Source organism: Onychomys torridus, chromosome 3 (assembly GCF_903995425.1).
Source record: "Onychomys torridus chromosome 3, mOncTor1.1, whole genome shotgun sequence".
Taxonomy (NCBI): Eukaryota; Metazoa; Chordata; class Mammalia; order Rodentia; family Cricetidae; genus Onychomys; species Onychomys torridus.
This window is the reverse complement of record NC_050445.1, coordinates 55,437,204-55,509,292: the sequence shown is the minus strand read 5'-3', so window position 1 is coordinate 55,509,292 and position 72,089 is coordinate 55,437,204. Positions and strand designations below refer to the sequence as shown.

The 72,089-nt window shown below is 38.4% G+C and overlaps 1 protein-coding gene across 1 annotated transcript; it reads right to left on the bottom strand.

Moving 5' to 3' along the window:
• Positions 1–15,966: 15,966 nt before the first annotated feature.
• Bmt2 (base methyltransferase of 25S rRNA 2 homolog) lies at positions 15,967–66,138 on the bottom strand. Its single transcript, XM_036182311.1, has 5 exons — positions 65,837–66,138; positions 51,334–51,475; positions 35,999–36,169; positions 21,116–21,230; positions 15,967–19,139 (listed from the first exon to the last, which is right to left on the bottom strand). Exons 1-5 carry the CDS (start codon positions 65,988–65,990, stop codon positions 18,510–18,512), a joined length of 1,212 nt encoding a protein of 403 aa, XP_036038204.1. The 5' UTR covers positions 65,991–66,138; the 3' UTR covers positions 15,967–18,509.
• Positions 66,139–72,089: the final 5,951 nt, after the last annotated feature.

Sequence of the window (72,089 nt, the reverse complement as noted above, 5' to 3'; positions counted from 1 at the left end):
GGTTCATACCACTTAATATTTTTGACTTAAAATTTTAATTTTATCTCACTGTTCATTGTATATTAAAAATACATCTCCTAACACTTTCTATGTCTGTAAAATGAAAATACTAACAGTATTTACTCATGGGTTATGCAAATAAGATGGAAAAATGTATATGAGGACTCTAGAACAGTCTGGCAGTTCTCAATCATTCACCACTTGTGCGTGTGTGTGTGTGTGTGTGTGTGTGTGTGTGTGTGTGTGTGTGTGTGTGTGTGGTGTGGTTTTATAAAGTCGGGCTTTATTAAATAAGGTATGATGTTTGTTAATAAAAAGTGAATTCATGTTTCCATTTAAGGGTGGATACTAGAGAGTGGCGGGGATGGAGAGGAGGGGAGCTTGAGAAAAGGTCTGGGGTTGTAATTGTTTTGTTTGTTTGGTCTTTGAGACAGGGTCTAATGTACACCAGGATGGCCTCAAACTCTGTATGTAGACCTTAAGCTTCTGACCCTTCTACCATCATCCCAAGTGCTAGCATTACAGGCAACTTCCAGGTTAGTGAGTTTACACAAGGCAGGGGTCAAACCCAGGAATTTCATGCATGCTAGACAAGTCCTTGACCAATGACTACCTCTTCAACCTCTCATTTTTGTTTTCTATAGAGATCAACTGAGCAGCTTTAACTTCTATCAGTCTTACCCTTCTCATGCTTTTCAGATCAGCACCTTAATGTCCAGACCTCAGCAAAGGAAGGGAAGGTTACTATAGACATTAACCATATCCTGGCTTGTAGGTTTTCTGCACAGAGATGTTGTTAGTTTAACAGAGATCTCCTTAACTGTGGCTTACTACTTTCCCACCCTGCAGATTCTAAGGTTCTTTATCAGTTTCCTACCTTGGACAGTTGGGCTGTAATACTGTAATATATTATGGTGAAGATTTCTTTTTCTGGTCATCATGTTCACTTGGGGCCTCTGTGTGTGGCTGTCCATATCTTTCCAAGGATTAGTAAAGTCTTCTACTATTGCTTCTATTGAATAGGCTGTCCTTGCCCTTTTGCTTCTCACCTTTAGGGATTCCAAAGGTAGATGCTTACTCAGTGTGCTCCAAAGGTCTTGAATTCTCTCAGTCTCGCTGTCTCTATCTGTCTGTCTCTCTCTTTCTCTTGCACATGCTTCTCTGTTTGATTGAACTATTTCAAAAGACATAGCATCAAATTCAAATACCCTTTATTCTGGTACTATACTGCTCCAGGTCTTTATATTTTTATTTGGTTTATCAAGTTCTTCATTTCTGTGATTTCTAATGATTTTTCCCTAAAATCTCACTCCACTCATTCATCTTCTATATGAATTACCTTCCTCTTTTTTCTAAATTTATTTAAGTGTGTGGTATTTTGCCTGCATGTATGACTGTGCATCACTATAGTGTCTGTGGTAGCTGTGGAGGGCAGAAGAGAGCAATGGATCTCATGGACTGGAGTTACAGACCACTTCACTTCACTGAGAACTGAACAGGAGTCCTCTAGAAGAGTAACCAGTGTTTGTAATCACTGAGCCATTTCTCCAATCCTGTTTTTCTAGTTGTGTTTTTTCTTTTGTAAATGTTTATCTGCCCTCTTTGTGAGATCTCAAGTGAGATCTCAGTTGGTTTCTTTATTTAGTCATTATTGGTTTATTTATTAACTTATTGTGTGAGTGCAGGTGCGTGGTGGCCAAAAGACAGCTAGTGTGGTTACTGTTCTCTTTCCATCACGTGACCTTCAGGACTCACAAACTAAGGTCACCAGATTTGGCAGCAAGTGCCTTGACTCACTGAGACATCTCATTGAGCTCTGATTTATTAAATAGCATCTTTATTTGTCACCAAGGATGGCCTCAGGGTTTGGCCTTGTAAGGCTTGCTAGGCTGACAGGTGTGTTCCACTATATCGAGTGGATACATTCTTCACTAGCCATTTCTTCCATTTCAGTTTCTTTGTAATATATCACTAAATAATTATGTTATTTAGAAGACATCACTTTTTTAAAAATATTTCTTACATGGCACACTGAGATTTGTGCAATACCTTACCACTTATTTTTGGCCTTCTCAGTAAGCAGCTTTGTCTTGAAGATATGGCTTGAGGTGTCTGTTTGTCAAGCAATGTTTGTTTTAATTTGAGCTGGTTACTATAGTATAGTCTGTTACAGTGTCTTTAGCTGTGATTAATGATCCTGGGCATGGCACTTACTGTGGCAGGGCTGGAAAGAACCACTGTTCTTGGTTTCAACAGATGTTGTGCAGACAGCAATGGATGGGTTTGTTTTTTGTGTGGCCCGCTCCTAAAATAGGAGTGGTGGTACAACAGAATTTACTCAAGTATTGTCTTACGGTATTTTATTCATGTATATATCTGTGCATATGTGTGTAAGTATGCACAAGAAGAATAGAAGGCCGCACTGGATTTCCTGGTGCTGGAGCTATAGGTAGTTATGATCTACACTAAAACTATGGGTGTTAGGAACTAAAACCAGCTCTCTGCAAGAGCAGTGTGTGAGCTTAGACTAAAGCATCTCTCCAGTCCCTCCAAAGGCATGCTGGATGCTCCCAGCAGGGCCTCTGGCACAGGTGAACTGGTCATCTGAAGAGCTCCAAGAAGGCACGGCACAGGCCTCATGTATGAAGGGGAAAACAAGAGAAACTTCAGGGACCCTTCCACAGTGTCATGCCCAGGCAGGACATTGTCAGACAAGGTGAGAACTTAGCTGATGTGGACAGCAGCAAGGACTGTAGCTTTCAAGGGAACACAATGTGTTCACAACTTTCAGTGGAGAGCCAAAAAGCACAGCTAGCACAGAAGACTGGAGAGGTGTGTTATTACTTACAGGTAGGAGAACACAACTTCCAAAAGTAGCATGCTCACCCCAGCAAATAAAAGGTGAGACATTTATTAGGAATGCCAATATATCTTCAAATGGGGGAGGCGCTTTGGGGCTTGTACATTTCTGTGCATGCTCAATTTAAGATACATACTTGTGAGCATGCATTCTGAGGGTCCTAATTCAAGAAAGACATATGGCAGGAAGGAGTGCCCCCATGTAATTACAGCAGAGTTGTGCAGGTCATGTGGAGAAGCTTAACAGCAATCAGTACTTGCTAATGACTTCTGGCGTCCACCATCATTTGTTGTCTACTGCGATGCCTTAGGAGAGAAGCAGCAAAATGAAAGTCAACCTGACTTTTGGAAGAGAGAAAACAGGCTCCAGCAGTCTAACTCTCTTCCCTAGACCCCTCCCCTAGCAGTCCCAGCTTGCTTAGTCATGAACAAGTAAAACAGCACCCCTGAACCCCTCTCCCAGATCCTCTGTACTTTTATGGCTACTAACAATTTCCTTTTCTTTTTTCTTTTTCTTGTTCTGTTCTCTTCCCCATCAGCACTTGCTCAGGAGCGGGATTGCTGCTAGACCTGGGCAAAAAAATCCTTTAGAGCAGTTATTCTCAACCTGTGGGTCGTGACCCTTTGGCAAACCTCTATCTCCAAAAACATTTACATTGAAATTCACAACAGTAGCAAAATTACAGTTATGAAGTAGCAATGTAAATAATTTTACGGTTTGGGGGTCACCACAACATGAGGAACTGCATTAAAAGGTTGCAGCTTTAGGAAGATTGAGAACCACTGCTTTAGGGGGTTCTCTTTGGCTATGAACAGGAGAGCTGAAGCAAATGCTGGTGCTATCAGGTCCCACTTATCTGGGTAGCTGGAGTCACGCTGGTCCTTGCATCCACTCTCACTAACTGGTCCATGAGTGCTGCACAGGGAGGAAGGGGATGACATTAACTCTATGGATGGCCTTTAGTCCTGGCACTTGTAAGAATCTACTTGCAGCTGTCCACACCATTGGTCTCTGAGGGCACCCTCCCTGATGTCCTGGACCTTGAGTGTGACACTGTTTCTCTCCAAGTTGCCACACCTACTCTCTTTAGTACAGGCAGGGCACCCATGGGTCTTAGGTCATAGTCATTCATCTGCACCATGTTGGGTTTAGGTTACTCTCTGGTCCAGTGCAGGGAGTAAGTGTGACTCCCAAGGATGAAGATATATGGCATTTTCTGATCTCAAGAACATTTTGATGGAGACAAGGGCTGTGTTCTCAGAATGACTGCTGGGCTACAGCACCTTGACAGACCACTGAGAGATGACATGAGATCCTTTTCTCCAAAGAAAGGCTCTTGGACAGATTTTGATTTACTTACTAAAGTGGGCTGCAAATCTGCGAAGACTGGAAAACTAGCACCTAGAAGTGATCCAGGTTGTGGGGACTAGGCTGCAGCTGCTGGGCCCTTGTTTTCCTCATTGCAGAGTCACCTCAGGGTTCTGACTCCTACAAAGTTCCTGTCTCTCTCTTGCTGATTTCCAGTATTTTCCTACTATCATGCCCATCAAAATGTTTATTTATTTATTTATTTATTTTTTATGGAGGAGGTTCAGTTCAGTTGTCTTGTCCTCTAAATATGACTTTTCAAGTTAGATAGTCCAGAGTTAGATCCAGGTGGATCCACTCTTTCATATCTAATTTAGACCATAGGCCATATTGCTTTTTAAATCTTCTCTTTAAGGTACATGTTTGTATGCCTATATGTGTACCACATGTATGCAGTACCTATCGAATTAAACCCAGGACATCTGCAAGAGCAGCAAATACTTTTAACATTTGACCCATCTCCAGTCCAGTTTTTAAACCTTTTAATGGAGCATTTAGCACTCATATTTACAGAGCAGGAGAAGAAGGTATAGCAGACAAAATGATTGCTGGAAATAAATTCTTATGTTCTAAGAAATGCTACCTGGCATCTAAAAGGATTTCACAGACATGTACACTGTCTTTTTCAAGCCTCACTTTGATTTAGAAATGAAGCGCATCCATGGTATTACCACTATCCAGCCATATTTAATCCAGCATTCACCAGTAATGTGAAATGCTACTCCTTACATTAAGACATTTGTAAGTGCTTGATGTTTTGAAGTGAGAAACAGATGCCCACAGTTCAGTGAATGTTATAAGTAAAATTGAGGAGATAGTTTGTGATACCTTGAGTCTCATTTCGCATCCCCACATTCCAGTTGGAAATGTTCTCCAGGCTCATAGGGGACTCCCTTGTTTATACTTGGTTATACAAATTCCAGATCACTGCTTTTCCTCCCCATTAAAAATGCTTTTTCCTACCTTTCACAACCCCAGGTTCTTACTATTTCCTCAGGCACCTGCTCTCTGGTATTTTTTTCTGTGCTAATGGTCCAGTGAGTCAGAATTAAAAAGCTCCCCTTCTGGGTAAGTCATTTCTGCGTCTTTTTTAAAAGGATAGAATTCTCATTATATTTATTGGTTTTGTATGTGCATATAATGCACTCTGATTACTCACAACCCACCCATCAAACTCCTCTTCCCTTCCTTTTTCACATTTGTCTTTTCAATTTTGTTTTGTGATGCACTGAGTTTAACTATGGTCATTTGTACGACTGTGGGTTTAGAACTGACAATTGGAGACTGCTAGGATCACCAACAACAGATGGTACACAGCAGATAGCCTCTCCCAGAACCCACAAGTACCAATAGCTCAGCAAGGAGAAGTAGAGTCCACACATAAGTAGCTTTTTCCTTGTAGACTCCAGGGATTTGGCCTCCTCACAGTCCTCTCGTCTTTTCAGTAATCACTCATCTACTCTTTTTCCATGGATTGTAAACCTGGCCTTGGGGAACAGTACTCCTGGTTTCCCAGTGGAAGGTTTATTGCAACTTGAAAAAGACGATGATTTTTTGATGATTTGCTCATCCCATCTTACTTTCCCCTCTCTCAAGACCTCATCCAAACAGACTTGTTACTGGAGTATGAGCGAAAACTGAATAATAATGGCCATCATGCTTGTATTCATTTTTTCTTGGAAAAGGGATTGAGAACTTACTGTAAAAGGTATTTGTAGGTCTAGGCATGAATGTAAATCCTGTGACAACGTCATATAGAATAGTTCCATATCTACAAACCTTTTCTTCTTGATAGCTTATTCCTCAAATCAGCTTCAAGTACTAAAGAGTAGGGTACTGACATTAGGAGAGGAAAAATGATGAATTTGGTTGTGACCGTCTTCAGTAGATGCATGGTATATATGCAACACAAAGATGCAAGTATATTTTTCTGATTTTTCTCACTAAGGAGTTGAAAACAAGCATGAATTTAGGAAATGCAATTGCTCAAACACTGTCCTCTTTTGAGCAATGCTCTACTGCTGTTATCGTTTTCAGACATTTCATTCTAATGTCAATAAATTCATTTGATAGTTTTGTAATTAATGTAAATATAAGAAACAATTCTGTAGTCAATGCCTATTGCCCAAAGCTTTGTACTTATTTCTCTTTAGCTTCAAACATGAAGAACTTCAGTATATTGATTTCAATTTCCAAATACTACATAATTGAAACAGTCCCTACTTCTCCAATCTCATCTATATGTGGTATGTACAGCCAGTCCTTTGTAGTTCATTTTTGATTTGTTTCTCCTGTTCATAGCTTTATTTTTGCACTATTTAAATAATGACTTCTGTTTCTAGGCTGGGTGACCACACAGTTCTCAGTTGTGAACTATCAGTAGAGCATGCATTTCAAAAGAACCAGAGGGTGAATCAGGCAGCAGTTGAATCCCAGTCCCCTCATACAGGCAGAGGAGGCTAAAGAATGGCTGTGGAAATGTAGTATTTCTTTAGGTGGAGTGTAGCATATGATTTGATTGGGCATTCTTTATTTCTGCCATCACGTATTTCCTTGTCTTTTTTATGTCAGGTTCTCAGACTGATGATCATCCTTGGTTTTGTTCCAACCTAAGAAATACAACTCCCTGTATTTGTATGTCTGTTAACGTTCCAGAAATGGTCCTTAAATTGTATGCTTTTCAATTTTCTGTCTCTTTGTTGTTGTTATGCTATGTGTCACTTAGAAGAGTGTGCATATCCTGCCTGACGGGTAGAGTATCCTGTATGTATCATTAAATGTAGTTGATTGATGGTGCACCTAAGTCTTTTTTTAAGGTAATTTTTTGAGATTATAATGCAATTACATCATCTTCCTCCTCCCTTTCCTCCCACCAAACCTCCCCTTATAACCCCCCCCCCCCCCCCCGACATACCCTTTGTTCTCTTTCAAATTCATGGCCTCATTTTTCTTTAATTGTTGTGACACACATATATGTCTACCTTGCAAAACCATTTTACTAAACCAGCATAATTCCCAACTGTGTCCTCAGCCCTGGTCAAGGAAACATCTCTTGGCAACAGATAGAGACCATTCCAGAAAATCACAACAGATCAAAATGCAGAGTTATGGAGCCTAGTTCCCAACTGACACATCTAGCACACATCTGGACCTTAGACTCAGGGATCATAGGAGAGTGAATGGAAAGACTTTAACAGCCAGAGGAACAGGGAGTTTTCTGTGAGAATTGTGATATTTCCTAGAAATGTCAGAGCATATAACCATAAAGTCTCAACAATAGAACTTCCTAAACATGTCCTAACAAGGACAACCTAATAGACATGCTTTAGCTTTTTAAAAAAATGTCTGAGGATTTTTTTTCTATATGTGTGTTTGTGCACCACACACATCCAGTGCCCATAGAGGCCCAAAGAGGGTATCAAATCCCTAGGACTTGAGTTAAAAATGATTGTGAGCTGTCATGTGTGTGCTAGGGAGCTAGAGTGCTGGGAATTGAACCTGGATCCTCTGGGACAAGTAGCCAGTGGGTCCAAACCTCCCTTTGAAATAACTTGTAATTTTACTTTAGCTTTGAAATTTTAGGTTTGACTGAAGTCTCCCACTGTTGCTGTGGCAGGATCTCTGTGACCTTTTAGTACTTTTCAGTGTTTGTTTCATGAAACTTGAAGCTCAACGTTCTGGCTAAATGTTTACAAGTGTTGTATTCTCTTGGCTTGTTTTTCCTTTATAAATACATAGTGCTGCTCTTTATCTCTTTCGATTAGTTTTGAAGTCTACTTTGTCAAATATGGGGATAGCTTGGTCTGTTTATGGTTTGTTTTCTTGGCAATTTGATTCCATCCTTTGGTACTTAGATATTCTATGTCTTCGCTGGTGTGTTTCATCAAGGCAAGAAACAGCTGGCTCTTCATTTTAATCCAGACAGTTCTGTATCTTTTTCACTGGTCAACTGAGACAACTAATATTTATTGAAAGGAGCATGCTAATGTCTAAGAACTTGTTAGGTGATGATGCTTACCGGAGTGTTGGTATTTCTTTTATTAATATTAGTTTTGAGGGTTTACTGTTTTGCTGGTAGACATGATTGACATGGAGTTTCCTCTCTTGGAACTTCTAATTGGAACTGCAGATGTCTCTTGTGCTTGGATGTCTACTTCATTCTCTAGGCTTGGGGATGTTTCTGCTATAATTTCATTTAACAGCTTATTCCTGTCGCACCAGCCTCGACCAGCAAGGATGACACAACACCGGGATTCTCCTTAATACAGTTTAATCAGGACCCTTTGTTTAGTTGCATTGTCTTTCTCTCTCCCCTGGGGCAAGCCTCTCCCAGCACCTAAGTAGGGCTGGGCTGCCAACCCCAAGCAGCCACGTGGGCACTGTCCACAGGTTCACGCATATGCCAGCAGCACACGAATCCAGCCATAGCCAAATAAGGAGCTGTTTACCATAAAGAGTGTTTGCCATCGGGAAGGCAGAGGGTAGAAGCCAGAGCCATCTTTAGGGTGCGGCTACACGCAGCTCTCTACAGTTTCCCCCTTTTTGTTTTACAATGCAACAGGCAAGAGTAGAGGTCTGATCTCTGCTAAAATGGAACATGTACTAATGTTTGTCCAGGTGTCGTCCACCCAGAGAACACTAGACCCGTCCGATACCCTTTTCACAGAGGTGGGAGTTAGGGTACCAACCCACATGCAATCAGACTTGCTCTTCTTGAGGTCAGCGTATCATAACCTCAAGTGCAGTGCACAGGCCTTGCATCCTGTGCCTAAATATCTTTTAAAGTAGCCAACCAGGCTTGGGGGGACTGCCCTGCATCAATGGCCATAAAGGCTTGGACAATCATGGCTGCATGGTGACGCTGTGAGATCCTAATGCGACAAATGCACCACAAGCATACTAGGGAGGTGAGCACCAGTAAGCCTACTAGGGCTCCTATTCCCGCCCACTTCTTCATGTGATCCATGGCTGTAGCAATCCAGGAAGACAATCCCTCCACCAGTCCGGTATCCCCTCGAGTCGAATTCACCGTGACAATAGCCACTCTCAGCTGGTCCATCAGGTTATCAAACTCTCCGGTCCAATTGCCTAAAAGATAACTAGACAACTTTTTAGATAAATCTGTAGCATAACAATTGGAAGCATCCAAATTCAAAAAATTCAGAGTAAATAATGCAAGAGAGAGTCTGTCCTTAGGGGTACGGCCATAGCCTATTCCCCCTTTTTGTTTTTGAAGTAACTCTTTTAAGGAGCGATGAGCACGCTCCACAATGCCTTGACCTTGTGGATTATATGATAGGCCATGTACAAGTTGCACATTCATCTGTTGACAGAAGGAAGTGAACTTTTGTCCGGTATATGTAGGACCATTGTCTGTCTTTAACTGTTGAGGCTTACCCCATGCTGTCCAAGCTTTTAAGCAATGAGCAATAACATGAGAGGCTTTTTTTCCTGCCATTGAGGTGGCATGAATGATTCCAGAACAGGTATCAACAGATACATGTACGTATTTGACACGTCCAAATTTAGAGATGTGTGTAACATCTATTTGTTATATTTTTAGGGGGAGCAAACCATGAGGGTTAACTCCTAATCTAGAAGGATGATGAAAAATGACATATTGGGAATAATCTAGTATCACCTTTTCGTGCCTCCGCACGTGAGATAGAAAACTTTTGTTGTAATGTCCTTGTATTAACATGAAATTCTTTGTGGAAAGCATGTGTTCGTTGTATGGTAGAAGCCATAAACATCCATTCCTGTTTAGTACACTGATCCACTATATCATTGCCTTTAGCCAATGGACCTGGCAGACTAGTATGTGCACGGATGTGTTGCACAAAAAAGGGATTTTTATGTTGCCAGATCAGTTTTTGTAATTGGCCAAACAATGAGCTAACCGGGCTAGAAGATTTGATGGGCCCTGCACATTTAAGGCTTTTCAAAGCATTAACAACATAACTAGAATCTGACATTAAATTAAATGCAAATGGACAAGCCTTGAAAACTTTAAGAACTATTGAAAGCTCCACCTGTTGAGGTGTACCTGGCAAGAATTGATGTTTTATAGGTTCATTAGAATCCACCATATAAGCACCACAGCCTGTCTTAGACCCATCTGTAAATATAACATTTGTTCCTGGAATGGGCTGCGAAGCAGTTATTTTAGGGAAAACTACAGGATGTTCTTTAAAGAAAGTTAATAGTGGATGTTTAGGATAATGGCAATCTATGTGTCCTGGATAGGTACAACGCAGTATTGTCTAATCATCTATGGCAGCACATAATACCTTGACTTGAGTAGAATCATAAGGAACAACTAGCGTTTGTGGTGATGTCCCAAAATATTGTAAACATTGCTGAATACCCTGTTGCGCAAGTAATGTTACAGTAGTAGGATAATACTCAATTGATTTTGTAGGTGAGATTTTAGTATAAATCCATAACAAGGGTCCTTTTTGCCATAAAATTCCCATAGGTTGTAACTGGGTAGGCAGAATACATAGGGTAATATCATCATTATTTTGTATTCTTTGAAGAAAAGTTCTTTGTAGTCTATCTTTTAATTTTGTTAAGGCTTTTCAGGCTGTATTGGTTAATTGCCTCGGTGAATCCAAGGCTGCATCTCCAATTAAAATATCATATAATGGTTTTAACTCATAATTGGCCATTCTTAAACTTTTTTTAATCCAATTTATATTTTCTAATAATTTTTGAAAATCATTTAATGTGTAAAGATGATCCTTTTTTAACTCTACCTTTTGTGGCATGATATAATGTTTAGTTATTTTAGAGTCAAGATAATTGACAACTTTGTTTTGTTGCAACACAGAGTCCCTTTTGCTTTAGCAGTTCTACAAGTGAGCTATATGTTTCTTGAAGAATGTTTTCTTTTTTAGCTGTTAACAGTATATCATCCATATAATGGAGGCATTTCAGGCCAGGAAAAGGTGCTCTCAAAGGTTCTAAAGCAGTTGCTACAAATAATTGACACATTGTAGGACTGTTGGCCATGCCTTGTGGCAATACAACCCACTGATATGTTTTATCAGGTTCCTCATAATTAGTGGACGGTAAAGTGAAAGCGAATCTCTCACTGTCTTTGTTATTCAGTGGAATGGAAAAGAAGCAGTCCTTAATATCTACCACAATAATAGGCCAATTTTCAGGCAAGGCTGACAGCAATGGAAGACCATGCTGTACAGGTCCCATAATTCTCATTTGTTTATTTATAGCTCTAAGATCATGTAACAATCTTTATATTTTTGATTTTTTTTTTTGATGACAAATATGGGTGTATTCCAGGGAGAAAGAGAGGGTTTAATGTGCCCTTTCTCCAATTGTTCTTTCACTAATTGATATGTAGCATGTAATTTCTCAGAGGAGAGTCGCCACTGAGGAACCCAAACTGGCTCCTCCGTTACCCAGGATATGGGAATGCCCTCCTCAGCGGCCCCTAGGAAAAACCCAACCCTTGTTTGGGTTTCCTAGGTACTGTTTGTATTGGCTCCTTTTTGCCTTGTAAAAATTTTCCCAGGCCAAAATCAGGATGACACCCCATGTTTTTTATAATATTTTTAGATTCTTTGGAGTATTCATTACTTAACTGAAAGCCCATGGATTTTATAAGATCCCTCCTCCAGAGGGACACTGGAAGCTCAAGGACATAGGGTTGCATAACGCCAGAGTGACCTTCGGAATCTTGCCAATTTAACAAATTTGTACTAACATTTGGAACACTGGCATAACCCAGTCCCTGTAATGTTTGTGAGGAAGCCTGTATAGGCCAACCTCGAGGCCAATCTTTGTTAGCTATGATACTGCGATCTGCATCTGCAATTTGTTCCAGTATCCAAATCTAGGTCTCTTTTCAATTTCTCCCAGGAAGGTACTGTGAGACTTCCTGAAATTGCAAACCCAAAGAGCAACTACATCACACTGTTGCAGAAATCGCTTTAGGGTGTTTTTTTGATTTTCAATTTCTTAGAGAGAAGCAGCTCGTTAAGAGCCAGAAAAATTGGGTGCGAGGAGGAAGCGCCCATGTTAGTATACCTTTTTTTTTTTTTTTTTTCTCAATTTGAGAAGTTTTTCGGAGGTTTCTCAGAGCCTCTGTAGAACTGCTCCAGCCCTCCGGTTTCCCTGTTTGTTTTGTTTCACCTGCTGGTTTTGCTTTACCTGCTTGTTTTGTTATGCAAATTACCCGCCCGCTACAGTCGCGCAGCAGGTTTCACTGGCTGACTTTGCTTTTTTTTTAATTGCCTGTCCACTTTCGTCGAGGCCTGATTGATTTACCCGTCCGCTATTGTCGAGGCTCTGCTTCCCCGCTCCCCGTTTGTCTACAGGTGAGAGTAAAAACCCGCTTTTGTCACAGATCCTCAGTTTTTTTTGAGAACTTACCAGTATACCGTAGCCTGATTGTAATAAGTTCTGAATCTGGAGAGAGACGTGGTAATTGTCCCGTACGGGCCACCACTTGTCGCACCCGCCTCGACCAGCAAGGATGACACAACACCGGGATTCTCCTTAATACAATTTAATCAGACCCTTTGTTTAGTTGCATTGTCTTTCTCTCTCCCCTGGGGCAAGCCTCTCCCAGCACCTAAGTAGGGCTGGGCTGCCAACCCCAAGCAGCCACGTGGGCACTGTCCACAGGTTCACGCATATGCCAGCAGCACACGAATCCAGCCATAGCCAAATAAGGAGCTGTTTACCCTAAAGAGTGTTTGCCATCGGGAAGGCAGAGGGTAGAAGCCAGAGCCATCTTTAGGGTGCGGCTACACGCAGCTCTCTACATATTCCTTTTGATTTTTATGTCTATTCCTTTCTTCTGTGACATGAAGTTTTATATCTAGACTCTTAAATGTGTCTAAAACTTCTTGGAATTATTGATCATGTTCTTTAATGCCTCCCCCCCACCACATGCCTGATTATATTACTGTTTCTTATCCTTGCTATTCATTTTCCTGCATGGCAGTCTGTTGATACTTTCTGGTTATTGACCCTTTCTTTCCAGTATTTGTTTGGTTATTGTACAATTTCGCTCCATAATTTGGTCTCTATCTCCAATTACTGTTTAAAATTCATTTTAGAGATTATCCTGTCAAGGTCTTGGATTTCCTTCGTTTGTGCAACCGTTTGATTCTTTATGTCATTAACTCTTTTACAAAGTAAGATTCTGAATTCTGTCACAGACACTTCAGCTATTTCTGTGATTTTGGACTCCATTATAGAAGAGTTGGGAGTTTGGAAATGGATTGTAGCTGGTAGTTGTTTCATGAATCTTATACCGAGTTTGTCTTCCAGTTTTAACAACCACCTTTTCCAAATCTATATGGTAGTATTCTGTGCATCTGAGATGGGTATGTGCATGAAGTTCGGGGATTGAGACTGGTAGAGTGGCACTGATTGCTAGGTGGGGTAGGTGGCTAAGATGATCTGGTGTGGCTGGGTGATTAGGCAGGGCTACATGCACCAGCCTAGCCATGAACCCCAGCACTGCAAGAGCTAACACCCTGCTCTGAACTCCAGGCACTACTGGAGACAAACCTCTGGTCCCTTCAATGAACTATGGGACTAAAGCTGAAACTGATCCTATGCTGATCCTTAGACCTGTTTAAGCCAAAGCCCTGGTCTATAATTCCAACAAAGGAACGTAAGACATGAGCCTATCTGATGCTAATGGACCCAAACTAGAAACTTTTAAAATGTATGTTTAAAGCAGTTTATCTATTATGTTTAATTAAGAACAAGAACATTAATAAGCAATGTTTTACAGTATTTCAAAACAACAGATTTTTTAAAACTTTACAGTTGGATTTTTTTTTGTTTTGTTTTGTTTTGTTTTTTTAATTCAAACTAAGTGGCTGTAGAGATGGCTTAGTAATTAAGAGTGCTTGGTACTTTACAGAGGATCCAGGCTCGGTTTCCAGCACCCACATGGCAGCTTACAACACAATACTCTGGAAATCCACTCCGGGGAACTGGATGCCCTTTTCAGACTCCCATGACTGCTAGGCATGAATATGGTACACAGATACACGTGGGCAAACACTCACACACATAACACAAATCCTTTAAAGAAGTAAAGCTAAGATGGACAGAATTTCTGTTAAATACAAATTACTATTATGTAGAGTTACAAGTAAGAGGAATATTATCTTAACAAACAAGGCAGGTATGGTGGCTCTTGCCTGCAATTCCAAGGGTTAAGTGTTTGAGGCCAGAGAATTTCTGGGAGTTTGAGGCCATCTTAGACTACAAGGTACCGTTGTTTCAGTAAAAGGAAATAAATACAACAGACAAAACCCCCAACAAAACAAGCCTCAAAACACAGAGTGAACTACTGAAATTGTGTATCCTATTTTTAGGATAAAGCATTCAATTTAAGGATACTACATTCAAACCAAAGTTAAAGCTAAATCGAATATTTTCTAATTGTTGAAATTTGCATTTCTCTATCAAGGCATTAGCATTGTTTAGGAAACTTCTTTCCTTTATAACACATATAGGGAAGGCCTCAAAGTTACTGCAATTGCTGGCTATGGTAAAATGCCTATCCTCTGGGAACTGCACAATACAAAGGCTGTGGATCATTTGATTTTTCTCTATTGACTACTATAGATACTATAAGAGTGAAATGATTGAAAAGAATAAATTACCATTTCTATCTTTGTTATGTAATAATGTGAAACACTGGCATTTTATTAATGTAGTACAGGAGATAGAGGTTAGGACCTTGTACATGCTAAGCACATTCTCTTCCTGAGTTATCTCCCCAGCCCAAATCTTAAATCTACCAATCTACCCTCCACTGACTGCTTACTGAGGAGTGTCATTCATTGCTGTACTGAACTCAAGGAATTGTGGGAAATGGACAAGCGCTCCAGTGTGTTTTTATTTCTTTTACAATCAGATTTTCTATTTAGCTTGTGCATTTTTGGAGTGCTGAACAATGCTATTTGCTGAACGGTTCTTGTGCTTGTGTGCATCATTTGTGAGTGTTTAAAACCTTCTGCCCCATAACTCCTGCTCCACTTCTGGGAAATAATGCAGGATTCCTCACACAGAATGATGGTATAAGGATGCTTGACTTTTCCATTATATTGTAAATGCCAAGAAAGCCAGGGAACTATGGTTAATCCCATGCCTGCTGTTTCCCCAGCATATTGTACACAGTAAAATACAAACAACTGTTCAATTAAAGATCTTTCATTAGAAAGCTGAACACTGGCCTAAAGGGACAGATATACTTAACTATAACAACTGCTATCACATTTCGTTTTCTTTGAGAATCAATGACATATGGTGGATGTATACTTAATAACAATGTCTGCTGGTATTTCATGAAGAACATGGCAGTGTTTGTTAACTGGAAATCACCTGCACTCTCTGGATCTCCGGAGTGAATTTATAATACAAAGGGACTTGACTAGATGAGTTAAATTCTAAATTGCCTCCCAGCTTTCATATTTTTTAGTGAAAGACACCAAAGATCAAAAGCCTTGCTGGGCAGTGGTGGTGTACACCTTTAATCCCAGCACATGAGAAGCAGAGGTAGGCAGATTTCTGAATGTGAGGCCAGCCTGCTCTACAGAGCAAGTTCCTGGGCAGCCAGGACTACACAGAGAAACCCTATCTCCAAAAATCAGAAACCCAAAACAATAACAACAAAAAAGCCTTTCAGTTTACAAGCAACAGACAAAGAATATTAAAAAATTTAAATTTTTTAATAAATGTGCTTTGTTCACAAAATGTGAAAAAATACAACAAACACAGACGTACATTTTCAGGTACACTACCTCCAACCACTTTGCAACTATGATAAAAGCGCACGATCTGTTCACAATCCCAATGAGCCCAACCAACCACATGATTATCATCTGTTTTTGAAATAATGAAATATTCTGGAGGGATTGCTGTAAGTATGACAGGAAGTCCCTTAAATTATTTATATCCAAACGAAACAATTTTTAACGTACCCATACAATGCTGAGAGGACCTACTAACTTCACTGGTCATTACTTATGTAATCTGGCCCCAACCCAGTGACTGCTCATGTTTCAGCACTTACACCCTGAACTGGCCTTGTGGAGTACGTATTGGCGTAAGTTCTAATTTGAGTAAGCTGAGTTTACAGTAACAAATTATATAAAATCAAACATATTTATACTAAGTGGTAGTAGTTCTTATAAAGAGATATTTTTTAAGTACTACTTAAAATACATCATGCACACCTTGGAAAAAGCAGACTCAACATCAGTAAACGATCAGGAGAAATATAGCACCAACATTTTTTGCTGTAGGTCATACTTAGATCAACCTTCCAAAGCACTGTTTCGTTTACTTTCAAAGCAATTTCATTTGGTGTATTGTTTTCTTTGCTCTTAGAATTAGTAAATAAAACAAGAGAGTATGGTAAGAAGGATGACACCAAAACAGTTTTGTTTTATCCTGAATACAGTGTGTTTTCATTCTTTGTCTTTTCTTTTGAGGGAGCTCTAAGATATTATCCTGTAGTGCCTAAATAAAAAGAAATATCAACACTAATAATTATAGAACTGTATGCTACTGAAAGCAAATGAAAAATTTCAAGTTACTTATGGCATATTTGAACAACCAATGTTTATTGCATTTACACAACTGACCTTTCTAAAATTAGTTATAATCATGTTACTTTCATTAATTTATCATGTGAAATTGAACTTGAAATATTGGATATACACAATGAACCTATCTTAAAGGGTAAGTTTATGTATTTCTAAATAAAATTTGACATTCAAAGTTAACTATAGCAATTCACAATAAGCACAAAAACATCAGTTTACCAGAGTAAAGAAGTGCAGTTTATGAAATTTAGGATTAACTATTGAAAATGCAAGTTTCCTTTTAAAAATACACTAATGCACACATGCGCACAGGCACATGTATGTGCGTGCGCACGCATGCATACACATACATACACACACACACATACACACACACACACACACCATTAACCATGAAATCTGAAACTGTTATATTTCAGTGCAAAAACCTCAGTATGAGGTAATTTTAATGTAATAACCACTTGAAAAAATTCCACACAGTGGCACTCTTAAAAATGATAGTTTACATGACAATTGCTGGCTGACAAGACAATGTGGACTATATGTTTTTAACTGTTTAAACTTGTCTTGTTTGGACATATATTTCTCGTTAATCATTTGCTTCTGATTCAGAAACACAGAAAGGCATTTATCAATGTGGAAAGGGAAATTTCCCACAGCCAACTAATTGTTTATATAGTCACAGAAAATTATCTGCTAGGGTTTAGAAAGAAATTAGGATATTAAAAGGTCAAGACCATTCTACGAGATTATCAGTAGAGGGTTAATTTCAAAAACGTTCATGTAATTCCAAACTTGTAGTGCAGCAGTGCCTTAATGGACAGGTAAGGACCCTATCCGAGCTGGTCTCAACAGAATATACTCTTATAAGTGCAAACCCTTTCACAAAGGTGGTCTCAGTCAGTATTGAGTATTAGACATTGCTCCTTGCTTAAACAGAAAATTTTATAAATGTACTCTAAGTTTTAAAAAATAAAAATGAACTTTCACAGGTAAAACAGACTGAACACCAAAGCCTAAATCAGTAAGAAAGTCATGAAAATATTACTTTGGCAATGGTGTTTGCTGTGCTGTGTTAATGACATTAAACATACTTTGGGAAATATCTCTTCCAATGTCTAATGTTTCCAAATAAGCTTAATATTGAGAGTTGTCACCAATTTCAAAAAGTTCAGAAATACTGTATCAGTAGATGAAACTGAGTTGAAAATGTTTTCTGTAATAGGTAACGACTTAAAAGAACAGTGTAGCATGAACAACTAAACCAACCTATGTGTGAAATCTTTAACTTGTGAGTCATCCAAGTGCAGTCTACAGCTTTGTACACATCTTAAGGCTCCCCAGGATGATGGTGCAATGTCAGCACTGGACTAAAAAGGAGAACGCACAGTAAATGAGACTCCACAACAGCACTAGAGGAAGAGGTGCCTTTCAAAACCTTAATGCAAGATGCCAAAGGAACAGTGGGTTCTGCTAAGACAAAGTCAGTGCCTTAATGGACTTCCGATATAAGAATACATTGTGAAATCCAGAAGTAGAAAAAAATAGCAAACTCTGTAAACGTTTGCACTTCTTCTATGCAAACCAGGCTTTAAATACTGAGTTCACGTTAGTATTCTGATTAGTGTAAGCAATCAGTTTAGGAGTCTGGAATGGAAGGGCTTTTTGCTTTTATATTAACTTAAAAGTAAGATGGGATCCTCTAGCTCATAGAATGGAATAGAGCTGGCTTGACTTTCTCCAGAATCTGAGTCATAAGGAGCATCAGGGAGCTCCGTGAAACCATATGCTAGTTGTTCATCTTCTACATCTGATCGAACATAGCAAGAAGGGTTAGAATACTCCTCATCTTCTACACTGTTGAAATCTTGAGGAATATATAACATCCCTGGATAGTTCCTACTAACCAAGTCACTGGTGGTTTTAAGGGAGGTTTTCCTAAAAGCCATGAGATGCATATGAGAAAATTTTGAATACTTGAAGCGCTTAAAGCCCAGGGATTCTATAGCAATCTTCCAGCTCTTCATCATCATAGCATGCCGGTTCTGATGGGAGGAATCGGGGGTGATGATGAGCAATAAGCCATTCAGCACCAACAGCTCATGGGCTTTCTTGCAGCAAATCCATCGCTGGTAGGGTGATGGGAAATAGGACAGGAGGAGAGAGAAAACAACCACATGGAAAAGTTCTCCAGGAAGAGAATCGATAGGGTTTCTCAGCTGCTTCAGAAAAGCATCGATAGCGTCTTGTGCAAGCTGGAGTGGCTGCTGAAGCTGCAAGTTCAGGAAGTCACACTTGTACACACTCTGCAGAAAGACAACAACAACAATGAAGGCATGTTAAGAATGTCAAAGAGTGTTGTATGCATGCCTATCATCCCAGTACTCAGGATTGTGTATGTGGGAAGCCAGCCTGGGTGACATGAGACCCTGTCTCAGAAAAGAAAAAAACAAAAACAGTTTCAAGAATATGTTCAACCTAAAACGTAAGTTTCACACCACAATATTTCACATCTCATAGCTTTTCAATAGAACTTAGTAATGGTGACCTTTTCCTTCTAACTCTATACAGATTTTCCTTTCTTCCATTATTTTTTGTTTTTTTGAGACAGGATCTCCTGTGGCCCAGAGTAGCCTTAAACTTCAAAGTCAAGGCTAACTCAGAGCTCCTGAACCCATCTCCTCCTTTCAAGTGCTGAGATTGTATGTGTGTACCACCATGCCGTATTCTCAACTAAACTTAAAAATTTTCTCTAATTAAAACCCCGTAATTTCTAATCATCATTCTACACATGCAAACAAATACATGCACACTCTCAAAATTAGGAATAATTTAAAGCACCTATTTAAAACTGATGCTTATTTAGAATTTAATTTGGATAAGAACATACAGTAATGATTCTAATGTTAGGCACATTTATATTCAGTTTATTATCAACAGTTAGCCAAATAAGAAAAAAAAAAAACTTTTAAGGAGATTATCAAAGTTGATAATTGTTACACAGTTTGCAACTGAAAAATGTATCAAGGAATTTATGCTACAGGTGTGCAAATCTGCACTGGAACTCACATCCTGGACGTCAGGAGTGAGGGAGGAGACTGAAACCTAAAACTGACATATTAGTGGACTGATTAGGTAATGAGTTCCCAGGTGAATAGACTATTGGGAGGAGACAGAAACTGTAGGAGCTGAAGCCTAATTCCAGGCAATGGATGCTGTCTCTGTGTCCATTTCTATATCTGTATCTGTATCTGAGGAGTCTGCCTTGCCTCAGGCTCAGAATGAATAAGCTAGCTGACTGCAACCTCTGACATCATGAGATCATGAGACAAAAATAACTTGACCTCCTAAATCTGCCTTTGTCAAGTACTTTGTCCCAGTAACAGAAAGGTAACTGATAAGACAATGCAGGAAGATTTATGAACTTTCTATATGCAGAATGATGCTAGCGCTCTTTAAAGTTCAGTCAAACATTTAAAAATGATACTGACACTACTTTTATTCTATTAAGAAGTTAATTCCTGCCTTGAAGCAAATTACACATTAAATTTAATTAACACTATCAAATGAGTAAGGAGAATACAACAAACAAAGAACTATTTCATATTTGGCTGTACACTAAAATGCTACAGAAATATGGAGTAAGAAAGTAGTGCAGGGCTTGGGAGATGGCTCCATGGGTAAAAACACTTGCCCTGAAAGCCAGACTGCCTGAGTTTGATCCCCTGGAACTCATATAAAAAGCAATGCACACAGCTGGAATCTCAGCACCCCTACAGTAAGATGGGAGGCGAAGGCAGGAGAATCTTTGTGTATGTTGTTCAGAGTCAGACAACTATGGATCCTAAGCAATACACTTACTTTCTGTATTATTTTACACTTTGCAACAAGACATCTTTGTAACCTACAGATTTTTAAATCACAATGATTTTACTATAGCATACTTCTAAATCCTGGCTTTCTAGATATAAAGAAGGAACAGAACAAAGAAAATATGTTAATAAGAATATTAGTTAGCGGGGGTGGGTATTTAGCTCGGTGGTAGAGTGCTTGCCTAGCAAGCATAAGGCCCTGGGTTCGATCCTCAGCTCAAAAGAAAAAAAACAAACTAGTTAGCTAAATGCTAAAAATTTTCAGAATATGTATTTAGTTTTGAATAGAAATGATTTACTCGTTGGTACACAGGAAGTATATCTTTGCTATTTTAAGAATGTAAAGATAGTGCTTTTCCTTTTTAAAGATATGTTTAAAAAAGATCAAGTTTGTAAATAAAACCACATACCTCTACAGCAGGTACAATGTCTATGCCAACGGTTAGAAATTCTTCAAACTTCAGAAATGGATTAAAGCAGCTGCCAACATCAAGCAATCTGATCTTTTCAGAGGCTTGAAGCAACCTGGAAACAGACATATGCTTTAAAAAGCAAGCTGAAAATAACACAGTTGAAATTCACACACGGGAATAAAGATTATCACACAGAGTATTAGCTCATGTCTTAGGAGGAGGGCTTGAAGAAATGCTGTTGATGTGGTTACATCTATGCATTCTATGGTAAAACAAAAATAATCTTTTTATAAAAACAGTTTCGAAGTGGCTGTAAAAAGTGAGGCAATGTTTTCTACTTCTTGAACTGTTTAGTATCTGGCATACAGTGGACTCCAGCAGCTTTCTGAGCATTTAAGATTCTGTAGTATTCCTGCCAGGAAGAAAGAGTCAAAAAACACCACTCTCACAGAAGAAAGTAAAAAACAAACAAACAAAACAAATGGTAACTTTGTGAAAATAATTTTTCTCTAGCAAAGACTCCAAAAGTGTCTTAAACCCATACAATACATCTTGAGGACTATTGTATAAGAAAAAATAAACTCCAATTCTCAATAGTCAATAGAATTGTATCTTTGGATTTCACTTTAATTTGTCTCAATGACTTAAATGAACCAAAGGAAAACAATAAATTACATATATTCCTTTAAATCAGAGAACTTTCTTATTGTATGCAAGTATTTGTCATTTCCCAAACTAGCAGAAATTTAATCAGAATGAAGTTCAACATGGCTCTAGGCAGTAGACAAAGGCCTCTGTTAGTTGCAACCCTACATTATAAATAAAAACATTAAAATAGTATGACTGTTTCAAATTTGAACATATGCCACTTTAATGTTATAATAATTTTCTCTACAAAATTTATGAGTACACATTGGGAAAAGAACATAAATAATTGTGTAAGAACAGAATGTTGGTATTTTTTGAAGGCTAAAGTATAGAGACTTGTCTAACTTTCTTCTAGCATTTACTTTGGAGAGGTTTTAGACTACAGATCTAAAAGTGCTGTTTTCGAGAAGAAATGAAATAAGGGGGTTATATATTCAGCTAAGAGCTTGATGTGCTAACATTTTATATAAACAGTCATCTGTTTTATTACAAATCATCTATAATGCACTTCTCTACTATAGTACACAACACAAGACAGTACCCAAAATAGGAATCAATTAAAAAAAACTTTTGTCAATAAAATGTAATTTTTAGAACTTATCTGAGCAGGTTATAAGAGTATAGAGGATTAGCAATTTCTCCAAGTGGACTCTTCCCACCTCACCCCTATAAAAATCAGGTAAATGTCAGCTTCTGCAACAAATAGCCAGAAACCTTTTCACTGACAAGAACTGCTCTGGAAACTCAAGAAGTGACCTTCTGTGCCATGGCTGATCTAGGTGAAGGCTATCATATGTAATCTGGATGATGTCTATAGCAAATAATCACTTGTAAACTGAATTACATTGGTAGTCTTTGAAATATGAAAATATTGAAGGAAAATAGAAGCCAGCAAATTCTTGTGGCATAAATTATAAAATGCTCAATCAGAGTAAAAAGTGTAGCCAACAACCAGAGAAATGCCTAGCATAGACTTGTACAAGTTTGAGTATCCCGATGTCAGCCAGTTAGAACAAATGAGAATCTATAAATATGTAATATTGTATATACTACTCAATAACTATTCTAACCCTTCCTTGAGGCTATAGTTAAGCACATGAGTTTTGAAATTAGAGATTAAAATAACAGAAACATTGATCTGTCTTTTAATATGTAATATGGGGAAAGCAGGATAAAATTAGACAATCTATTTAATGTTTAATCACTGTCTGGTACATACACTTTTTTAAAAGGCAGGGTCTGGCTATACAGTCCCAGATGACCTAGAACTTATTCTGCAGTCAGCTGGCTTCTAGCCCAGGATGACCTTCAACTCATGATCCTTTTGCCTCAGCCGAGTGTGACAATTACAAGCATGTCCTAGAATGCCAAGTTCTTTGACATTCAAAATTAATATTAACAGATCAAGCAATAAAAAATATCATTATCCTTTACTTAAAAAGAAGAAGCAACGGAATTTACTGAACATGTGTTATCCTGTGTTGATATTGAGGTAATGAAAATCCTTGAAAAATTTAGCTCTAAAAATGCATTAACAGGTAAAGACGTGGATGAGTTAGGGAACAAAAAACTGCATGTGGATATATAGTTACAATACTGTTGGATTACTTTCTATTTTCAGCATATTTGCTAATTCTTTGTGTTGAACTGCTGGTGATCAAAAATTTCAAATTAATAACATCTTATGATATGTCAGTGAGTTACTTGTGAAAGCGATATACTTAATGAAGCATGCAATAAGCTTTCTCTTAGTATGTTAACAATAAGACTATATAAAACAGACATTGAAAAAGTTTCCCGCTAATACTAGAAATAACATCAAGTTATGAGGCAGTGTGGGAGGGCAGTATCAGAACTTCAAATCATCTGTGATAGCTGATCAAATACCTGTCTAGATATCACAGAGGTATTTCTTAAAGATAAGATTAGTATTTATAGCAGAACTCTGAATAAGGCTGACTGCCCTCTACAAATGGGCAGGTTTAATGCAATCAATCAAAAGCTAAGAGAAAAAGAACAGAGTTGCCTAAAGAAAAAGATTTTTCCTTCAGATTGATTCCAGACTCAATCTGCAGCATCTCCCATTCCCTGGGTCCACAGCAAACTAAGTATGCATGACAGATTCCAAACTAGGCAAAATGGGGCCAATTTCTTCAAATAATTTTTCTCATTGTTTGTATCTAAACGTATTCCATTGATTTTTTTTTAAAAGAAATTCTGACTAAAATGCAATCCCAATATAGTCTTTATATGTGATAGCTCAACTTCTTGTCTGTCATGTTGGCTACCAAAGGGACAAAAGGGAATTCAAACCCCAGAGGAATGATAGTCAAACCTACTGTTAAGTCTCCTTGCAGTATACTATAATGTGTTGGCTCCTTGTCCTGGAGGTAAGTCTGAGCAATGAGCATAATTTCTTAAAAGGAGGCATAGTCAGCAGGAGTACTAGTAATTTTTATGGATTATAGAGCTCTCATGACCACAAATATGCCTACACTTTTAAAGGTATTTATTGCTTTTTCTCTTAACACAGTTCATATCTTTTTATACCATATTTTAAAATTAATATATCTGAACTTCTGCCTTAAGGTTTCTTATATGCTAAACATAAACATATTTTTCTTTGAGGTTGAATGTAGTTCACTAGTCTAGCATGCCCAACAACTAGGGTTTGGTTCCCAGCAATGGGAGAAAAAAAGGTGTTTTACATTTTTAGTTTCAAAGCAAATACTTAAATTGATCTCGTTTTCACTCTGGGTAGTTAAATGTAAGTCTAGCAAAACTGGATCTACTATCGTGTTGTTACTAGAAGAAGCTAACTAGTAGATACTGATACTGGATCATTGTTTTTTAAAAGTATATAGATTTTTTTTAAGGAGAGCATTTTGAGTAGTTAATTCTTCAACATTTTAATTTCCGTCTCTTTGGAACCACTTGCCATGTTTGTAGAGTTCCATCCTACTCCCAACACTCGCAGGCATTTCACCTTACTGAATGATATACAGACTGAAGAGAGTCCAGGGTAACAAGAAAATGAAGGCTAGAAGAGTATTAACTTTTTCTGTTAACAGCCTCAATTCATCTCCATGTTATAAAGCCAGAGTTAATACATCATGAGACCAACATAACTGGGAACTGGTGGGATACTTCATTTATAATTTCTTCTAACAGAGAATACATTCACTGAATTACTGAGTTCCTTTACACATACAGTAACTATGTTTTTGCTAGGCACAGCAGAATATCATGCCATTTCTAACATCTCTGCAGGTGGAGCTTTTCCATCTAATACAGTGGTTAGTTAGGAAGCCTAGAATGGTCCTGAGCTAGGCACTAAGTTCACAACTTCTTTCTTACCTTTGCAACTTCTGTCAAGCTCTAAGGAAAGTCTGGCATTACATAACAGTTCTCTTGTAATTAGGAGAGAATGGATAATCTTATAATCCTATGAATTCTTTTAAACAGACACTTCCCCACATTTTCAGAACTGCTATTATACTATATGAATTGAACCTACAGCTAATACAAAACAGAACAGAAATTTTTGGAGATAGGTTTTTCCTCTTGAGTGGTTTGGTTTTTTTTTCCCCCAGAGCTGAGGCCTGAACCCAGGGCCTTGTGCTTGCTAAGCAAGTGCTCTACCACTGAGCTAAATCCCCAACCCTACCTCTTGAGTGTTTTTAAGGCAAGCAGCATTATTTAGAAGTTGTGCGGTTGAGGAAGACAATTCATCTGAAAGACTTGACTCCTTCACACTTACATTTATAGTTTAAAAGTTCTGTACTGTGACAGCTATCATTGATGGCTTAAATAAGAAATGTATATAAGTAATAACTTTTTGTTGAAGTCCAAAAATCACTTCTCTAGAGAACTGAGAGAAAAATCCAGAGCTCTTCATATTTATGTACTTTCACAAACTTCACCTAAAGGCTCACACTTCATTTTAGTTACGTTCTTCAGAGTACTCTTCAGTTTCAAACATAGCATTTTCCAGAAATAACTATCCTCAAGTCTTTATTTTATTCAGTTATGCCCATGTTTATTTTCTCATTTATTTAAACACAAGCTGAGTATTTGTATGCTAAGCATTCCATAGGTTTCAAGATAAATGATAAGACAGTCACTATCCTTCAATTACACACTGCAGTAATATTACTTAGGGTATTGGTATACAAATACACTGCTTTCTGAATTATTTTTACAAGTCCTTCTATACAAAGAATCAAACTGAGTGCAGATGGGAATTATAAATAAAAAATGGAAAGTAATATCATTTCCCAAACCATAAAGGTTATTCTTGAAATTAAATGTACATATTCTTCATCTATGTATTCTTCCATACAGCTACTCAGTCCTGAGAAACTGGCCATTATTTTTATAAGAATAAACTGAATGCAGAAGGTATTCTAAAGCCTGGTGCAGGGAAACACCTCACAGTTGGGTGAAACATGACTGAAGATGTCTGCTGTTTTGGCAATCCACAATCAGGTAGGGAGTCTTCATCAACTACATAACACACAGGGGAACCACTGGGGAGAGAAAGGAAGGCTCTCCAGCAGTTTGTTTGGTAAAACAAACAAGGGCAGATGGAGGGCTGAAACCCCCCAGGGATGTTAATAATTTACAGTTTCAGTTCCTCTTGTAGCACTTTAAATAGGGGCAGCATCTCATAAGCTTCACTGTAGAAGGTTTAGACCTAAAATATATGAGTCATTGACTGAAACTGGGTTCTACATTATAGATCTGATCCTGTATAGACCTGAGTACTAGATCTTCTAAGTATTTAAAAATTCTCATGCTCAAGTGATCTCTCTGTCTCTGTCACACACACACACACACACACACACACACACGTAAGGTATGCTTTCCTTACTTGATTTTCCTTTCTTTTCAAACTTCTTCCAAACAATAGTAACAATATATTTTTTCAAAACACTCATAACTGCACAAAGTGTAGAGAGTGAGAGACTTTAGAAAATTCAATTCTAAGTGGGATATCTCCATCTAATCCTTCCCCTCAGGGCTCAAGAAACTGCTGAAAATGAGGAAGAGACTGTAGGAGCCAGAAGGGATCCACAAAGGAAACAAGATCTTCAAGATATAACAGGACTAATGCACATATAAACTCATAAAGACTGTGGAAGCACATACAGGGCCTGACAGGTCTAAGCTAGATAGGGTCCCAGAGCTGAGATAGGAGAGAAATGGACACAAGTCCCCACCCTTAGCCAGACGCTATCTCCAACTGATAAGTACTTGCAAAGGAAAAATTAGTTATCTCCACTGGAGTCTCACTGGTTATACAAACCACTTAAGGGAGGGCCCATGCCCAACAGTAGATGGCCAAGACAGAATGAACTCAATAGTATTTTTGGAGGGATTTTGTGTCTGTGTGTGTGGCTCATAATGCTTTGTGCAGCCATGGCTTTTAAACCCTACAGGTCTTTTGCCTGTACATTGTTTTCTGATTTTGTGTTTTCATGGGATTTCTGTGTTTGCAAATATGTATGTCTCTGGGACTATGTGTGTTTCTTGTGCTTTATCTTGGGCTCTTTTTATTATGTTCATTTACTTGTTTTATTTTATTTCTGTTTGTTTTTATCTATTATTATTATTATTATTATTATTATTATTCTAATAAGAAAGAAAACAAAAGGGTGTGGATTTGGGTAGGTGGGGAGATATGAGAGGAGTTGGAAGAAATACACCATAACTAGAATATAATGTATGAAAAAAATATTTTCAATAAAAAAAATTGGAGTTTATGTTTTTCCCTACATACCACTGTAACTTAAATTTTTTGCAGGGTCTCAAATTAGAATAATGCCAAAGATAGCAGCTTATTTGCCATCTCAATAGAAACAGTAAAATCTATGAGTACTACTCAAAGCAGACTGCTGAACTCTCAGTATCACATTCACTGTGCATTTAACTGAAAGTTAAAGTCAACTGTCATGAATTGTATGGATTATAAAATATGTACACTCTATTAGAGATGTATTATTTATTTAAGGCATGATAATTAATTTTTTTCTTTTGAAAAATTTTCTTATAGCTATCCAACTTCTCTATTATTTCCTAACTGTTATAAATACCACTTTCCAGGATATTTTTGAGACTGGATCTCACTGCAGAGTGCCAGTACTTCCATGCTTGGCTTCCAGAAATGTGTGCATGAAGAACAGCCACCAGCACTCAGAGCAGCTTAGTCTCTTTGTCTAAGGGAAACCATTCTGTCCCAAGTGTTTCCCTAACTATGGATCATGAAGAGCATCTCTAATCTAAAACAGAGAAACTTGAAATGCTCCAAAAGCTGAGAATGATTGAGCTCTGGATATGATGCCTTAGGTGGAAAATTCCACAACTGATCTTCATGGCAAGTCACAGTCAAAAGCATAGTGCTGCTACATGTTATAGGGTAACAAATTCCAGGCTTATCTCTACGATATCTTATTGGATATGTATATAATTCCTCAAAAAGAAAAAAATCAGAAATCTAAAGCACTACTGTAACCAACCATTTAGATAGTCAACCTGTAATATACTTTTTTTGTATTATAACTTTTAAAAATAAAATTCCAGAATGGGTAGCTTGTACAATACGTAATAATATTCTGAAACTTTCTTTTTTCTCTCTCCACTCAACAGAAAAGAACTGCACTTAGAATTAAAACAAAAATAAGTTAGTTTTTCTACCAAGTCTCCATTGTTACTATCTACAACAAACCACAGATATTATTTTTTGAATTGTACCTTGCTTTCAGTTGCTTGTTTGGGTTAGTATTGGGCACTGAACTTAGGGCCTCATGCATGCTTGGCAGGTGTTCAATCATTGAGTTCTGAAGCTTTCTAAGCTTTCTATCTCTATAAATATCTTATACTTGAAAACTACTATGTATATTAAGTAACCAAAAACAGTAACACAGAAATATATAGTTGAAAAATTAAAATATAAACTAAGATAGCTGTAACTCCACATACGTTTGTCTCATTTAATATTATACTTTCCTTTTAAAAATTTTAACATTTGTTTTTCCCGATTTCCTTGTTACCTCGCAGGTAACAAACTACTCTTTTAAGTGGCTAGAAACGTTTCATTCTTAAGGGACATCTAGATAGTTCTATTTCCTTGCTATAGTAAATAGAGGAGCAACAGACACAGATATGCAAACACCTTTGTGATAAGATGTGGAATACTCTGGATATATGTCTATGAGTAGAAGAGCTGGGTTATTTGGCAGTTTTTAAATAAATTTTTTTTGAGGAATTTCCATAATGACTGAATTAATCTGTATACCCACCAGCACTGAATGAGAGGATTCTTCTTTTCCCATGTCCTCTCTAATACTAGGCAGATTACTTGATGATAGTTATTCTGTCTGGGATGAAGCAGAATCTCAAAGTAGTTTTAATTATCCTTCCTTAATGACTAGCAAGTAGTTCTGAATAGATTAAATTCAGTCATGCATGCAGTGTGGACCCACCAGGATCCAAAACAAAGCTCCAACCTCAAGTCCACACAGATGACCCTGTTTAGCCCCAAGGGACACAAAGAAAACAGAAAGACAGAAGACACATGCATGTTAGCAAGGGACACAACAAATGGGAGGAGGGAGAAGAGACAGTAGGGTGAAAGCAATCTGAATTTATCATACTCATGTATGAAATTTAATTAATAAGAAATTTACAAAGGAAAGTGATCCTCATGAGGATACAAGTAGGTGTTGACTAAAACTGTAATGTTGTATCTTACTCTTTTATCATGCCAGTTCTGTAGCCCCTACATACATCTGGGCAGGAGCCTGAAGGCTACTCTCCACCTTACAATTTTGTTAACATGATTACGTTAACATTAAAATATTTATTAAGATGGCTCAGGATAATGAAAAATCAGGTCACTACACAATTAATATGTGTTGTAGTCAGCTGGGCAGAACTCCCAATCTGCATTTCCAGGTATTTTCCTCTTAACGTTTCCATTTACCATCATTCTTGAAGATTGCCTTTAGCCTACTAGGAACCTCCCAATTGAACTTCAAATCACTAAAATGTAGTTGTCACCCTTAAAGGTCAATGACCTCTTAGTTGTTAGATCCAAGAACAGTCAGTTAGTTTGTATCTTATTAGCTTAAAGGTCAATGACCTCTTAGTTGTTAGAGCCAAGAACAGTCAATTAGCTTGTATCTTATTAGCAAAAATAGCAATTTGTTACTTCAAAAGAAAACACTGAAGACTCTATTCCTTAAATTATCTTTCTATAGTTTTACCCTAGGTCTCACTAGCTCTGTTTACATTAGATCAAACTACATTAAATTCCAGTTACCAAAGTAATAGTAATTTGTTTTAGGTAGTAAATCTAAATGATGCTGGGGACATAGTTCATAGAATTACATTAGCTGGGTGGTGGTAGTGCACACCTTTAATCCCAGCACTTGGGAGGCGGATTTCTGTGAGTTTGAGGCCAGTCTGGTCTACAAAGCGAAATCCAGGACAGGCACCAAAACACAGAGAAACCCTGTCTCTAAAAAAAAAACAAAAACAAAACAAAAACAAACAAATATATATATATATCTAAGATTAGCAAATGTTTAAATGATTTAAAACTCTTACTAAGAAGGATTATTTACTTCACCTGTCCCTCCAAACAGTACTACTTTGAGAGAAAATGCTTTGTAGTCATGAATTTCCTCTAAATACAGTCTATTACAGAAGTTTGATCATGGTTCTGGTTTCATGATGATTTCCTAACTGAGTTATTACCCAAATGACATTTGAATCTGTATCATCATTACTACATTCATTCTCAACAACCAACACTTTGAAAGGTCAGAGCTTTGGGATTTTACATATTTCTTCCAATTTTTAAAGAGTAGCTTGAAGACTAAAGGGACATGATTAACGCATATTGCATGAATATATGAAAATCAAAGAATAGATAAATTTAAAAGACTTAATACTATATGCTCTTCAATTTATCTATTCTTTAATTTTTATACATTCATGCAATGTATTTTGATCATATCTCTTCTCCCACCTTCTCTCAGATCTTCATATGCTCTTCTCTTTTATAGCCTACTGCTGGGTGGTGGTGGTGCATACCTTTAATTCTAGCTCTAGGGAGGCAGAGGCAGGCAGAGTTCTGTGAGTGACCAGTCTGACCTACAAACTGAGTTTCAGGACAGCCAGGGCTGTTACACAGAAAAACCCCGTCTCAAAAAAACGAAACGAATAACCACACAAACAAACACAGGGAAGTTACAGCCCATCGAGCTCCGTTACCATTGTCAGTATGTGCACAGACACAGGGCCATGTACTGGGACCCTTCCTCCAGCGGCAGCCATCAACTGTCAATAGTTCTCAGGGAGGAGTGGGCCCTTGTCAGTCCTTCTTCCCACTTGTGCTGGAATGCTGCCTAGCTTGATTTTGTGCTGATCTTGTACAAGCAGCCACAGATGCCATGAGTTTACGAGTATACTCATCCTATCACATTCAGAAAACATTCACAACAGTCCTTGACCTCCTGTTTTTATAATCTTCCTGCTCTATCTTCCGTGGTGCTCCCTAAGCCTTGTGGGTAGGGGGTGATCTAATAGAAGTCTCACTTGGGGCTCAGCACTACAGACACTTAGTATCTGTACTTTGCTAAGCTGAGAATCTGTGTGTCAACCACCATTTACTTTAATAGGAAGCTTCTCTGATGATGGCTGTGAAGGTCTCTGTTTGTCAACACAAGCTAGAGCCATTTTGGGAAGAATCTCAATTGAGAAAAATCCCTCCATCAAATTTGTCTGTGGGAAAGCATGAGGGTGGAGGAGAAGTGCATTTTTGTGATTAATGATTTATGTGGGCAGGTTCAGCTCTCTAGGGACAGTTCTACTTCTGGACAGGTGGTCTTGGATATTAGGAGAAAGCAGGCTGAGCAAGCCATGAGGAACAAGTCAGTAAGCACCATCCCCCATAGCCTCTGAATCAGTTCCAACCTCCAGCTTCCTGACATGACATCACTCAGTGATGGATAAACATGGAAGCATAAACGAAGTAAACCTTTTTCTCTCCACATTGCTTTTGGTTATTTCCTTTTTTTAAATCACAACAACAGAAAGCTGACTAAGAATGCTGTATTAATCTGCATGTATAAAGATAACATTTAGAAGACAGGTCAATGTTTTGTCTATTTGTTTACAGCAGACTCAGTATGTTAGATATTTCATATTTCACCAAGGTTATCAACTAAGGAACTACTAAAATGAAGAAAAAAAACCTGTCTTCCCAACTGTTTTGAACATATTAAATAAGTATAATTATTTGCATTATGCTAACATATAAAATATTCAACATGTATTTTTAACCAAGACAAATTGTGGAAGATGGTGTTACAAATTTCCATTTAAGTACTGTTGTGGCAGAACTGGCTTTAAGCTTTATAACATACATTGTTTTAAATCAGAATTACTATGTTGATAATTTTGCTAATGTTCCTAATTGGTATTTACAAACTTAACTAATTGGCATTCAGCAAACTAAACAAAAACTTTTACATTCAAGTTCAAACATTTGTATTCATACTTTTATATATCAAAACAAGGTATTTACAGTTTATTCCAGTGATGATAGAGAAACAACAAAACGAAACCATAAAAACACTCAATGCTGGTAAGTTTGGGCAAATGGGCACTTACTGAACTCAATTCAGCAATCATGTGCAAGAACCTAGAACCATCTATCTACAATGATGGTATGTAGACAATCCTACCCGGTCTTCTACTCCATTTAGTTAATAGATAATCATATAGGTCATGTGTTTTTCTTAGTATCTAAGAGATTTGGATCATTATACTGAGCCACACAATAGTGAAATATTTATGAAGACTACTAGGCAAAAATGAGTGTTTTATTGGCACAGAAAAAGTTTATAAAATTCTATATGGACATAGTGTTTACTGCATAAAAACTCATGAATGCCCTGCAGAAAGCCTGAGAAGAAGTGCACTTAAAATGTAACCAGGGTTGAGGATTATTTTCTTTTAATTTATAACTTTCGCATACAACATTTTCACATCTTCATTTTACTGGTAGTCAGTGATTTCTCTAATAGTGATTTCTAATAAGATATAAGCACTGCAATAATGTATAAGAAAAGTTAAACAATACTGGTGTAGTGGTTTGAATAAGGATGGGGCCCATAGGCTCATCTAATTGAATGTTGGGGTCCTAGTTCTTATGGTGTTTGAATGGAAAAATGCCTAGACAGAGTCATCTTAGGCAAAGTCACTCTAAATGCTTAATGTTATATAACGTAAATTCCAGCTTTAACAACCATGTTTAAATACTTTAAATATTAGAAACTCTACTTTCCCTTTTACAAGTAAGTCCAAGAAGATAGCTGACCATGGCAAAGGCTGGCTGTGATGGTTAACGTTTAACATTTGACATGGCAGGGCCTAGAATCTCCAGAGGACAAGCCTGTGCACCTATCTAAAGGGGATTGCTGAGATTAGAGATCAGTTTAGCATCTGGGCATGGCTGTGAGGGATTATCTACATTAGATGACCTGAGGCAAGAAGACCCATCTTAACTGTGGGTACCCTAGCACTGAGCTGATTTCTGGACTCCATAGAAAGAGAAAGCATTCCTCCTTCTCTGCTGCCTCAAGTCCTATTGCCATGCCTTCCCTAATCAAGAGGACTGGCTGTCCCTTCAGCTGTCACCAACAGAAATCCTTCCTTCCGTTACCCTCTCTGCCAGATAATTATCACAGCATGGAGACAAGTAACTCGGCATATCAACAAATCTATTCTTCAAGAAATGACTGTAAGGCTGCACACAGCCATGAAAAACAAATATCCCAGGGATTTAAAGGAGAGCCAAGCAGGGTGACAAGCATCTGTCAGGAAAAGAAGCTGGATGCAGGGTAAGAGCACTGAGGATCTGTGCTCAGATTCTTCCAGGACAAATCTGGCTGTGAACCCGGAGCACCTTCACTGCTAGAGGGGGCTGAATGGTTTGGACCGTGGGTGGAAGATTTTACAGAGCATTCTCAGTAAACAAAGCAAACTGGGTTGGAACAAACAGGGACAAGTCAGCAGGCATGCTAGTCTCAGGTTGCTACACTAGTCTTGGTCAGGCTGAGCTTCAGACTAGAAGATAAATCAGAAATTTAGCATCAAGATCCTGAAAAAAGAAATACACAGAGGAACTAAATAAGCCCTCCCCAAGACTATGGCCAAGAAGGCAATGTAGAGGACCTTCACGAGGGAATGGCAGAATGTGAAGGGTGAGGCTGGTTTGCAAAGTGTTTAACTGTCTTCCTCAATCAACACATATCCTGGCCTAGAGTATTTGAGCACAACTTCTCATCTATCAGTGTTTAATCATTCAACTATGGAGGTACAAGTACAAACCCTAGAAAACCGGCTTAAAATAATCAACTAAAAGAGAGGCAACACAGACATCAGCATGTACAAACCACAAAACTTGAAGATCCATTACATCTAGGGGAAAAAAAGAAACGAAGGAGGGAGGGAGGGAGTATGGGAAGGAAGGACAAAGGAAAGAGAGGGGGAGAAAAGGAGGGGGAGAGGGAGAGAGAGAGAGCGAGCGAGAGAGAGAGAGAGAGAGAGAGAGAGAGAGAGAGAGAGAGAGAGCGCGAGCTAGTGAGCACACAACCCTATTCCTTGACTTCCTTCTAAGGAGAAAATCCAAATGACAAGTTTTGTACTGCATTATGAGCAACGTTCAACTGCCAACAGAACACTGAAAATATGCAAAGAAAAATAAAAAAGTGTGGCCACATTTAGCAAAAAACAGTAAATAGAAGCTTACTCAGAGTGAGTGAAAATTTGAGATTTTGCAGAAAATAAATTCAAGGCAATGATTGTAAAAGGGCCAAATGGGTATGAAGTATACATTTGTAGTCTCAGCTACATGAGAGGATGAGGCAAGGATTGTTTGAGCCCAGGAATTCAAGGTCACCCAAGCGAGCAACATATAGAGATCTCATCTCAAAACCCAAAATTTTAAATGCATTTAAAGAATTAAAAGAAACTATGTTCAAAGAATCATTGAGAAATATGACAGAAGTATACAAGGGAATCTCAGAGACTACTAAAGAACCATATAGAAAATGGCGAGCTAGTGCTTTCCACAGCTACCTGTTTCAAAGTAGCTATATGAGTAATTATTCTTATCAACATTTTATTTATTTGCCAGTATTGGGGATTGAACTTAGGGCCTCACAGATACTAGCCAAGTGCTCTATCACCAAGCTATAGCCTTAGACAACAACTTAAACATATGTTAGCTATTTCATGACATCTAAGATACAAGATGTTTGATAAGTCATTACAAGCTTTGCAATAAACTTAAGGTAAAGGTGACTTATTCTTTCCTAGTGAACTAATCAATGATGTGTTGATTTTATTTAGATGAAATTACTCATAACTAGATAATACTTTGAACATAGTATAAGGTCAGAGTAACCAAATAATGCTATGCTGTGGCATCAACAGTTCTGAAATTATTTAAGAATTTAATTTTGCTATTATCAGTTTTCAGCATTGGTCAAGAATGTTTCTACAATTTTCAAACAATTAATAAAGTATTATATGACAGCAACTGAAACTAAGATACATAATTTTAATTAACTAGACTATAATACTCATGAACTCACAAAGTTTATACCTGCGCGCGCACACACACACACACACACACACACACACACACACCACCACCACCACCAGCACCACCACCACCACCACCACCACCAGCAGCAGCAGCAGCAGCAGCAGCAGGTATACTTTCAATTCAACAATAACATGATGATAGTTGGTCAGTATTGATACTTTTTTTTAATTTGTAATTCCTTAGTGGCTAAATACTTTAAACAGTTTAATTGGCTTTCATTGCTTTGATTTTTCATAATAACATTTAATTGTCACAACATATAACTGTCATAACATTTAATAAGCCAAACTTTTCTCATTTTTTAAGGACAACATATGCTACAGGAACACAAAGATTTCATACACTTCTTGAAATTGTAGGATAGTTTTATGCTTAACAATATTATAAACTTTTACTTCTCAACCTTACATATACCAGAGGAGAAAATAAGCATCCCACCTGAGTACTGACCATTACACTATTGTACAAGGTGTAAACCATTTCTTCCCACTATTCACATTAACACAGCTCCCTGGGGAAAAGCTGACTGAAACAGAAAATATACTTACTCAGTAATAAATTCAGGGCCTGTAAAGCTGAGGTCTGTTAAGCGGCCTTCAAGTTTCGATGGCTCGCGCACGTGTAAGGCTGGCGAGGGCTTGGTGGCCAGTGCAGCTCTCTTTTCATCCTTCTCAAGCGCTTTTCTCTTCCCACCATTTTGGAAATACTCTCTGCATATACTAAGGATCCAGACAAAGTTGGGTTTTAAAACATTAGGTGTGATGAAGTAAAATAAACTAACAACAACAATGAAACACCCTTCATTATTCAAGGTGGGAAACTTTCAAGTTGAAAGGTCCTATTTTAAAAGGTCAAATATTACAGTGATGGCTATTCGTGGTTGTTAACTTGACTACATTTGGACACGTGGCTGGCCACACCTGTCAGAGATGTTTCTTGATTGGCTCATTGAGGTCAGAATGCCCAACCTAAATCCCCATTGTCTGAGGTACAAGAACCACCTTAAATCTGGGCCGTGCCCTCTGCTGGCAGCTGGTAGGAAGGACAGGGAAGAAAGAAGCACTGGTTCTTTCCCGCTTGCCCTTGGGCTCCCTGGCAAAGTCCTTCATTGGTATCAGAGCCTGCTTCCTTGGGATCCTAACATATACCAAAGACTAGCTGAGATACCCAGCCTTCAGGACTGAACGACTACTGGATTTTTGGACTTTGTGTTGGTAGGACTGTCATTGCTGGACTAACTAGACAAGCCACTCTAATACATCCCTTTTACTAATTTATTAATAGATTAGACAGAGAGATCCATTCTATCAATTCTGTTCCTCGAGAAGCCTGACTAATCAACTACATTATAATTTCGAAAAGCATTATTATAAAAATGTTGAATAGGTTGGCTCGTAGATAGACATCACAAGTATGATGGCTATTCTTGGTTGTCAAACTGACTGCATAACTAAAATCCAAGTGGGTGGACACACCTGTGAGGGATTTTTCTATCTACATCATTTGAAGTGGAAAGATCTACTTTGAAAAGATACCCAGTGTTCAGTATTTTGGTAGAAATAATACTGTGACAATGGCCATCCTACCAACAGCAATTTACAGGTTCAATGCAACCCCAATAAAACTAACCACAACATTCCATATAGAACCAGAAAAGACTCTGGATAGCCAAAGCCACCATGAGCAGGAAAAACAACATTGGAGGGATCACTATCCAAGATGTTAAAATATATTACAGAATCACAGTAATAAAAAACACTATGCTGGCAAAAACCAACATGGAATAAAAGCCCAAAAGGAATGAAATAGAAAACCCAAGTAGAGTACCCATAACTATAGCCATCTGGTAGTTGAGAAAAGGGGCCTCAAACCATATACTGGAGAGAAGATAGCATCTTCAACAAATGTTAAAAGTACATACAGCCCAAGCCTGCTCTTGGGATCTTTGGGTGCATGGAATCATCTCCCAACAGTTATCTTCTGATCTCCCCTTCCCATAAATACAAATAAAGTAAAAACTGTGGGTGAGGGAAGCAGAGACTATGTTAGAGAAATCGTACATAAGAGCAACTAAGAAAAACTGAAGCCTGAGAGAAGAGAGCCTTGTTTCTTGTCTCCATCTCTTTTCCTGTTGCTGTGATAAAATACTCTTGACAAAAGCAATTTCAGGAAGAAGGGGTTTATTCTGTGTCACTGTTCATCATAATTAGGAGTCAAGGAGCCCGACACAGTTGTTCCCATTGCATTCCCACTCAAGAAACAGACACTAGAGCTGACATGATGGCTCGGTGTGTAAAAACAAGCAGCCGGGTCAAATGAACTGGAGAGGAAGAAATAAAACTTAATGTAGTCAGAAGATACTGTGAATATCTGGACAACCCAAGAGACTCAATCCTGAACTAACACAAACAGTAACAAAAATGAGAAGTATCCATAAACGTGTTCAAAGAAATACATATACTAGCCTGTTAGAATATGTAATGAAAAAGAAGCTCATATTTATAACAACACAATGTTAAGGTGCCTAGGAATAAAACAAAAGATATGCACAACCACCATAGAGAAAAGCTTGAAATACTGACTAAAAAGTAAAAATCAAAAATCAAAAACCAAATGAAATATATTTTTCATGGGCAAGATGATTCAATATTGTGAGGCATCAGTTTTTGCAATTTATAATTTCATATCAAACAATTAGAAAAATAAGTAAACCAACTTATTCTAAGGTATAAAAGGAAAAAACCAAGAATAAAGAAATTTTGAAAAAGTACAAGGGTGGGTAGTATAAATGACATAGAATGATATTATGTAAATCTATGATTAAAATACTGACAGTCATAGACCAACAATATACATAACTAAGTGAGAGAAATTATAAAACAAAATCAACTGTGAGGTAAACCGTAAAACATGTATGTATCAAGCTATGATACTGTGATCTAGTTTTTTGCATAAGTGGTGTTGGGGAAATGCACAAATCATATGGGGGAAAGTTATTTTAGGAGGAGAAAGGAGAGTGATATTTCACAACAAACACCTGATAAACTCCAAACAGGTAAATACATAAATACACAAAAATGAAGTTACAAAAGTATTAGAAGAAAATATGAGTGAATAATGAGTAGGAATCCCTATAGTTTGCAACTCAAGAAACTTTTTCTAAATGTATTTGAATTAGCACAGTAAGGAAGGATGTTTATAGAGTATGGTGTGACATTTCAATACACTGATACTCTGTACAATAGACTTATAGTTCTACTTTAAGATATAAGAGTGGTACAAGGTATGGAACACTAATTATGTAGTCCTAGTCAAAAAGCCAATCATCTCAAAACCCAGGAAAAGTCAGATTAATCTGGTCCAGAAGTGGGGAAAAAGATGGAGTTCTTTGAAGACAGGCAGGAGAAATTTTCTAGTTATTTAAGAGAATTATTGTGTTCATACTTTGAGCTGGCTGGATGAGACCAAGGGCAATCTCTTTTATTCATCTAACAGTTAAAAGGAAGATCTCAGGATAGGTCAGACTTCATAATTATGAGTCAGTTCTTTATAACCACACTATATATCCATACAGAAGTCCAGAAATGTGTCATGTACGTGCACACACACACACACACACACACACACACACACACACACACACACACACACACACCTTCTATTTCTCTGGGAACATCTAACATAATACCAAATGGCATGATCTCCATTAAGTAAAAAAAGGTAAGAAGCAATATATAACACACTATCACCTATAGTTAAGAATAGATATTGGAGGGCAAATTAGTATAGACACTATAGAAATCAGTGTGCTGGCTCCTCAAAAAATTAAGACATCTACTACCATATGAAAGGACTGTATTCCCTACCACATGTTATTTGCTGCTCTATTCACAACAGCTAGGATGTGGAAACTAATGACTGAAAAATGTAATAACTACACATTACAAAATTTTATTATCTGTAAAAAGAATGAAATGATGAAATCTTCAGGTAAATAGAGATGAAAAAACATTTCAGGAAGTACAGTAACCCAGACCCAGAGAAAGAATGTTCTATGTTCTCATTTATATGTTGATATTAGCATCAAATTTTTAGGTCTGTATGTTTAACTTAGAGTACCTGTAGAATCCAGAAAACTAGAAAGGGACCGATGCTGGGGATGGGAAAGGAAGCTCTTGAGGGAAGACTAGAACATGGGTAATATGAATGGGGGAAAAGAATGGAAAGAGAAGTTTCAGTGAGAAGAGTGACAGGAAGGGAGGATTAGAGGGGAGAGCTGAGGAGGGAGTGGGGGAAGAAATAACATGAGGGATTTGAAAAAGCCATATGAAAACCTACTATTTTATAAGGATCAAATATATATTTTCAGATAAGAGGTTAATGGAGTTATTCTCTACAGGGGATTCCTTGCAGAAGCCAAAGTGCCAAATAGAAAGCCTAGTGATATGTGTGGGATACCCACTGGAAATGTTGAGTAGTGGTGTCCCAGAGACCCCATAAACAACAGGGGCTATTGTTCTTGCTCTTGACTGCTCACCAGAATTAGAGGGTAAGATCCTACTGCTAAAGACACCATAGACTTTGGTCACAAGACAGATAAATCAAGCTACAAATGACCAAGAAGATTCCTCCATTCTAGCTCATTTTCATAGCATTAGAAGTTGCTATGTAGGCTGCTGGGGGACAGGGGTGAAAGTCACCAACACTGTGAACTACAGTAACAAGTGGCATGGCAAGATATGCCAACTGGTGCAACAGTAGCACAGATATTGTGGGAGTAACTAACTATTTCCTGATGAAAGATTTAAGACCTGTTCCACGGGAAGAAGTCTGCCTAGTAGTGTAAATCGGACCAAGAATCCGTGCCTGGGGTGCATACAAGTCACAGGTGTGAACTTATTATAATTCTGCTACATGGACATAGAATCAAACTACTAGTATCATAGTTCACTATCTATTGTGATAAATACAAAGCCCAAAGCAACTTGGAGAGGAAAGGGTTTATTTAAGCTTACATGTCCTAATCACAGTTGATCATGAAGGAAGTCAGGAAAGGAGCTAAAGGCAAGAATCTGGAGGCAAGAACTGAAGCAGAGGCCACTGAAACATGGTGCTCACTGGTTTGCTTTCCACAGCTTATTACATACCCCAGAACCATCTGCCTAGGGGTGAAACTGCCCTTTGACCTGGGCCTACACAATTCAATCAGGAAAACGCCCCATAGGCTTATCTACAGGCTAAGTCAATGGAGGCATTTTCTCAACTGATATTCGCTCTTCCCAGATGACACTGACTTGTATTAAGCTGACAAAACCCACTAACTAGCAGGCCTATATAAATGGTGATTTTACATAATATTTTAAAATTATCATTATTATTATTTTACATTTTACCATGGCATTTCCTTACATATGCACAATCATATTTTACTCTAATTTGCCTTCCCTCATGCCACCAGAAATAGAATCTGTGTTCCCTTCCCATTATCCTCTTTCTGGCTGCATCACACACGTATGCACACATATGCGTACACACTTACTTGTAATTTTAAATCTAGGCTGTGCATCTGAGAGTAAGCATTTGGCATTTGTCCTTCTGAGCCTGGCTTATTTCACTTAACATAATGATTCTCCAATTCTGTCCATTTTCCTGCAAACACACATTTTTCCTTGTGTATGTGCACATCTTCTTTATCCATTCACCTACTGGTAGACATGCCAACAAGTTCCATTTCTTGGCTACTGTGAATAGTACAGCAACAAATGTGGACACACAACAATCTTTGTGTTAGGTGACTTCAGGTACCAAGGAGTGGTGTAGCTGGGTCATACGACAGTTCCATTTTGTTGTTGTTGTTGTTGTTTTTAACACTTTAAACTTCTTTAAAAACTTTTTAAAAAACATTTTGGGCTTTTTAAACACTTTCATGCCTATTTCCTCATTGGCTACTTAATTATTCAAACCTATTATTCTCTTTCTTGCCTCGTGTGGAGTATTTTTAATATTTTGATCATGAATGTGGAGAATTTCCATTTGTGGTGTTATCAGTGCTCCAAAAAAAAAAAAAAAAAAGGATTTTGAGGATGTTCAATCTCTCTCCCCCTCTGCCCTACTCTCTCATGTGTTTCTAAATCTCTTCACAAAAATGAAATGACATAAAAGACATCTAGCTGCCTGTATTACATTATTTTCAAATTCTTCCATTAAAAGAAAACAGGACTCTGAAAAATTAGATTGTAGGTCTCAAACAAGGAAAGTAAAGACTTATTTTGTACTGGATAGAAATAAATTGCTCATAAGCAATGTGAGAACATAGAAGCAAGCTTTGATTCACTCTCATTGGCTAGATGAAATTATATGTGTACCCAATAAGGAAAAAAAGCCAATAACAAAGGGAAAAAAATGACTAAAAGATAGAATTAGTGAAAATATGACACTACAGTGATATTACAGAAACATTTTCAAAACCTCACTTGTCACAATTCTACAATTGTCTACTCCATACAACTTAATAATGTAAAAATTGGTCAACAGAAAGAATTATAAATAAATAAACATAAATGTTTAAGAACATATAATTACGCTCTATTTATAAAGAAAATGCTTAATACAAAACAATGACAGTAAGTAAGTGTTAATGAATGATACACCTTTAAAAAAATCTTAACTTTGCAACTGCAAATGTGACTATTTAATAAACAGAAGTGTTGGGTGGTGGCACACACCTTTAATCTCAGCTTTTAGAAGGCAGAGGCAATGTGAGTTCAATGTCAGGTTCATCTACAAAGTGAATTCCAGGAGAGCCAGGACTTATATAGAGAAGCCCTGTCTCCAAATACCAAAATAAATAAACAAACAAGTAAATTTATTTCAAGAGCTTTAGTTAAAGACAGAATTGATCGACAAGCCAAAATGTCATTTCATATATTACTAGCTAACTAAAAAGAAAATCTAAGTTCCGATTTGAAGAATCTAGAGGCTTCACCACAATCAAGTGATAGCATGTCTCATAAAGGTAAGATCCTACTCATAAGATGCAGATGCAGATGCAATTACATCTATTAAGATTTCTTTTTGCAGCCAAGTGGTGGTGGTGTACGCCTTTAATCCCAGCACTCAGAAACAGAGGCAGGTGTATCTCTGAGTTCCAGGCCAGCCTGGTCTGCAGAGTGAGTTCCTGGACAGTCAGGGCATAGAAAAACCCTGTTTTAAAAAAGAAAACAAAACAAAAGGCTTTCTTTTTGCAAAAATGTTTGAGTTGCAACAATCCTCTAGAGCAGTGGTTCTCAACCTTCTAATGCTATATGACCCTTTAATATAGTTTCTCAGGTTGTGGTGACCCTGAACCATAAAACTGTTTTTGTTGCTACTTCATAACTGTAATTTTGCTACTGTTAGGAATTGATGTAAATATCTGTTTTTGAATGGTCTTAGGCTATCCCTCGGAAAGGTAGTTCACCCCTACCCCCCACTCCGCAAAGAATCATGACCCATAGGTTAAGAACGACTGCTCTGGAACCAACTTTCAATGTACAAGAAATAAACAAGATTGTAAACATGAATAAATAGCCAACAAGAAGAAACAAACACAATGAATCCTGAATATAAGCAACAAAACTGGTTTAAGATTAGAATACAGACAATCACAACAGTTTCCAACTTCTGTAACAACAACAACAACAAAACAAAACAAAACTATATAATCTAAAACTGATGTATTTTTTTAAAAGCCTGGAGGAGAGAGGATGCAATGTGGCTTAACAGAATGAAGAAACTACAAAGCAGCCTCCTTTCCTAAATTAGAGAGCACAGGAAGGAGGAACGTGCGTTGCAATGTTTCTAAGCATGAAGAATCAAAACAGGCTTGCCAGAGTCATGGGATCCTGTAGTGGCAGAGCTTTCAAGGGATGGTCACCACACAGACAGGTTGGAATCTTTAAAGAACCAAACTACAGATATAATTCCTCACATACTCTTTCTGATTCTTGGGCAGCAGCAGCATGAAAGGCTGGGAATGGAACAAAAAAGCAGAGAAGAATTTCTGTGTTCTCTCTTGGGCTAATACCTCAAAATCTTAGCTCATCTTCTCCAAGAGCTGTCCCTGTGCATACACAGAGCATTCATTCACTCACTCTCAGAGAATCCAAAACCAAATGTAAACTGACACTTTCTAAAGAGGTAATTTAGCTCCATTCCAGACCAATTACTACTGCTGATGGATGAAGTGTTCTTTCTTTCATCCTAGCTCCTGTATCAGAGAAAAAAAAAAAAAAAAGGCATGTCTTTTCTGGGGAAAATATTTATACGAGTATCTTTTAAGCACAATACAAACCACCACACACACACAATGAAACAGGGGAAAAAATGGCCTATAACCAAAAGAAACAGATCTGCAGCTAAAATATGATAAAGTAAGCAGAGAAAGTCTTACTTAACTATTACAAACATAGTAAGCAAAAACAGAGGAAACAGTCAAGTAATTTTAAGAAATTTGAGAAAATTAATCTTATAACATTTTTCAGTAATTGATAAGATACTAAAGAAGGAAAATCAGTGAAGAGATCTAAAATACTTGAACAATGCAATTAGCCACTTTTAAGTAACAATCAAAATTAAACTATGTGAAGTTTTCTAAAAAACTGACGTTTTTACAAAAACTCACTATTATAAAAACAATGTAAGAATGCAGAGGCATAACTACCAAGGTCTAACTTCATTTAGGAAAAACTTAGAACTCTGTGTTAGTTATTGTTCTACTGCAATGATAAACCACCACAACCAAAGCAAACTACAAAAGAAAGCATTCAATTTGGGATTCATGGCTCCAGAATGTTGGTCCACAACCATCATGGCCAAGAGCAAGAAAGCAGCAGGTAGGCATAGTGCTTACATGATGAGACAACCATAAGGCAGAAAGCAAAAGAGCAAGCTAGCAAGAGAGAGCATGAGCTTGCTAACTGGCAATGACATAGGGCTTTTGAAACTTTTAAGTCCCACCCACCCATAGTGACACACTTCCTCTAAGAAAGCCACACCTTCTAGTCCTTTCCAAACAGTTCCATCAATTGTGGAGTAGTAATCAAATGTATGTGCCTATGGGGCCATTCTAATTCAAATCACCACTAAATTCTAAGATACATTTGGAGACAGTAAGAAAAAAACCTGAATTTATGAATTAGGTATTTTTAGTAAGTTAGAAGATTATTGATAATTGTCTTAATGATACAGAAGAATTTTCTCCTTAGGAGATGTGAGTTCAGGAATAAAATGGCATGTTATCTGTGAACTGCTTTCAAATTGTTCAGGAAAAAATATGTTTATGTATCTTTGAGCATACACATAAAAAATGCTTTACTGAAAATTTACCTGTACCTTTATATGTACATTTTGCTGTGTTTTATTATTTCATATTACATTTGAAATCTAATTATTCTTCTTTTGTTTTGTTTTTTGAGACAGGGTTTCTCTGTGAAACAGTCCTGGCTGTCCTGGAACTTACTCTTTAGACTAGGCTGGCCTTGAACTCACAGAGATTCACCTGCCTCTGCTTCCTGAGTGCTGGGATTAAGGCCGTGCGCCACGACCGTCCAGCCTACATTTGAAATCTAATTATTCTTATAAAAGAAATCCACCATTGAATTATTTCAACTAAATGGCCAATAAAAATCTTAGCAAAGTAAATAAGTCAGTCTTATTTCACACATCGAATTTCTTTAAGATTTTAAGCATAACTAAATGGAAGCAAACTTTTGCCCAACTGGTATTGAAGTCCATATTAGCTTTGAAAGTAATACTGATCTCTTATAATTATCAAGAGGGAAAGCAATGATACATAATTAAAATTATATATAACTACAAATTTAATATTGTTTTGAAGGCTTTAGGTTTAAATAAAGACACTATACAACCTACAATCTCTCTTACACACACATTTTGTTCTACATCAAGATCTCAGTGTAAAGCCCAGGCATGTTAAAACTCACAGCTTTCCTCCTAAGTTTAAAAGCATGTGCCATCATGGTAGGCTCTGTCTTTGTTGGTGGTGTTTTTTAAATCCACATCTTGTATTTGACTATTGTTCTTCAGAAGTCTGAGTTAAATTCATATCAACTATTTTTAGCAGTTTGACCTAAAAATAATCTTTTTCTGAACACAAGATAGAATGCCCCTGGGAAAAAACAAACTCAAGGAAAAAGAAAGGTGAATGCAAGGCAGATTTATTACACAAGTGGAAGGTACAGTGTTCCTCTGAGAATGCCACACATCCAAGTGCACTGAAGAAAAACAGGAGGAGGGGCTGCCTCCTAAACTGTAATGAAAGCCAAGTAAAACAGTGATGGTTCTGTTCTGTTGCTGACTAGATGACACTGGAACATCCCATTACCAGGGAGCATCTAGCCTAGTAAGATACCTCTTTTGTTTCTGAACTGGGGGAGGGGGGCAAAACAGCCAACTCTATAACCATTTTCTCTACAGAGCTAAGCAAATGAAACTAAGCAGTTAATTACAACACCCCATTTTTCTTTTCTCTTTTTTGGGGGTGAGAGGGAAAGGGAATCCTTGCTTTATTTCCCCAACTGTACAATTCTTTGTTTCACAATCCACTGTTCTCATTTTCTCATTACTTATACACACACACACACACACACACACACACACACACACGTGAATGTATGTGTCTGTACATATAAATATATGGTTCTCTTAAAATTAACAGGGAAGTGAATATATATAATTTAAAATTAAATTTTGTATAACAGAAATTTTAATATTGTGTTGAAGCCTTTTTGGCCAAATTAGCTTTAGGTTTAAATAAAGACACTATAACCTCTTTTACATACACATTTTGTTTTAGATTACACATGCGCACATGCACAACTACTACTAATTATAGAAAAGTTCGTGAAATTGAGATTTAGAGGAGGACATGGATGAGTTGGAGTGGGAAGCCACTGGGGTAGAAAGGATGTAAATAGAGTACTCAGGTATAAGACTCGCAAAAAACTAATATATGAAATCTCAAAGTATTAATTTGCATTTCCCTGAAGCTAAGAATGTTAAAACTCATTTAAGTGTTTTTCAGCCACATGTATTTGGTCTTTTAAGAATACTCCTAGCTAACAACAAACAAAAAACCCACTCCTAGTTTCATGACTGATATTTTAATTGGATTATTATTATTTTTTGATGTCTTATCATAGTCAGAATGGCTAGGATTAAAAACAACAACGAAATCAACAATCCAAATGAAGTAGATGAGTAGATGATGCAGAGGCTGTAGAGAAAGAGAATATTTACTCACTGATGGTGGGAGTGCACACTGGCCAGCCACTCTGGAAGTCAGTGTGGAGATTCCTCAAGAAGCTAAAAGTAGGTCTACCACAAGATGTAGTTATTCTACTCTTCAATATATAACAGAAGGACTGGATCTTACTACAGAGATGCTTGCTCATCTATGTTCACTGCCCCTCTACTCACAATAGTCAGAAAGTAGAAGATATCTACCAACTGAAGAATAGATAATGGAAATTTATATAGTAAGAGGGGGGCCTGGGGGAGCCCATTTTCAGGTTTCCTCGTGGCTTTACCCAGCAGGTCTGCATAGAGAGGGTGAATGGACCATGGGCTTGAGTGCAGGTGTCTGAGGTGGTCTGCACTTGGCTGTGCATCGGGAAGGCCTTTTGCTCCACCCCTTGGTGTTCCTATAAATACACTTGGGCAGAGACCTGTTGGAATAGGTTCCAGGCCCTCTTAAGGCTATCCTGTATTTTCTATCTTTATCTCCCCTCTCTATATCCTTCTAACTAATATTTCCTGCTGCTCCTACTCAAGAGCACTCTGGGGAAATGTGAGGGTGGTGGGTTGTTCTCCCACCCCACATATGTGTATGTATGAATACTGTGTGTGGATTTGCTTGGACTTCCATTCATATGGTCTCCATAACTCCTGTTTCACTGAGCATCTAGAAGGGAAATATCTTTCTGCAGGATATAATCCTAGAAGGTAGGTCAGCTGAGAAATCACTTTGGAATTTGAAACCGAGATGGGAGACAGATGCAGGTTATAGGGGTAAATGTCATATATACAATGTAGGGATCTAAAATGCTTTTGTTTTCTTATGTTGTGAAAAAAGAAAATGTGGTACACACACATAGTAGAGTATTACTCAGTTGTTAAGAAAAATAAAATTTACAATAATTTGATAGAAATGGAAATAATTATGATGGAGGAGGTAACCCTTCCAGTATGGTTAATCCGGAAGGACAAGCATCGCAGGTTTCCTCTCATATGTGGAGCTCAGCTTTAAAACTTTATATAGTTATCTTTCATTTGGAATACCCACAGAGGTTAGGTAACTTGTAAGGGCCATTGGGAAGAAGGGATCTTTTCAAGGAGTGGGTAACAGAAAATAGCATTACTGAGTGAGAAAGTTGAAGAATGGAATAGGAAGGATTGGATAAGTGGGGGACAAGAGAGCAGGGTAAAAGAGAGAATATGGGGAAAGATAACTAACACTGAAGGCCTTTTTGGAAAGCAATGTAGAAACCTACTATGTAGAAACTTTCTAAACTGTATGCACAATACAAAAAATAGTTCCAGAGGAGTTAAGAATGGAGATGGGAGGCGACATGGGCACAATACCCAACTAGACACAATATGCTACCAAATAAAAGCCACAGTAATTGGAATAGGTTACCTCTTTTTGAAGTGTTGGCCAATCAGGTCCCATAGATATTCCCTTCCCATCATGCTAAATACAGGCTTCTGTCAATACTATTTGTTACCCTTTAGAACTTGACAGGAAGACCCACATAAATAAGCTGAAGACACCACATGCTTAGCTCAAAAGAACATGGAGAAATCTAGCTAGTACTGGCCTGGAAGCTTAATCCTTACTGGCTAGTGTTCACAGTGCTGAAAGATGCCACTCACATGACCAGAGGTTAAAAGTGATCACCAACCTCACTCAGTTATAAACCCTGAATACTATAATAGTGACTTTCCTGCAACATATTCCTACTGGCATGATAGTGGCACAAATGCTCTAAGTGTTACCAGCCACTTTTTGATTGGCAGTAAAGCCCCACTACAGGAGATGGAATGCAGACATATCTGATGCTGTCAATGAGGCTAAGAACCTGTGGCTAAATCACTCATGAGCCCTAGGAGAAAACCTATCAATATTACTCTCTCTGTTAAATGGTTAGAGCAATAAATTACTCCTAACAACTTACTGCTTTACCCCTTTATCAGTGCATAACTCAATCTTCATCAGAGAATCTTCTTGCCGTAAATGACAATTAAAAGGCAACCACAACTGATCAACTTGCAGAGAATGAGAAAATTCAGAGTACTTAGTCTTAATGGAATGTAATAAATCCCTGCCCTCAAATAGAAGGAAATGATGTAGAAGAGGGGTTGGAAAAACTGTGAGATCAAGAAGTGATGAATGATTTCAAGGAAACAGTTCTTTCACACACAACCAGAGCAGTTGCACACAGCAACTCAATGATTGTTATAGCATGTTCAAGACCTACATACACAACCTCAAATCAGATAAAAATCTCAGCATAGGGGAGAAGTGGGCAGGATGTCCTACCCCAGCTGAGGAGCTATTGACATTTGGTTGCTGTCAAAAGGAAAATCAGTTTTCTTTGATTATGTGACATCTGGTATCTCAATCATATTTCAAGGGTAGGCCATGTCTAGATGTAGTTGACCAACACAAACTGGGTTCGATGTCTTTTTAATAGAGAACAAGAAAGTCAGGTAGACAAACAGAAAACAACAACAACAAAAGGAAGTTAGGTGGGCAGAGAGGTGGGGGACAATCTGGGATGAGTTGGGAGAGAGGATGAATATAATCAAAATACACTGTATGAAATTCCAAAGAATTACTAAGAACATTTCTCACCTTAGGGCTCAGAGACCTATGTGCATGGTGTAGCATAAAGATCTGAAGAGCCAGAGGTGATAACTCCAAGGAAACTATCTTTTACACATAACAGGACTGATGCACATATGAACTCAGAGATATTGAGGCAGGACACATAAGACCTACAGAGGTTCGGGCCAGATGGGGTCCTAGCACTGAGAGAGGGAAGTGGACACAGGGTCCCACCCCTCACCAAGAACCTATCTGTAGTTGACAGCTGCTGGAAATGGACAATCAGTTTACTCCAATGCTGTGTGCCTGGTTCCATCAATCATAGCCCAGTGCAGTTCCTATGGCCAGCAGTAGTTTACCAACACAAAAGCATCTGCATATTGTTTGCTACTGCTGTTGCTTTTGTGTGTGTGTGTGGAGGGGGAGTCTTTTTGTTTCACTCTGTTTTTGGAATATGTTTGCATCCTCTGGGTTGTTTGTATTGCTCTTCATTGTGTGTTTGAGAGAGACACAGACAGACAGAACATAATGCTGGGACGATAGGGGGGTAGAGAAGTTCTGAGAGTAGACAGGAAAGAGAAAAACATGATCAAAATACACACAAAAAATTAACAAAAATGGAGAAAGAAACAAAATAATACAATACAAAATAAATACTGTAATGCTGTTAACCTTCAACAAAAGAAGGATTAAAATAGAACAGAATTTGTATACTTGTTATGGTTAAATTGTTTAAAGTGTTTGTCGATTAGAATGAATTATATGGTTTCTAATAAAAAATTTTAAAAAAGGATATAATCTCAAAATTATTATTAAGTCAAAATTTGAATTAAATGGGCTGGATATGGGTGGGTGAGGAGGTAGGCAGAATATGGGAACAGTTGGGGTAGGGGAAACTATAATCAGAATGTATTTTATAAAACAATCTATTTTCAATAAAATACAAATATTTTAAAGAGGTGAGAGATGATGGCTGCAGTTAAGTCTACTGGTTGTTCTTCCAGAGGACTTGACTTCAGTTTCCAGTACCCAGGTATGTCAGTGTACTCACAAATGTCTGTGACTTTAGCTTCAAGGGTTCCAACAACCTCTTCTGGCTTCTTTAGGACTGCACATAGATTGCACACACACACACACACACACACACACACACACACACACACACAAATCTTTAAGAAGACTGAATATAAAAATGGAAAATCTGAATGAAATGAGTTGGACACTATCATAAGCTTAGGGTTTATACATACAGAACAGCGCCTTACTTCTGGGAATTCACTTTAAAATTCAACCAACATATAAAGAGCTTCTTCTCATTTTACCACACTGATAGTATTAGTAGCACTAGTAACTTTCAACATTAGAAATTGTACTATTAGAGAAGAAGCACTCAAAGTCATTGTAAATGCTGAGATACCCCAAAATCACACACCAAAAATTTAGGATTTTAAAACTGTTACCATGCTTTTAAGTTCAATGTACTCACTTTTTACTTGAATCTAAATGTATTATCTAAAGAAGTTTTTTTTAATTATGAGGAAATTAAGTATTCTTGCATTTTAAACACAGTAATGTTTAATGTATTTAAATTCATATATATATTACGTATTTGTGGCCCATTTGGTTTCTGTTTTTCTATCAATTATTTTTTTCTAGCCCAATCACAGTTTTTCCTCCCTCCCTACCACATCTCCCTTCTCCTCAGAAAAGGGCAGGCCGCCCATGAACATCCGCCAGCCATTCCATATCAAGTTGTGGTAACACTAGATGTAAAATCACATTTTATAAAAAGTTCGGAAAGAAAAAACATTTCAGTTAAGAAAAGGTAACTGAAATAAACCTAGGCAATGTGAAACACAAAGGAAAAAGAGGACCTTAAAGACATCACTTAGAGTACCTGTAGTTTCCATTGTGGTATAATAAATTGTACATCATTTTACATTTACGTTAAAGAATCTATTGGAGACCAAAAGTGCCCGTTTATAAAACACTCACCTACAACACCATTCAATGCGACCTTCACCCTCACAAGTTTTTGCCCAGTGATTATCTGCCAAATTTTTCATTGCAACAGCATATTCACAAAGTGTTTCAGCATCTTCACAGTGTTCTCTCCAGATCTTATCAAAATCTCCCACTGTATGAAAAAAAAATGAGCTAGGTTAACATTATTTTTATGTGAGATAATTTCATGAAAATAAGATAGTTTATAAAATAATACAAAAACTCATGAATTAAAACTAAAATTAATGGAATTTTAATCATTGCTTTACAATTGATGATCTGACAACCAAAATTTACCCTTTCAAACAGACTTATACAGTTGAACATCACTGATTGTGTACATACACACACACACACACACACACACACACACATGAACTACCAACTCATAAATCAAATGCCTGTTGGTAGGATACAAGTATGGCTAGAAATTAACCACTAGTTTCACATTGGAAAAGAAGAACATAAACACTGTGTTTTGTACTTAGTCTAGGTATATTGTATCTTTTGGCCAGGAAGGACATGCTTCACATGATAAAATGTTTGCTTTGCAAGCATAAGGACTTGGGGGTTCCACTCCCAGAAGCTACAAGCTACAAGGGCTGGGGAGAGAAACAAGTGGGTCCCTTCTGGTTTACTGACCATGACTAGCAAGCTAACAAAGAAATAGTCAACTGTGGGGTTAATTACATCCAAACTCTTCTTCCAAGCAAGATTAAGTCTTTTTTTCTTTAACAACATATTTACTCAAATTTAAATAACAGCCAATTGATTCTATTTACCGGCTACTTTAGTTCCACACTCTAGTTAAGTGTTGCGTTGAAAACCTATTTATTACCCCTTGACTTTTGACTATGCCCATAAACACAAGTAAGGGCACAACACACCCTTATACACACTGTCCAGTTAAAAAACCATGGTACCAATCATTCACAGACTAAATACTGATTTTATTTCCAAAGTAGATGGAAGCTTAACTAATGGTAAGGGAGTGTTACGCCCTTAATATACTAACATTTTCATTAGTCATTAATATTTGTGAAGGGGCTGGGCTCTTAATTTGTTACAAATCAGGTTAGCCTTCTTTGTCCCCTAAAAAGCAAATAATAATTTAATAAATCCTCAAAAATGTCTTTCTTAGTAACATCTATCAGATGGAGGGATGTATTAAGACTAAAAATAGAATAAGAGGTCTTCAAAGCAGTACTCTGATTAGTGATTTTTCCATACACTTATGGGAGCTCATAATACTGTTCTTACATTTATCCATCAGACTTGGTACTAAATGACTCAATGAGGTATACTGTAGGTTTAAAGCTGCTTTATAATTAGAGTTCTGTATCAACTTTATAGGGCCCCTTGGAGTAGTTTCACTATTCTATGTAACAGATACATTATTCAGAAACACTTGAATGAGTTACATGGGTTTGTAAATGTGAGTCATTTACATAAAAATTCTATTATCAAATGTATTTCAAAGAACTTGTGAGTACTGAAAACTGATTTCATTCGTGCAAGACTAGATTTATATTCTACATGGCAGGTAAAACTTAAAATTTGAATATTTGTATTTTATTTGGAAGAGAGTCCTAAACAAAAGCACTAAGGGGGTGGGGGGAAAAAGCTAGGAGAAAAAGCTAACAACAGCCCAGGGGTTGTTAGTGACACTGCTGGCGAGGACATCATATCCACAGTGCTACTGGATCCAAGGGCAGGAAGCCTGAGCACTAGCTACCCTAGTTCCCATTAACGAGGGAATGCCAGAAACCTTGGACTCTAGCAGGCACTTACTGAGTAAGGACGCATCAACTGAAGGCTCCAAAGTGCTGGAGAAAAGTAACAGAAAAATAGAACACATTCAAAGTGGAACTCTTGTCACGGATGGTGACTCTGAATTCAGTATTTGCCCGTTACAGCTGAGAACTACAGGTGGTTATGTAAGACACTACTGCCCTCTATTAAACTTCTTAGTGTCCTTACCATGTCACTTTAGACTCTGAAACTTGATATACTCTATAATTAACTAATAGCTAAAAGATACAAAGAGGACTAAAACTATAGAGAAATCTATTTCCAAATAGTTTTTTAAAAAGGCTTCTATATTCCTCACATTCAACAAAATTGTCTTTAAATAATGCTTTACCTGTAGTTTTGAGGTTCATTATCTGCATCTGACATTTAAAGGATTCAAGCATTTGTCTATGTGTTTAATTGATTTTAACTGCAAATAACTTAATATTTTAACATTTTAATTAACAGTAGAGTTTACATACCCTCAAAGTGTGCTCACACTGAAAGTTAATGTGATTATAAGCATAGTGCACAGCTATATAACTGAAAATAAACAGTTTTGGTGCCCTGGAACTTGCTCTGTAGACCAGACTGGCCTCAAACTCACAGAGATCCACCTGGCTATGCCTCCCGAGTGCTGGGATTAAAGGTGTGCACCACCACCGCCTAGCAAGCAGTATTCTGCTTTTATAGTGTTCAAAATACTGAATTTAACAAATATTTAAATGTATTATAATCTGGGTTCTGAAAGCACTGCTCTCCAAATTAATAAAAAAAAAAGTTACCAGATGCCTAGCATGTATATTCAAATTTCTTTGCACACTCAAACTGTATTCCTAAAACATATATTAAAAGTTGATTCTAAAGACTTTAGACAGTCACTAGTTTATTAGGTCAACCACAATTTTAACTACTGTTTCACTGAAAAGGACAATACACTCTGCTTCCTGGCCATCACTGAGATGTAAGCAAGCCTCTGCATGTTTCAACTACCAGGAGCAGGGCTTGTTCCTACCACCATGAACTCTGCCATGATTTCCCTGCAAGAAACTGTGAGCTAAAATAAATCTATTCCCTCAAAAGGTACAGTCACATGGGGTCTGGAGAAATGTTTGCTCAACAGGTGCCACTCAGAAGAGCTCCAGGGTGGCTGCCTATAACCCCACTAGAGGTCAGAAGGAGCTGCTGTGATGAGGGCTGAAAGGGTCTCATGAGACTGTCCTCCAGCTTGGATGAACTAAACGTCTCATCCTTCTGCCTCAAGCACCAGTGCTAAGAGTGTGGTACCACGCTTGATTTTATGCAGCTCTGGGAAGTGAACTCAGGGCTTTGTGCATGTTTAGACAAGTGTTGTACCAGCACCTCACTTTCAAAATTCACTCCTACAGGAATCCTAAAAAACTGGATGTACATTAAAGAGAGACAAGGTATGAATATATCCAACAAATACACAAATTGACATTTCCTATTAAAAACCCACTTTAAAACAACAACAACAAAAAACAACAACTAATTTACAGTGGAAGTGGAGTCACATCTATTGAGTTCACAGGTATTTTTGTAAAATCTTTAAGCTTAAAGAAAAGTAATTTGAACAAAAACATTAAATTATAATGAGTTTCTTACATTCAAGAAAAGTGAATCACTGCATTTTATATGCTGTGATCACCTAATTAAACATGACATTATTTTTCTCAGTAACTATCCTAATTTTCATTCTTCATGTTTTGTTTTGTTTTGTTTTGGTTTTGGTTTTTCGAGACAGGGCTTCTCTGTGTAGCTTTTCGCCTTTTCCTGGAACTCACTTGGTAGTCCAGGCTGGCCTCGAACTCACAGAAATCCGCCTGGCTCTGTCTCCTGAGTGCTGGGTTAAAGGCATGCGCCACCACCACCCGGCCCTAATTTTCATTCTTAAAAGGTATAGATATAAAGCAAAGATCTGAAATTTAATGAATATAACTCTACAACTAATTTATTTATAAACCATAAACGGTAAAATATTAACATAGAAAATATATAGGGACTCATAAGATTTAACAGTAAAATTATACTACTTTTTAAACAAAGTGGATAAAAGAACTGAAGCCACTTTTCAAGCCAGACATAAAAAACGATTACCAGGTACACGAAAAGACGGTTATCATCACTAGTAGTTAGGGAAATGCTAATTAAAGCTACAATGTAATGGCTATGCTTTATGTGGAGAAAAGGGAGCCTATGTATTCTGTTCTAAGAGTATAATGCTACCATTATGAAAAACAATATAGAGGTTCCTCAAAACATCCCAAAGCTTTCACCTCCTCTCTGCCCCGTTTCCCTCTCTGTATGTATGAAAAACAAAATCAATATGTAAAAGAGACTTTGTAATCTCAGGCTTTCCGTGGTATTAACTACAAGATAAGAAAACAAACAAACAAACAAACAAACAAAACCCTCCAGGTGTCCACCAGTGAATAGTAGACAAAAGAATTATGGTGTTTACATATATAATGAACCATCACTCAATTCAAAAAAGGAAATCCTGCCACTCTTGACAATGTGAATGAACTTCGAGATCATTACACTACACAAAATATACCAGTCACAGCAAAGACATGCATCACAGATGATATAGATGTGGAATCTAAAGCAAGGGGCTTAACGAAATATAAAGTACCGTGTCCTCATCAGAGGTCTGAGGAAGAGGGAAGAGTTGAAGACACAGATGATGGTCAAAGGGTAAAACTAAGTTACAAAATGAATGGGCCTTAGAGATCTAATGTAGAGTACTGTAACTATGTTAGAATGTAGACATTAGTAAAGTAGTACATTTTTAGTAGTCATATACACACAAAATAACTGTTAGTGATGGATGTCGACCAGATTGAGGAAACATTAAGATATATTTTTATCAAAACAGCAGGGTATATACCTAAAATTTACTCAATTTTTATCATAATCTCTCCTTTAATTATTTATATGTAATAAGGGTGTGTGTGTGTGTGTGTGTGTGTGTGTGTGTGTGTGTGTGTGAGAGAGAGAGAGAGAGAGAGAGAGAGAGAGAGAGAGTATCAGTGTGTGATTTACTGTTGAATCCATTTAGTGCTGAAAATCCGAGATCATAACGTATCAGGGGAGTTAGTACCATTTATACATTAAAAAAATAACAAGTTATAATTCTTGGCAGTTTAGCCTATAATTCATGATACATTACTGGTTTTTAAAAGTCACAATTCAAAAGAAAATATACTATATTATTCTAAGTGTATAAAACTCTGAAAGGTAACTCTATAACAACAACAACAAAAAAAACCTATATGTGGCAGTGAGTAGCTCCCTACAGAAGGACTGGAAAGGGACTTCCAGGAGTGATGGAAATGTTTTTATATTTTGTGGCAGTGATTTCACAACTATTAGCAGTCACAGAATTCTGTACTGTAGAAGGCGTATATGAACTATACACATCAATAAACTTAAGCTTTAAAATGATGTGCAATGAGCAGAGCAAATGCTCTGAAATTAAAACTTAATGGTGGTAACTGTTAATCTATAGATTAGAATATATTTCCTTAACTTCATGGCCAAATTCTAGAGAACCAACACCCCAGGGACCTAAGACTTACATAAGTCTTAAAGTTTCAGAAATCAGAGCAATTTTCTGGTTGTGACTCACATACACTGCCAATGTGGCCATAAGATGCTGTATCTCTATAAGAGCTGAGTCAAGTCTGATGAACTTTTAAATGCTATTGTAGAGCCTGAAGACATGATGCTGATAACTGACTGGGAAAACCTTATACTCCAGTCACCATAGCACCCTGCCTTTCTTCCTGAGTTTTACATTTGTAAATGTGAATGGACATGAACTAACTGCAATGAATTTCCTAACTGCAAACAGACGGGCTTCCATCAGTCAAATGCTGTATTTAATCTCTGTAACTGCATTATCTTTAATTTTCTGGCAGTCGTTCTCATCTCTGGTTGCCAATTCTCAATGCACATTGTAACTACACAGACATTTCATTTAATGGATCTAGAATGTGAACTGGTCATTTACCCCAACGCTTTACAAATAAATCCACTCTATATTCATGGCTCAAAACCAACAGCCTATATACATATAGCAAGGTTGGAGAGTCAAACGCCAGTGAAACAATACAGAAAGCCATGAGGCTTAGGGCAAAGTAGAGTCAAAGGAAACTTCAAAAAGCAAAGTAGTTTATGCTTATAGTGTATCTTTATGAGGCAGCCTTTTATAAGACACATTTATGATTAAGAAACTTCATCCAAAATACAAAAGTCTTCGACTACTTCTTATAAAGGAGACAATGTAAGAAGAGTCAGGACCATGTTATTGGTTTCTCCTTTGTGAAAATAATTTATGTACCTAGCTATGACAACAAAATACAATATACAAGGATAGTTTCCTACCTGGTTGATGTAATATCAAACTTGCAAATAAAAGGACTCATAAATAGCTACCAGAATTTAATTATGTAAGTAGGGAATTGCTATACAAATAGGATCTAGCAATGCTCATATACATCTTTTTACAGGTATGAGATTATTTATTCTCAACAGACCCTGTGATGGACATGAGTAAAGCTGCATTTCAGGTACCAGAAAGCAGTACACCAGTGCTTCTCAGATATTATATTTTATAAACAGCATAAGTTTAGCCTCTAAAATTTAGGAGACTATTATTATGACCATAAAATTTTTATCTGTAAATTCAGGGTACACAAACACAAATAAATATATACAAATATACAAACTATTACCATGATTTTATATAAACATATTATATTCATCAAAATATCTTTAGTTTTGCCGGGTGGTGGCAGTGGTGAATGCCTTTAATCCCAGCACTCGGGAGGCAGAGCCAGGTGGATCTCTGTGAGTTCGAGGCCAGCCTGATCTACAGAGCAAGATCCAGGACAGGCACCAAAATATCTTTAGTTTTTACAGTCTGAAAAAAAATCTTAAAACTAAACTTAGACTGAGTGATATGAAGGAACCAATAGACAGGGAGGGCAGAGTAGCAGGTAAGGAAGAAGAGAATTCACTACATAGAGTAAAGCACAGCTAATTCAGGACAGTTTGCCAAATGTTACAATGTTCTCCATTATTTGTAGTTTTAAGTATCTAAAAAGGGAAACGTTTAGAATAACTTGGATCACTAAAAAGGGGATAAAGCCACCAACAAGAAGCTACTTCTATTAGCTTCTTGTGTATTTGAATCTTCAATCTACATGAGGCATCGCAGTAAGGATAATTAGGCAAACGGCAGAGTTCAACTGAAAGAAGTACGCTCCATGAGAAAGAGATAACTAATTCATGAGTGATAGACATAAGGTCACACCAACTGTGGTATGTACAAAGACAGGCACTTATTTACATACAATTTGTGCTAAACACTAAGGAACTAGTCTAAATGACCATCCATAGCATTTTAAAAGATGGGAAGATTTCTAATTTTAAACCATAGTATTTGATAACGTGACACAGTGACACAGATTGCCTGATTCATCCATTTAGGTTATTTTGTTGTTGTTGGGTTTTTAATTATTATTATTTTCTCTAGAGTTGTGTTATATAGCCCAGGCTGGTTTCCAACTCTTCATCTTTCTGCTTCAATCTCTTAAGTACTGGGATTAAAGGTTTATTCCACCACGCTTTGCTAATAACTTGAATTTTAAATTGTCAAGAAAACAATATATGGCTAAAAGTACTGGGTACCACTATTCTTAGTTTCAAGATGAGTATTCTAGAAAATGTTACATGAACAGGCAGGGATGGGATGGGGTAAGGGATAATGTCCCAGAGCCAATCAATTCTTAATGCTACTTTGGAGGTGTACAGGTAGGGTAGTTACAAACAACACTTCTGGTGTATATGCAACGTGAAGATGGTTGTGATCCCACTGATTTTAGAAATTAGCAAGAACTAATACAAATTTGAGATCCAAAAGTATGTTTCATAATAAAACAGGGACTTCTTAATACCATTGTGAGTTATTAAAATTTATAATTGAGATTGCTCTTTCAACAACATAGTATGATTTTTAGATAAATTTTGTTATATGTGACAAATAGTTTTCAATCTATGTCAGAAAGAGTATTTCTAAACACTGGATTGTTCTAAATTAATATAAATGTTGTAAGAGATTGGTATGGTAGGGGCTATGGGAAGCATTTGCCTATATTATTTAGATATCAATATTGGTACGCTTATTTTTACTACAGAAATATGAAGACACAACAAAAAAAAAGAAGAAAGAAAAAAAGAAAGAGACAATCTAATATGTGAAATCAATTTAGGCACCAAAACCATTAACGGGAATTTACCGACACAACTGCTAATAAGCATACTGTACCTTAAAAACCATACTCTTCACAGCAGTGAGGCGAAAGTACCAACGAGTTAGTCAAGTCATAACCTAGCCATCTCAGCTAGCACTTTCCCTCCTCTATACTGTTTTTATTACAGACATGAAGCATCGTGTAAGCAGACAAGGAATGAGTTTCATTCTTCTGCATCTAACTATCTAGTTTTACAACAAATAACCTTAGTTCAGTGTCACACCTCCCCCCAAATTGGGCCGACAGTCATCTGCATCAGAAGCAAACAAGAAATATTTAAATGTGTTCTAATTTCCAACTTACACAATTGCTTTCTGGGAGCCAAAGAATCAGCATGTTAAAATTAACAGAATACTGGCACACACTAATGCCTACGAAACATCACACTAGATTGGAAGCTAATAATGCTGAGAATATTTCGGAATCAAAACCAATCACCATTTCTTAAAGACTGTAAGAATCCTATTCTGTCTTTTCTTGAAGACTGTAAATTGTCACTTTGAGTCCTTTCTACTGTAAATGAAGCATAAATAGCAGGCATCGTTCTTCAGCATTACACCCTAGCTAGAACGGAAGAAACTCAAATTGTGGAAGTACTCCCTGTGTTCTGGGAGTGCTCCCTGTGTTCTGGGAGTGCTCCCTGTGTTCTGGGAGTGCTCCCTGTGTTTTGGGAGTGCTCCCTGTGTTCTGGGAGTGCTCCCTGTGTTCTGGGAGGCCCCACTCTCTCCTGTACCCTGACACCACTAGGGTGCCCCCCACATCGTCATCACTTCTCGGGGAGTTTTGCTTGTTTTCTTCCCCATGAGCTTCCCACCTTCAACTTCCAAAGACTACATTCCCACTAAATCACTGTCCCCATCCTTATTCTAAGCCGATCTGCCTGTCTACTCGCTCTCACAGCACTCTTACTGGAATATATACCGTACATTTCTACACTGGAGGTTTAGTGGCTACTAACATTTTGCCAAGGATTCTTAGGTTATCGTTGTCTTTTCCTCTTTACTTTTAGAAAACTGCTTATTGTATCCTTCAAAAGATTCTTATTTTTCTCTATTTTACCAGCGGGCCTGCTACGTATGTCATTATCAACTCTCTATCAGATGTGTGTCAAGACTCATTTCTTCTCTAGATTACTTCCTATTGCAGTCTTCTGTACTTCAGTGTTCTGACGTTTCTGGCTACTGGATACTCCATGGAGTTTCATTTTGTTTTGTTTTTCTTTTTTCCTTCAAAACAAGTTTTTATTTATTTTACATACCAATCACAGATCCCCCTCTCATCCCTCCTCCCACTCCCCCACCAGTTTCTCCAACCCAGATCCACCCCCATCCCTTCCTCCAAAAGGGGCCTCCCATGGGGAGTCAGCAAAGCCTGGTATATACTCAGTTGAGGCAGGTCCAAGCCCCTTTCTCCTGCATCAAGGGTGAGCAAGGTGTCCCACTGTAGGTAGTGGGCTCCAGAAAGTTAGCTCATATACCAGGGATAGATCCTGATCCCACTGCCAGGGGCACCTCCAACAGGACAAGCTACACAACAGTCTTCTGCATGCAGAGGGCCTAGTCTGGTCCCATGCAGGCTCCACAGCTGTTGGTCTAAAGTTCATGAGTTCCCACAAGCTTGGTTCGGTTGTCTCTGTAGATTTCCCCATCATGATCTTGACACCCCCCTCCCCACTTTGACTGGACTCCCAGAGCTCAGCCTGGTGCCTGGTTGTGGATCACTGCACCTGCTTCCATCAGTTACTGAATGAAGGCTCTATGATAATAGTTAGAGTATTCACCAATCTGATTACTGGGGTAATCTGATTACACTCTCCCCATTATTGCTAGTAGTCTAATCTGGGGTCATCCTTGTGGATTCCTGGGAATTTACCTAGCATTAGGTTTCTCCCTTACCCCATAATGTCTCCCTCTATCAAAATATCTCCTTCATTGCTCTTCCACTCCCTCCTTTCCCCAGCTCAACCACCCAGTTCCCTGATGTTCTCATGCCCCATAAACTCTCCTCTATAGACAGTTATATCCTACAAAGTTCCAGAGATAACACTTATAATGGACCTGAGACTAAGAACCACAACATGTGGTTTTTGGTTTTTTTTTTCTTTTCTTTTCTGTTGTTTGGGCCTGTTAGGTAACCAAAGGATTTGCATTAATGTTTTTGTTTTCAGGCTATCATTTGAAATATAACCCCCTTGCAAAGATACCACAAAGATATCTAATGATAAAATCAAATAGGTAACATACACTGCACACCTACTGTGTGCCCTTCACTCAATCAACTGCATCAGTGTTCCTTTCAGTGTTACTGATTACTTAGCCCCTTTCATTTCCTCTCCTGCAAACGAAAACAAAAACAGCTCCCAAAGCAGGCAACAAAAACAAAACAAACCTTCCAGGGCTAAGTTACTTACATTGTTGGTGGAGTCTATCTATTACAGCGAGAAAGCAAAGATTCTCTCACAGGCATGCGTGTGTGTGTGTGTGTGTGTGTGTGTGTGTGTGTGTGTGTGTGTGTACATACACACACACTTTTCTTTTCTGACTCTGTATCAGAATGGGTATTAACTAGGGGAAAACACAAGAAACCTCACTTGAAAAAAAAGTAAAAAAAGAGAACCTGTTCAAAATCTCTTGGTGGTCATTGAATTGGTCAACTTACTAACACAGCTGTGGAGAAAGTCTACTGAAAGAAAAGTGCAAGTTAAAATGGCTTCCCCACAATACTCTCATTTTAGGTGTTTGCTTGAAAACAAATGACAGCTGGAGAGATTGCTTGGTCACTAAAATGCTTGCCTTGCAAGTATGAGGACCTATGTCAGATCCCTAACACAATATAAAAGGCCTAGGTACAACATTATGCAATCATAATCCCACCGGTCTCAAGGGATTGCTGTCTGGCCTAATTAGTGAGTTGTAAGGTTCAGAGAGAGAGACCTTGTCTCAAAAAATAAAATGGGACACAACCAAGGGAAGTTGCCCTCTGGCCTTCACAGGTATATGCATACATGCACTTATACACACACACATACACTCACACAACACACACAACAAAACTACAAAAAAAGCAAAACCCAAATGAAAAATCCACATGGCTCCAGTTCAGTTCTCAATCAGATACACTGATCAAGTAAATCTGACCAATCAACAAAGTCCTTGTTTGGAAAGCAAAACTAAACTAGTTATTTCTTTAACATACTGTCTATACATATTATGATCAATTTAAAATATTTTAAGTTGCTGTGGAAGTCAAACTTTTTAATACTACATAGCAAAAATAGAAAATACCTGTTTGTGCAAGCATATTTTCCTTCACATAAACTCAATCTATAATAATCTCTTATCTACGAATGTCTGGACATTAAACATCCCTTCTCATCACCAATGCTAGAACTGTGCTCACATTTTGTTTTAGTAACTTCTTCAGATACACAGCACTACCTCAAACTGCCCATTCTTGTCAATTCTCTTATACAAACTGGCACAAGACCTTTGAGTGGTGGGTGACACAGGGCAGGCAGGAAAATGGAGCAGAGTGATAAGGTGGTAAAGTGCACTAAGCCCACCCATTCAACCTTGTAACCCAATTCACTTTCCCAGCCTGGGCCTGCTCACCACTGTCCACACTAACCAGTTGGACAGATTAGAACAGGGAAAGAAAAACCTTTTCTCATCATAACAGGAGGATCTCGTTTTCATATTTCTTACTGTTGCATTTCAAATCCACTATCAGAGATACAGGCAAAGAAAACTGAACCCTTGCCCGTGTCCTTATTTTTCAGTAACTGCTTTATTTCCTTTCCCATTCCACCCCAAGCTTTCATTAGCAGCATATCCCTGGAAAAGCTGTACTATACACTGCCATAAATCAACTACATCCATCTCCCATGGCCCACATCCACCAATTTATATCTTTTACCTTGCCCAACTTTAGCACTGCTTCCTGCTCTCCACTTTCTCTTACATTCTAACATTTAAGTCACCAACATTAGGATAAGAAATGGGAGGGAAATTCTATTATTTCCCATAAAATAGTAGAGCACTAATGATGAACAATCTTGGCCTCATGTAAGTTTCTTTGATCTTCTTAGGACTGAGTCCACTGTAAAAATGAAAGGATTAATGTAGGTTATACACCAAGTCCGGCTAATATGTTTCCTGACCCTAGGGATGGAGATGCAGAAACTGTAGATGTGAGATAAAATGTAGACAGTTTAAGATCAACCATTTTTGAGAATCACCAATGAAAACTATGAGTTCCTATAGTCTTACATTCCATGATTTTAAGTGAGACTTTTCACTGTATTTCCTGGTGAGAAAACTATTAATGAGCTTAGACAAATATGACTGGAAACCACCAGTACTACAGTACTATGTTGTACTAATAAATATCAAGAATTATTTCTTTCAGTTATATACCTAGACTTTCTCAAAAGGCACTCAAATAACTGAAACTAGGACCATGTTAAAGGTGAACGTTGGAAAGGGCACACTTATTCAGATCCTCTATTTGGCAAGTTAACTGATGGGGTATTATATATCTATATAATCACTAGAGCAAAGCCAGAGAAGCCTAAATTGTTGATGGATATTTAAAATGCCAAAAGAAGAGCTTCATTCAAATGCTTAGACTGTCAGGATCCTTTACATGCCTAACAGCACATCAAATCATTCACTTCTGAACTACATGTATTGCTTTCAGTTCTGGTAATTTCTAAGTACCGATCCTCATTATGAACTAAGTGTTCCTCTAGTTGGAATTTGGGCTTACAGACATGTTTAAACATGTGGGACTAGGCATGCATAAACAGCAGCTTAAAGAGAGAATGACACATTAGCAGGGTGTTAATTTAAGTGGAACCTATTCGTTTATGAATAAATGAATAATGAATAACAATGAAATTACTACAAAAAGGTTAATAATAGAAACTAAATTACATACTAGTCATTTTCTTTTAAAAGATGTGCCTTAAATTTGTACAAAATGGCATGATAAATTGAAGAAAAGTGGGTCCACTTATTTCCTCATTTCTCCAAACAACATAAAAACCAATAGAGAATGCCATTATGTAAGTGCATTTTGTGACTATCAAGAATGATGCAACTGTTGCTATGGTAACCACTCATTTTATTGAATTGCGGTTGGGAACTAAAGCAATTTTAATAAAAAAAAATTCAATACCTTAATATGCTTGCCAAGGCTCTTCCATTGGTACCTATCAAACAATAGCTTTAAACCTTCTATGGGGAGATCAAATGGCCTCTATTAAAAGCCAGGACTGAGTTGTCAAGGAAAGAAACTTTCAATAGTTTTAAAAATAAAACCAGCACTGACACTCCAAGAAGAAGACTTGGCCTGAACTTCTAGAGTAACTGGAAAGTACATAACTGAAAAGCAACATGATCTCACAGGTCTTTGTTCCTTCACTGTCATATTTCTCTTTTATTCTAAATTATTAACTAGTTAAATGACTAACACTGCTGAGTTTGCATTTTGCAATTATGCTAAAGCAAAAATCCGCTGGTAGTATCCCATTTTAATACTTAAAAGAGATTTTTTTTTCCCCTTGAGCATATGACGAATAAAACAAACTTTCAGCTTCAGAAATCTTACAAAGTTGCTTTGTTTGAGAGCCTCCATTTACAAAATGCCAGGATAACTCGTAAAATCCAATTATAGACATCGTTCCGGCATAAGTAAAGCTGCTTCCATGGAGGGGGCTGCACCTATGGCCGGCTTCAATGGCATCCGTGTCTTTCAGAGTCCCTGGGGTTAGACACTGTTCAAAACAACACAGTATCCTAAGAACCTGCCCCAGATCTCTTGCCTGCCTCCACAAACTTGAAGACGGAGCTGCGGTGGAGGGGCTCTGCCTGCTAGGCTTCCTCCTCACCGTTAAACCAGGTGAAGCACCTTGAGATCCTCTACTGGGCCTGATGACTTCGCAGCCCCGGAAGCCCAGGCAGGGGAGGCCTGGGCACGAAGCGAAGAGGAAGATGGGGGCTGTTGCCAAGCGAGCAGAACAACAGGCTGGTCCAGCGCAGAAGAGTAAGGGGCAGCTTGGCTTCTGCCAGTCTCCTTCCCGGGTGGATTTTCCCCCTTGTCTTCGGGCCTTACCTGAAAGCCCCTCCCTCTCTCCCTCCCTCCGAGCGTGTGCGCGGTGACAGTGGTCTCAGCACCCCGCTGGGGACAGGGCCTGGGCCGGTGGCGACTGCCCATCAGGGTTCCGGGCGCCGGCAGCAGGAGGCCGGTGGCGGCCTGGGCAGACGACGCGCCGCCCCCGTGTGTGTCCATGGTGGCCTGTGGGGCTGGAAAGAGCTGACCCGGGCGGGGGCCGCGCCTCCCCTCCCCCGCTGCCTGTTTACCTTCGCGGTACTTCTTGCGGAGCCGCCGGTGGACGCTCTTCACCACCCCGGACAGCTTCTCCTGCTCGAGCTTCCGCTCCTGCTCGCGGGGCTGCGCGGCGCTCGAGGGCCGCTGTCCGCGCGCTGCGCCTCGGCCGCCCGACCCGGGCTCCATCGCGCTACCGCCGCCGCCGCTGCCGCCGCCGCCGCCGCCGCCCCTCGGGCCCCGCGGTCTCTCCCCGGACGGAGGAGGTAGGCAGCAGCGGAGGCAGCAGCCGCAGGATGAGGCCGAGCAGTCCCAGCCAAGGCCTCGGGGGCGGCGTCTTCCCCGAGGCGCGAGGTGATTGGTGGACTTCGGAGGGCTGGGCGGAAATGGAAAGGGCCAAGGGCCAATGGGCGCGGGGCGGCGGCGGAGCGCCGGGTTGTTTGGGAAGGAGCAGCTGGAGGGGGCGGAGGGAGCCCTGGGCCTCTTGCCAGGCCCCGCCCCGGATGCTGTGCGGAGGAGCTCTGGCGGCCTAGGGGGAGGGGGGGGCGGGGAGACGGGGGGAGATAAGGGGGCGGGGAGAAGGTCTGTGGTGCGAGGTGCGCTTGCGCCTGCGAGTTGGCTTAGTTTGAGCTTCATTGTAAGGTCCAGCTTTGGCACGTCTCCCAACTCTCCGCTGCGTGTTATGATAGGGTGCCACCGTCTGAGCTGACTTCGCACCTGTGTAGCTTCCCAGCCACTATATCAACCAGCTAGCCATTGACGACTTGACTGCACAAAGTTTTGCACTTCAAGGAGGAGTCCAAACTTGCATGCTTTGTGTGTGTGTGTGTGTGGGGGGGGTCAAGGAGAGGTCAAGCTACCAAATCCGCATTTAATTCTCTAGCTATCCGTGGTTAATGCCAGGCATGCTACAGAAGCACGAAAGACACCTAAATGGGAAAAAGAAAGGTAATAAGAAAAACAATAGAAGATGTGGAACAATCAAGTTGGAAGTATTAATACATCGTCTTCCTGTAGAACTTTTATACTCACCATACCATGGGGTTGCTGGAAAACCGACATTGATTGTAGGTAGTCTCGGAACTCAGGAAAGTCTGCTCAGGTGGTCTCTCTCACATGACTGTAGAGAGTCCACTACTGCATGCAGTTCACTGATCCACTTTCCCTTCCTAACTCCTTCAGGCTTGGCGTGGTGGTGCATGTCTAATCCCAGCTCTTTCTTGGGGAGCAGAGGCATGCTAATCTCTGTGAGTTCAAGGCCAGCCTTGCCTACAGAGCAAGTTCCAGCCAGAGCTACACAGAAAATCAAAAAAGAAGAAATAAAGAAACATGAAAGACTGTTCTCCAAAAATAGACCTTATTAGCTTGGTACTGGTACCTAGGCGGAGATACTTCAGGCGGAGAATGAATTGTATCTAATTGTGTACTATCTGATTGTGCAGCTGTTGGTTACATTACATTGTATAGACATTGTTGCATTGAAACTTTCAGATCAACGATTTTGTAATATTAGTAACTTTCTCCTTCTGTAACTGTCAGGTTCAAAGGAAACTCCATTCTGGGGGTTAGACAAAAGCCAGCATTCCTCAGGAACTAGGGAAGCTAGTTCCTTCTACCAAAGGAACTATTTCTCTTGCCGTTGGCAGAAGAGACAAATGGGTATCTGTGGTGCCTATTAGCATGCTGGCCTCCTGGCATCTGGCTCTCCACCCCATCTCCAACTTCCTCTATTCCTCTAGCTCAGGAGCTTCCCTGCCCCCAGCTTCTCTTTATAACCCTGTGTTGGCTGTGCGTATTTGGCTATGGTCCTCTTTCTGGCCCTTTCTTGGTCCTCTTTTGGTCTCCCTCTCACCTCTCCCTGACCTCTCTACCCCAACCGTCCCCCCCCCCCCACTCCCCCCTCCCCCCCCCCCCCCCATGTACCCTGCCTCTTTCCTCTCTCTCTACTCGGCTCCTTCTTCTCTCCTGGTCAGGTCCAGTCTGTTATCCATGTTTACTCTTACTTTCTCTCTACTCTGGACCTTTCCAGATGCCTCTGGCTGTTCTGTCCTTCATATCTGCAATAAAAAACTTACCCCTTAACCATACAATAGAGTGGTCATGTAGTCAGTTTATACACTATTTCATGTTTCCTCCTGGGTTAAGATGATCCTGAAGAACAAAATATTACACATGCTTTCCAGATCACAGGAGAAACACCACAGTGAAGAAGTAGATCAGACACAGACAGATAAACTCCAAAAGAACTAATTGCAATTTTGAAGAGAAATTCCAAGAAATAAGTCGAAAGCATGTAGTGTGGTCTTAACATAGGGAAATTTAATTTGGGAAGAAAAGAGAGCTTGGCTGGTTTGTTTGTGGTGTTTTGTTTTGTTTGTTTTGTTTTTCCACATATGAAAAATAAATAAAGTTGAAAATATTAGAAAGCTACATAGTAGTTGGTAGTGAAGATAGGAACATATGTCATTTGTGCTGAATATTAGGTGTTCAGTTGTTTTTGTTTGTGTTATTTTAATAATAACCTTTTCTACTTCCATCTAGGAAAGTAAATATGATGTATTTTTATTTTAATTATGTGTACATGTGTGAGTTTGTGCATGTGAATGCCATGCCCTCTGGTACCAGAAGAATGTATTGGGACAGCTGGAGCTAGAGTTAGTTTTAGGTAGTTGTGAGTTGTCATGTGGGAGCTGGGAACTCAATTTGGGTTCTCTTCAAGAGCTGTAAACTCTCTCAGCTGCTGAGATAGCTCTTCGGCCAAGGTTGTGTTGTGTTTGTTTCTTTGTTTTGCCTTTTCAAACCTTCTTTCATACTAATAGCAGATGAATCTTTAAGACCTTTTAAAAGGTTAAAAACGTTGAAGTGAATTGGGGAAATATAGGAAGGATTAAAGATGATAAAAACTACTCAAAGCTTTACCAGTGAGAGGTAACAACATTTTTTTTCTTTTGTCCTGTAAGCACTAATTTCAAATGAGGGCTTTCTCAAATGGGTAGATGGTAATCTATTGTATGAATAACATACCGTTTTATTAGTTACCCCCAGTCACTTTATATTTATGTTGTCTTCATTTTCCTCCATTAGAAGCCACTTTACATGTGATTAATACCTTTGATGGTTTTTATTTGATTATATGTATCATTAAAGAAACTTCATTAGATTGCCCTAGGAAGGGGAAATAGATAAGATCTCTTGGGTAAACTGGGCAGTGATAGATGGGAGGGGATGGGGGATGTCAACATGAGGGATCAAGATAGCGGGAGTTAAGGGAGGAACTGAGAGAGAGAGCAATGAAAGTGATATCTTGATAGAGGGAGCCATTATGGGGAGAAACCTGGTGCTAGGGAAGTTCCCAGGAATCCACAAGGATGACCCCAGTTAAGACTCCTAGCAATAGTGGAGAGGGTGCCTGAACTGGCCTTTTCCTTTAATCAGATTGATGACTACCCAGTCATCATAGAACCTTCATCCAGTAACTGATGGAAGCAGATGCAGATATCCACAGCCAAGCACTAGGCCAAGCTCCTGGAGTCCAGTTGAAAGTGAGGGAAGAGGGATTATACGAGCAAGGGTGGTCAGATCATGATGGGGAACACCACAGAGACAGCTGATCAAGTTAGTGGGAGCTCAGGGACTCTGGACTGACAGCTAGGAACCTGTCAGGGACTGAACTAGACCGTCTGAATGTGCGTGACAGTTGTATGGCTTGAACTGTTTGTGGGGCCTCTGACAGTGGGACCAGGACTTGTCCCAGGTACATGAACTGGCTTTTTGAAGCCCATTCCCTATGGAGGGACACCTTGCTCAGCTTTGATGCCAGGGGAGTGTGGAGGGGCTTGGTCCTGCCTCACCTTGGTATGCCAGACTTTCTTGACTCCTCCTTACACTCTCTGTGGAGGGGGAGTAGGAGAATGGGAGGGAGAGGGAACTGTGGTTGGTATGTAAAATGAAACATAAATAAACAAACAAATAAATAAATAAACCCCATTAAAGTCCAATTTCTAATTCATAGGGTCATACCTATTATACTTTTTGATACTTGTTATCAAGATGCCTTTTTGTACACAGACTAGGAGTTTATGTCATGTCTGGCAATGTAGGTGGCTATTTATTTCTTTGTACCATTACCAAGCAGAAGTACTACTATTTGCTGATTGATCATAGAGGCTGTTAAAAATCCCTATATTTAAAAGTATGAGGAAACTCCCTGCTACTTCTTAAGTAGTTACACTCTTTGTCATAATATTTAGTTTAATATATTAATATAAAAGAAACAATTACAATAAACAGTCATTTTCCAAGAAAATTGACAAAATCATGTATCTTAATTTGTTTTTTGACTTCTGGCTTTCTTGAGAATCAACTCAAGAACTGGAGATTGGATAGTTAAATTTTACTTAAAATTCGCATGAATTCCAATTGAGCCGAGGCTTATATATGCTGAGAAAGACCAATACTGAGTTTTCTTAACAAGACATGACACCGGCCATATATTACATGATGAAGGAAGTTTACAATTACCTTTTTCCAGCTTAATTAGTAATACTAAGCAAATCTGTACATCTGTCCTGGTAGAAAAGCAATTGTAACAGGTTTTCAACTAAGTGCAATAACTGTTCTCATTGATGGAAAATGGCATTCACTGTGGCATGTAGGTTTACTGTCATACTGAACAAGCATACCCTACAGCATCTTTCTTCATCTAGTGGAAGCTTTTAATTTACTATAAACATATTTTCAAAATCCTTCCAATATTAGATGTCTTCCAGAGATAGAAGTTGTTGGGAGGAAACACTATACGTTGAGAAGGACAAAGTAGTTTTGGAGAAAGTGCCATTTCTTAAGACTGTACTCAACCCCTGGTCACTGACGTCTCATCTTGACCTCTTGCCTTATCTGACCACTTTCTACACCCTCCTCCAGGGATGCCATAGCAAGGTTCACTTGTTGAAAAAAGCCGTCTTATACAGCATTAAGGAAAGGTTTTTGTTTATAGTCACACTCTTTATAAGAAGGATGAAACACTACGGGTGATGAAGAGAGTCAATAAGGTATAATAGCAAAGTAGAAGCTTTAAAAAAATACTCAGCAATGAAAGCAAACTCTAAAAGTCCACATCACAGGTTCTGCATTCCTTTGCAAAGGTGTAGTCCCTATCATTCTGCCTGTATTGAGCACTCCTGCAGAACAGAGAACTGATAATGGAAATTAGGAATCTTTAAATGACCTAAAACATTTATATTTTATTTTTAATTGATTCTGATGGTACTGTCCACTTCATTTGGCCTTCTTTCTTGCCAAACTTTAAAAATATGTTTTAATGTTATATAATACAAATCCCAATGTTAAATTTTTTACTTATAACTCATTAACAGTATGCATCAATAGTGCAAAAAAGGTTTGGTCAATCCAGTGCCAAGTGCAAATTCCTTGATTTCTCAGGTACCACAGTTTTCTGGGATTCCTGAAACAAGTATCCTTGAGAAACCCTGAAACAAGATTCACATAGAGGACAGCAAGAGAAACAAAGGGTGTCTGCTAAACAAAAAATGGTTTAGGCTAGGTGCTATTCCCTGGAGCCAGGCCAGGTGCAGCTCAGCAGGAAGGTAGCCACAATGCTGAAGATCTAAAGATGTGTTGCTGTTTCACCTTGCCTGCCTAAGGAACCTCATTGGTCAAATAAAAAGCTGAATGGCCTGTGAGAACAAGGAGAGCAAGGGAGAAAGAGAGGAGATACCTGGGGCCAGTCAGGCAGCCACCAGCCAGTCAGACACAGAGTAGGACATATAGAATAAAAGGTAAAAAGCTCCAAGGCAAAATGTAGATGAAGAGAAACAGGTTAAATTAAGTTATAAGAGTAGCTAGAAACAAGCATAAGATAAGGCTCAACATTCATAACTAACACAAAGTCACCGTGTCATGATTTGGGAGCTGGTTGGTGGCTTAAAGAAAGCCTGTTAGAGGCAGGCAGCTGGATAGTCTACGTTTCCAGCTTTTGTGAGCTTTCATCCATTCTGGGGTGGGCTTTGGTGGTACAGCTGTCTTCTAGTCATTTCTGCTCCTATAAGTAATCCCCTTACCCATATCCATATTATAAGTAACCCCAGCAAAACTCATTGGTTTACCAAATTGGACTTTGGTGGTTTCTTAATTAGGGTTACTTTTACCATTATGAAACACTATAACCAAAAACTAGATTAGAATTTGGAGTCAGGAGATGACGCAGAGGCCATGGAGAAGTGCTGCTTACTGGTTTGCTCCTCATTGCCTGCTCAGCCTGTTCTTAAA

Excerpts from the sequence above, each read along its gene's own strand:
- Bmt2 (XM_036182311.1), bottom strand. The coding sequence starts at position 65,990 with ATGGAGCCCGGGTCGGGCGGCCGAGGCGCAGCGCGCGGACAGCGGCCC. Across the intron at positions 51,476-65,836 it reads CCGCAAGAAGTACCGCGAAG|TGGGAGATTTTGATAAGATC; the intron begins GTAAACAGGCAG and ends TTTTTCATACAG. Across the intron at positions 36,170-51,333 it reads CGCATTGAATGGTGTTGTAG|TATATGCAGAGAGTATTTCC; the intron begins GTGAGTGTTTTA and ends CTGGATCCTTAG.